The following is a 72,089-nucleotide window of genomic DNA, read 5'->3' as shown; positions in this document are numbered from 1 at the left end:
ACAGTGGTATCAGAGCCTAGGCTTGTTTTCTTGTTATACTTGCAAAAGTAGCTGAAAAATCGAGTTGGATGCATATATTCGATTGTTTTGGCTGGAATTGGACTAGGAACATTACCCTAAGATGTTTTTGGACTTATAAACTTGTTTTTGATGTGGTAATGTTCATGCTAATCCAATTTCTCTAAGATAATTGTCATAATTTCAAGATTTGTATTAGTTTGTATGTTCATGCTAATTTCTTGAAGATTGATGATTTGAATTATCTTGTTCTTATGAGGTTCTTAGATTAATAGAAAAGTTGTGTGAAATAGTTGTTTTCAATCCATTTTAATCTAAGAGTTGATTCCAAAGTGTGTTTTTGTAACTTGTCCTCAAGTTATATGAAAAGTCACATTTAAGAATCATAAAACTCATAAAAGTTGGCAAAGGTTACAAAATGAAGAGTCTAGTTCTAATTAAATGGTTTTATGACTCCATAACTTGTCCTCAAGTTATGGAGGTTCAAGATTCTCTTCATTAAATTAAAAAAAAAAGTGTAACCTTAATTAGTTCCATAAGTTACAAAAAAAAAGTTATTTTTTTTATTAATTAGTTTAAAGTCTTCCATAACTTGTCCTCAAGTTATGGAACTTGAAGAGTTTTTTTTTTTTTTTTTAATTAAAACTACTTTAAACTCATAAGTTATGGAATTAATTAGTTTTGAATAGTTTCAAAACTTGCCCTCAAGTTTTGGAATTTGAAAAGTTTTCACTTATGAATACTTTAATTCCAAGTTAGCCCTTAGAATTTTAAAAGTTAAAATTCAACCCTTATACTTTATAATATTATAAGTTAATAATATTTATATATATGTATAAGAGTAAAGTCAGTCTTACCGTTAGTAGGCCTCATTCACGAAGCCGGTCTATAAGGGGGGTATAAGGTTACTGCCTATAAAATGGCAGTTTAATGGGTGTCCACTCTCACCCACCGCTTCCTTGACTGGTGGAGGGTCGTTAGCCGAACGGGTAGGACAAGGACTATAATTCTCCTTTCATTAAAAGTATTAATGATAAATACTAAGTAACTAAACTCTTATTAATACCCAATCTTAGTTACTTAGGAAAATGTGAATCTGGTGCTAACCCATGAAATTACACTTTGCACTTTGCTTAAGTCGTTAGTGGAGCGTGTGTGGTTAACCGGCACACTAACCTGGACTTAACAAGGTAGGCAAAGGGTAACTTAATATTTATCATAGTATCGGTAGAGCGTGTGTGGTTAACCGACACACTGATTAAGGGGTAAATATTAAGGGTACCAAGTATATTTGCATGGTTATTCACACCTTGTTTTGTGATCCTCGGCATCCCAGTCACAAAACCTGAAGGGCACACTCGAGATTGAAACATGCCTTTGAACAGTTCAATGAATCTCAAAGATCTAGGACTTTCAAATCCAATTAAAACCTAATAAATTATTTCGTTTTTCATGGTGGAAATTGGTGAATCGTCATTCACCTACCTTCAAATATTTTATAGCTTGGATTACGGCATCCCTCTTCTAAGTTATAAAATAGTTTGTTGGGTCCTAGCCTTAATATTTCATATTGGGTGTCATATTAAGGACTTTAAATCAACTATCTTGAATATCTCCCAAAAAGATGTCTGGTCTAGACATTTATGATCTTCCCAAATCTCTTGAAACAAGCTTTCCTAAATGAAGATGATGTCCCATGGATATCATACTTCTTTCACCTCCTCCAATTATTCTCCCTAACCCACAAGTTCCTAAAAAGTTTAAGGTCACTCAAGCCCTATTGGCAAGGCAAGGTCTAGGTGTGATCACATCTTGGAGATGTAGTCACATATTGACAAGCCGGGAGAGTTGGGTGTCAAAGTCTTGAGAAAGTTGGTGGCTCAACTACTTTCTAAGTCACATAGTAAGTTCTTTTGGGAATCCTATGAAACAGACTAAGACAAGATCCTTAATGATCTTATCTATTTGCTAAGATCAACTTCCTAAAACGCTATGGACATTGACAATGATGACATTGGATATCCAGTAAAGCTCTCTCTTCCCAATGGAAAGGGATCGGCCATAGTCAACTCGGTTGACCCAATGGTAAAGAGAGAGGCGAAGTCTGAGATAGTCCCATTATCAAGGGTCCATAGGTAACTATTGCCAAAGGAAGGGGCATTGGTTACGAAGCTGCCAAATTTACCTAAGGATGTTAAAGTCAATAAGTTTGGCTCTACTTCAGGTAAAGTCCATTGTCTAACTCTATTAAGTACATGCTGATTCTGATCGCGAAGATGGATTTCAATCGTATGGTTCGGTGATCAGAATTTTGGGCTATTACTTAAGAGTTATGATATTTATATTGCTTAGGAATAGATAACAACAAGGTTTTCATATGGATTGTAAGGATAAGTTTTTCCGCAAAGTTTTAAAATAAAAGAAAAAGGTTTTGATTTTATTTATTTTAAGTATCCTTACAATGGCATTTGTGAAAAGTTGTTGCTTATAAGATTCCATTGATAGCAATATTGGAAAAATGGATTTGATTCTTTCGGTTGTGGTAGTGTCTAATATTACCAAATAAGGAAAGATTCTCATCACCCAAGGTTCAATTGGACCGAAACTTGGAATCATGCAAGTTGTATAGTATGATGAATGAGAACTTTCAGCTTGGAAAATTAAGACTAATTCCTTATGTGAATAAGGAAAGGACTAAGGGATCGAGTACACATTCTTGTGCACTGGTCAAGTCCACCACAAAAGATCAAGAAGACTATTCGTCATGATTTACTTAAGTTCAGTAAATATGGTTATACTTATAAGTTTAAGTATAAGTCTGTAGCATTGGAGAAGTTTCAATGTGAGACAGAACGAATAAGAAGAATCAAAGTATGGCAGAAAGATAAAAGTTTCTCAAATCTGAAAAGATGGGAGAGTACTTTAGTATCATGTTTATGATCATCTTAATGATTAAGATACCATATCACAATTGGTCCTCTAAAGTCATCTTAGTGCATTCTTATGACTAAGAAGAGGAGTCATAAATTGTTGAAATGGTTAAATCAAAAAGATGAGTCATACTTCGTTCCAAAACAATTCTTAGAGTCATACTCCAAGATTGTAACTTGAGTGACATATCTTAAAGAGGGTTTGTTAACACTAGTCAAATGTAAGAGTAAAAAGGTTATCTACTCTTGTACATTTGAAATTGGTAAGTTGTGATGTTTTGGATAAAACAGAGACCAACTTAGGCCAATTGTGTAAAGTGTTAATCTTGATAAAGAATCCGCACTATCTCTTGAATATTTGACAAGGGAGTCTTATATGTCAAGAGGACAGTGGGAGTATTAAAGCTCTTGAAAGTTTCAAGACTTAATCAAGAATAAAACCTAAAGTCCTTCACTAGCACATGACTTGAGGTTTATAACCTATCGTGTTGAAATTTTTGTGCCTATTCAAGTTGGCTTTGCATAGGAGTTCTGAGAGTTCTCAATTGGTTGCACAACTACTTGGAAGCAATGGCAGGCACCTGAGCTGCCAAATGGCAAGAATTTAAGATTGCACAAGTTTAATCAATATGAGTTTGGATTTGTCACTAACCTTGTCTTGTGATTATGGTTTTGACAAATTCACATGGATAAGAACACATACACTATTAAATCTAAGTGTCATAAGGTTTCTCTCCGATTCCTGAAAATGATGGTGAGGAAACACTTTCACTAAGTAGATTTTAGCTAGATAACAATTGTGATATTTGCATTCTCAAAGTCGTTAGTGGAGCGAGTGTGGTTTACCGGCACACTAACATGGACTTGTGAGAAGTGGCAAAGGTCTAAACAATTGAGACTATGATTACGGCATCCCTTTTCATAGTTCTAAAATTGTTTAGACACACATGTGAGCTATCTAAGAGAGGTGTATGATTTTGATAAAGTTTTATCAAAACAATCTAGTATCAGAAATCTGAACTTTGGTAAGAAAGCCAGCTGATTTCTGAGTACATGTCAAAGCTAGTGGGAGCATAAGTGTTTATTCTAATAATCATCATGTTAGTGGGAGCATGATAATTATGACAAAGGTTGCAAGTTAGCAATGTTAATTATAGAAAACAAAAGTTTCAATTCGTGAGGTTGCAGGGGTTGAAAAAGTTGTTTTGCTATAATTAAGGGAGAGGAAATTATACTTCATTTCAATTCTAAAAGCTTAGATTGAGATTTTAATCGTATTTAATCAAGGATATATATATGAATTTCATGTTGGAATGGCTCAACATAAGGAAATTCTATATATGGGTCCATTATTTGCGTTCTAAAATTCGATTATGATTACGGCATCCCTTTTCATAATATGAATTTTGAGAACTTGGCAAATTGAAATGAAAATATTATAGCAAAAGACTGGTTTAATCTTTATGTAAGACATCATGAATCGTGTCCCATATGCTTCGGATATAGGATCGATTACATGTGCTATATTCATCCCTTCTAAAATTTTCCAAATGTCTGGGGCATTATGAAGGGAAAAGGTCTAGAATTGGATATGACTAAAATGATTAAGCAATTGTCGAGGACAATCTAAGGTTTACCAAAGATTGGTTGCTCAAGGACAGTTGGAAGTATAATGTTAATTCTGGAAGGACCATATTGACATAATCTGTAAGGAGGCAACTCTTGTTCAGAAGTGATAGTCAAAATGGAATATGGAAATGTTTCAAAGTTAGAAATTATTCAATCTGTGTAAGATTAGGAAACTTAATGAAAGAAGGATGTTTCCAAGGAGCTGATCTCCTTTGGAATGCTCTGTAATGATTGTTGTCAAGTCTTTCTGACTTTGTGCATAATCATTAAGAGGATCAATGCATATAAGTTTAGAATCTAACAGATTTCAGTAAATGGCATGAATTTGGAATTCTTGCATTTGCAGTAAGGATTTGGGACTGTGAAAAGAGGATCATTGGAGTGATGTTCAATTGATCTATTTTACAAAGTAAAGATCATAGACAAACATAGTATGCATACTTGGTGTATGGCATGACTAGTGTTTAGAAAACATAGTGTACATGCTTGGAGCATGGGACAACTATTGTTTTAAATTCAAGTATAAAGTTGATAAAACCGAAACAATGAATAATGAGTAATCAGTATGGTGATAAATAAAAGTGTTTATTTATATTCATAGGGTTTGATACCATATTTGATTTATTTATTCTTGTGTTTCACTTTGCATGTTTTGACTTCCAGAATAACTAAGTCGCTCTTCCTGAATGGTTAAGTTATTCAAACCATCCACATTCGGTCATATGTTGGAAGTAGATATGAATCAAGACTGTCATGGGTTGGTTTGTAGAGGTCCAAGTTGGTGGACAAAGTGGTGCTACAACACTCATGAGTGCTCATAAGTTCTGAGTATTGGATTCAACCCGCGCTCATTTGAATCACTTCATGGATTTTATCACGAGTGATCATGAGACGATAATATCTTCTATTCTTCAAGCCTAGAGATATGAGTTGTTACTATGAGTTGGTTATACATTGATTGCACGAAAACGCATTGGTAACTCGATGTTATAAAACGTGCCTTTGTGTATGATTCAACAAGTAGTAGAACAAGCCATATGAGTCGAAGTTTATCCATTCCTTTTACCTTCGGGATAAAAGCGATATATGTGGTCCCCTCGATGATTTAAAGATGATACATGTGAGTGCTTGGCCAAGCCAGGACTGATTTGATTTGTTCAATCAGTCAGTCATCATGAATCGGAAATCGGGAAACAACAAATGGACAGAGAGAATGATTGATAATCCATGTCTCAGTCCATATGATATCTAGAATGGAGGAATATATGATCCCTTATCTAATGGACAAGTCATTGACAAAGGTCAGAGTTCATCGACAAGGTCAGAGTTCGACAGAAGCTTTTGAGAGCTACGATTGCTGATCGGTTCCTGAAGTCATATGCAATAATAGTTTTAGACTTATCCAAGTGGGAGACTGTTGGATTAATGTCTAAGTCCATAACTATAATTGGTAAGACTTGACCCGACCTGGCATGGTCCATTTGGGTTGCATGGCATCATGCATTTGGATAGACTATAATGAGAGAAATAACACTTAAGGTTGGTTAATATATTATAAGTTCTAATATATATTAATAAGGTTATTTAATTAGTATTGATCAAGAATTAATTTGGAATTAATTAAGTGATCAAAAGGAGACTAATTAAATATATGGGTTGATTGTGTAAATCATTCATTCTTATATATGTGGGCTTGTGATCCAAGATTCCTTATGTTGGACTAAGTCCATAGGGTGACCCATGGATACTCCATGGAGGTTAAAATCCATGGAGCATAAGGAATGGGTAAAGTTATGAGTTACATGGTGTAACCCTAATAGCCACCATATAAAAGAATCCCATGGCTCAAGAAATCGGGCACTAATGTGTGAGTGTGAGGGCTAGACGATTTCAAGGAGTGTTCAAGTTTCTCTCAAGTTATTCCAAGTGTATTTGGTGTTGTGTGAACCATTTGAGGTGTCACACTTGGGGCACTAGGCACTCAAGCTTCATGAAGACATTCTACATCAAAGAGGTATGTATTCTATCTTGTTATATTTATTATTTTGTATGCTAGATTAGGATAATACCTTGGATGTTCATAATTGTATGTATAATAGAGAAAACATAGATCCAAGGTATTTAGGGTTGCATGTACACTTAGGAGTGTTAGAATGCTCATAACCCAACAGAAGTATCAAGGGAGAATCACTAGATCAGGCATCCATTTCGTGTTGGGCATCTGTTTGAGGTATTGATCTGTTCTTTCAGCTGAAGTTTCTTAGGTTTCTTTTTGGAAAATTATGGCCATCCTTGAAGGAAATGGAAGCAAGCTTGGATCTGGACATATCACAAGGATATGGTTCCAGATCTGGACCTTCTTAGGTCCCAAGTATCATAAAGTTGCATCTTTTATTAATCTTATCCTCTCCCCATGTATGAAAACCTTATTTGGGGGTTAGTTTTGGTGTTATGGCCATGTGAGGCCTTGTATGCACGTAAAGTTTGCAACTTTACGTGTTATCTTCACTAGTAGAAGATAGATATGAAGTTTGGGACCTTGAGTCCCACTGAAAAGGGTCGTAATCATAGTGGACTAAGGGGGACTCGGCGAGTCGTGCAAGTGACTCGGCGAGTCTAGAGGGTTTTCTCGTTTACGGCCAAGGGTGTTCGGCCAAGAGTGTATGGCCAAGGGTGTACGGCCAAGAGTGTACGGCCAAGGGTGTTCGGCCAAGGGTTTATGGTCAGGGGTGTACGGTTGGTGGTTTATGGCCGTAAACACCAAGGAACTCGACGAGTCCCTCGAGTGACTCGGCGAGTCGACGAGTTAAGCAAGAACTCGACGAGTGGCTGGCTATACTCGACGAGTTGAGGTCAACATGGACTGCTGACCTTGACGGTGGACCTTGACTTTGTCCAGGGTTGACCTGAGGGTATTTATGGGATTGTGTTAAGCTAATCACTTGATGATTATGGGCAGTTGTGAAGGAGCAGCGTGTGGGATATATCTGACTTCAGCTTACTAGTTCAGCATTTCAGAGGTGAGTCTTCTCACCATACCAATGGGTATAAGGCACCAAGGCCGGCCCATTTTATGATAGTTGGTATACTTGCTATGTAGAGGTGTGTGATATGTATGTATGCATGATATGCGGTAGAGATAGCCTTCTGGCTAATGGTAGAGACAGCCTTTATGGCTGATGGTAGAGATAGCCTTGTGGCTAATGGTAGAGACAGCCTTTATGTCTGATGGTAGAGATAGCCTTGTGGCTAATGGTAGAGATAGCCTTTGTGGCTAACACTAGAGATAGCTTGTATAGCTAAATGATATGTGCCAATGGTAGATATAACTTTTATAGTTATGTGATATGTGATATGTGGCAGGAGTAGCTTATATAGCTAATTGATATGTGTTAATGGTAGAGAGAGCTTTTATAGCTATTTTATATGTGATACGTGGTAGGGTAGCTCTTATAACTGATTGATATGTGATAACGGTAGAGATAACTTTTACAGCTAATACGATATGTGCTATGTAGATTGTGTGTGGGGTATACTCTGGGGGGACTCACTAAGCTTTGTGCTTACGGTTTACAGTTTTGGTTTCAGGTTTCATCGATTTGGAAATGAAGGGCTCGGATTGATCGCAGTGCACACACCTATGATTTCCGCAATGAATGGTTTTGGGACGAACTCTGATAATTATTTTACTTAATGATGATTTGGAGTGTTTGAAATAAATGGTATCAATGTTTTAGCTATAATAAAAATGAAAATTTTACCTCTGATTTTTGGGTCGTTACAAGTTGGTATCAGAGCCTTGGTTTGAGGGATTCGGACATACTTTCGGGTAAGTCTGAACTCGAACTGAGGATCTGTAAATTTTTCAAAAGAAAAATGTTTTAAGTAAAGAATTTCTAAGACAAGAAAGGGTGTGGTGCATGCAATAAGCCGAGCTCAAGTAAGTTTCCCCAGAATACCCACATTTGTTATTTGTTATGATCTGATTTATGAATCTGAGAATCGCATGCTAGTTAGGGCTAGGGGAGATGCCTGAATATGTTGTATGAGCTGGTAGACTTGCATGCTAGAGCTAAGTAGTCAGCAATGGGTTGGCCTGATATGTGGTGCTTTTAGCCTTGGGAATATTTGATGCCATGCTAGAATGAGAATAATAATTGGTATTTGTAACTGCAATGTGTATGCTTTTAAAATTGTATACGGTTAGGATCTTATAGCCTTAGAATAATTGATTTGGCCTTATTTCCTGTTCCTTGTCTGGTTGTGGTCCTAGGGTAGAGTCTATTATTTGACAGTCTATTAGATCATGTTCTGTGTATAATTTGCATGCATAAGACAACCGACAGTGAGAATGGATGGATATGGATAGGGCGGGTTGCGATATGTGGGTGGAATGTTCTATGACAGTTCTTTGGATCAGAGTGTTTTTGCACGAATGCTGCTTGCCTCGTGCTTTTTGGAACTCCTGAGTGATGGGAGTCAGCCACTAAGTGGATATGACGATATCCAGGAGGTGGATGGTTGACATCATGAGGAGTTCCTTAGCAGCTGATGGCAGGGTGAGATTGGGAACCTAGGAAAGCCTAGGTTATGCTCCAGTGAGATAGTGGGGCGGTTCAGTGAGGTTGGAAGCCTAGTAGGTGCTTCGGTGGATATTGTGTTGCGGTTTAGCGGATATTCGATGCATCAAGGGGTAGGTGACTTAGAGGATTCGGGAGAATTGCTGAGGAAAGTATGGATAGGTGTGGAAGGTAGTATGGGCCCGTACTACTAAAAGCACAGGATCCATACTCGAATCAGTGCGAGTCTTGGAGAATCTAAGAAGCCTAGGAAAGAGAATTTTTGATTATGATTGAACCGTGGGGATAGCTGCTGTGCAGAATGTGGACGAGCAGGAAAGGAGAAGGACCAGGGCTTGGTCCCGTCTCCGGTAGTGAGCCAGATAGCGGAAGGACTGTCAGGATTTTGAGTTAGCCTAAGATTAGGCAGCAAGGATTGTGCGATCTAGTGAACATCGGGATTGGAGACCGAGTCTCAGGGACAGCTTGTAGCCCGGTTTAGAGCAGATATTGCTCCATTTATTGCAGTGTAGTCGTGGCAATTGAGCCAGTGAGTGGTTCAGGGTGCGAGACCCTAGATGATATGGATTCCAGGGCCCAAGGGTGGAAGATTGATTAGGAGTACCTCGAGCAGAGAAGTTCAGGCCATGTGAAGTTAGTGGAGGATCTCGGGAAGAGATCTAGAAGCTTTGATCAGCTTTTGAGAGGCCAGTGGAGCCGGATTCGGTGTAGCGCTTGCAGAAACTACACGATGGAGTTTCGCTCCAAGGGTTGGATTGTCATTAGGATCGGAATAAAGTATTACATCATGTTCTCAGGATGGTCAGGGGTAACTCAGGAGGAGGTGGTCAGGATTCCTCCAGATGTTTGCGGATATGCTATCTTCGGCCATTCCCGTTGTATATCAGGAATTTGCATTGCTTTGGAATGGTGATAAGTTGGATCTCGGTTCGGTTCTCTGCTATTTTCTGGGTTAGCAAGGGTTGTCAGATGTTATTCAGCATGCCGAGGAGTTTTGAGGAATCTTCAGACGGACATATCTCGCGGAGCGGGTCCCGCATACGCCGTGAGTGCTCCGAGTCATTGTCGGAATTTGTTCGGTGATCTGGATTGCTACGGGTGTAGCAGCATTGGCCACGTCAGCAGGGACTGCCCATAGGGGACAAGACCATCATGTTGTCATTGTGGGCAGGTGGGTGACAAGGAGGTCGACTACCTGAAGATTAGAGAGGAGAGGTGAGTGTATCCGCTCCGACTATTTTGAGGATCACCAATGGATGAGAGGGTAGAGCCGGAGCCCAGCAGAGAGCGGCCCCACCTTGCAGGATCGGACATGAGAGATCGTGTAACACCGTAATTTTTCAAACATATTTTTCATTTTAAAATCGCATACTTTTCATAACATATTGTATGGAAATCTCGTTTATTCAAATTACAAAACACAACTCCATTAAAAATCCAGGATCCTCAAAACATAACTCTTTCTCTGGTGTGTACAATCAAGCCGGTGCCTTCCCGCGATTCCTGAGAACAACCTGAAACACATAACACATAACACGGTAAGCACGAAGCTTAGTGAGTTCCCCAAAATACCACATATAACACATATTAGCCACTCGAGGCTATAACTCTGTGGGCCCTCTGGCCCTAACTCTGTGGACCCTCTGGTCCTAACTCTGTGGACCTTCCGGTCCTAACTCTGTAAACTCTGGAATACACACAGCATAAATCACATAGAAATAATGCAGTGCAACACATCACATACATAGCATACAAGATACTCTGTCACATAACTCTAATTACCACTCAAGGTAAAGTATAGTGAGAAGACTCACCTGACAAGCAGCAAGTAAATACCCTCACACCCGAAACTCGAACTAGCCTCCGCCTAGCACAAAAGATGAATATCTATAATCAATACTCTTCACACGACCCCAATTAATGAGGGCTATTCTTCTTTCTCTAACTCTTGAATTGGGCAAAAGACCATTTTACCCCTCCATGGTCTCCATTACTCATGTTGACCAAACCCCAGAGTCAACAGAAGTCAAACTCGAGTCAACAGTCCATGTCTGACCCGACTCGCCGAGTGCACCCTTGCGCCTCGTCGAGTCCACTTACTTTCCTCAGAAATCTCGTGACAGCCCAGCTCAGCTCGTCGAGTTGACCCCCAACTCGTCGAGCTATCGCATGCTCAAGCTCATCGAGCAAACCCTCACTGACTCGTCGAGTCAACTCATGGACTCGACGAGTCCCCTCGGTCTGATTCCTCATTCAGACGTCCAAAGTCAGATCTCTCATTCCAAACCCTAGATCTAGCCCTTTAAGACGCCAGAGACACATAAAGTCTCGACCTTTACGTTCATGCATGGCATAAATGCCTCAAAATGCCAAAACAAGCCCTTCTTAAGGTGTTAAGCACAACAACCCTCATTTGGACGAATAAAGTTGGGACCTTTGGACTCTGGGGACCTCACAAGGTCCAGATCTGAGGACTAGGCTTCTAGCTAATCCATTTTACTCAAAGTCCCAAACCAAAGGTGGTAAAAGCCCTAGAACTCCAAACACATGAGATCTAACCAAAATAATGAGAAAGGTGCAGACTTTTACCTTTCTCAGAAGCTCTGGACGATCTATCACTGGATCCAACTTTCCCCCTCTTGATCCTTGCTTGATCTCCTTCTCTTCTTCTCAAATGATGCACTAAAAATCCCAAGATAGCTTCTCTCTCACTTTCTAGCTCAAATGACCTTTAGGGTTTGCTTCCAAGGAAAGGGTGGCCGCAAATGAGGCTATAAGTGCCTTTAAATAGGTCCCAAACCCCGAAAATTAGGGTTTCTCTAATCAGCGCCTACTCGGCGAGTCCCTCTCCCCGGACTCGTCGAGTCCACTCATTAAATCCACGGGAGAAACCCGACTCGACTCGGTGAGTTGGACCCTCAACTCGTCGAGTCCCTCCTTTAATCACAAGATTAACCTACACCATAATACCTCTGAAAATCCGGATGTTACAATTCTCCCCCACTTGAATTAGATTTCGCCCTCGAAATCACTCCTTAACCACTCACATAATGAAATCATCAACCCAAAAGGCACCACCGAAAGGATCTCATACTACCCCGATATCTTTCTCTATGGACACCTGAAACCACACAAAACTCCCAAGACTAGAACTGAACCAACTCTTCCGTCGCTAATATACTCCTCCCCACTAACCGGAAGCTCTAGTGGCCTGACCCGCCGCCAGACCGCCTACTCAAGCGATCACCATGATATTTGTTTCCTCGAATATCAAACCCTGATAACTCACTGATCCTCTGATTCTCACAAGACCAAATCCAACAATCGGCTACCGCTCACTCATATCAACATGCTAATGATCCAAATCACGCCCCAAGAAACGGAAAGGTCCACACCCCACCAGGGATCATACACTAAACTGCTATCAGAACCCATCCGAGCAAAGAATCCTCAACACTCTGCCCTTCAGACACAAGAGAATAACCAGGCTCGCTCAGAAGTGTCCTCAGACATCACAATCACAAGTCCCAGCTTCGTTCCTCATACCCCTTTTTAATACTGAGCACTAGGTCAACTTCTGACTCCACAGTTGAACCTCCAAAGGTCACCCATAACATATCCCGAAATGTCTTACTGACTTCCTTCTCATAACAACTATCTCGGCCCAGTGACACCCAAGTCACGAAGTTCTCTTTACCCCCAACGGATTCCACAATCCTACAAAATTGTTTCACCCTCGACCCCCGCCGAACACTACTCCCTAGATACGAGCGCCTCACGGTACCTCCCGCACGAACGAACTGACCCACTCCGGTCCAAAACATCTGATGACAAACAATATTCCTCAAAATGGAACCCATCTCAGAATCTGGAGTCTCATTTCGCCTACTCAATGCACCACTAGAGTCAAACTCAATATCGAGAGTCTGGTCCGATCCAGAATTGGAACCACTTGTCCCAATGACCCACTCAACTCATGACTCATGACCCGCAACCCATGCGTACCTCACTGATTCACTTCCCTTGGCCATGAAAACCACTACTCCATTCGGAATATAACGACTTCCGACAAACATGGAGACCCAGTCCCGCCCCTGGTTCGACCCCAGGCTTCCACAAGTCAAATATTAGGGATACCCAAGCCTAAAACTCTTTTGCGTCAAGCTCTGATCAGAGAGCACTTCATCACAACATTCTCTCGCTGACTAGTGGGTACTACAGCTCCACGTAGTATCACAATGACCTCTCACTGAATAGTGAGTACTACGGCTCCCCGTAGCATCACCAGAACCTCTCGCTGAATAGTGAGTACTACGGCTCCCCGTAGCATCACCACAACCTCTCGCTGAATAGTGAGCACTACGGCTCCCCGTAGCATCACCACAACCTCTCACTGAATAGTGAGTACTACGGCTCCCCGTAGCATCACCACACCCTCTCATTGAATAGTGAGTACTACGGCTCCCCGTAGCATCACCACACCCTCTCATTGAATAGTGAGTACTACGGCTCCCCGTAGCATCACCACAACCTCTCATTGAATAGTGAGTACTACGGCTCCCCGTAGCATCACCACAACCTCTCATTGAATAGTGAGTACTACGGCTCCCCGTAGCATCACCACACCTCTTTGCACTGACTCATTGAAACTGCAGCTCCCCGCAGTCTTACCACACTTACTCTTACCACTTCACAATCTCATCCTCAGGTTGACACCATACTGCGATCATTAACTCATGCTCTGCGGCCCAGCATAGATAGGTACACACACACCCATCCGGGCTAAGCATCACTACTTCGGACCACCACCGTCGTGACAAAACCTCTTTTTCTCGCTGCAATTCACATTCTCAAATAAATCCATTTGACGTCAATTAGCTGAAGGGCCCCCACCGGAACCGTAGACACTTGATACACCACTCGACATCTCAAACTCAAACTCAAAACAATCCGAGATTTTAGGACATTAAACTCGGATACTCCGGAATACCATCACAACGCCTCGCAGTGTCTCGACTCTACCACTGATCTCATACTCATGGCATCATACTCAGATACCGCATTGCTTCCTCGGAACCTCACAACCGGTCTTTCTCTCGTGCCACTTGTAACCCCGGAATACTCCATCCCCCAATTTAAAACACGGAGAAATTGCCAACGACTCAGAACACGAAGTTGACAATCCGAAACTTCCTTCTCTATTGCTCAAAACTCATGCAAGAATACTCATAACGACCCTGAAGTTGGTTGCCCAATCAACTTCTTCCCTTCCCATACTGTATATAATAGCCCATACTCTGAACCAGAAATTCTCAACCGCCGAACTAACCTCACAAGCCAACCACCTCGAATTCACCATTTTAACCTTGAAGGATTCCTAACCCCATAAGGTCTCCGACCAACGGCCATTTGCTGTGGAGACACTCATCCTTTCTCAAGCACGTACCACATGCACTATCTCACTCTGCACCTCTCATTGACCACCAATAACCCTGGTCTCAGGAATCCATACCGCAAGCCTCTTTATCCAATTCTCTAACCGTTCTTGAACCATTCTCTTATCTCCACAAAAGTACGCCGGTTCTCCCCCACTCAGGGTTCGAACCATCACCAATTGGTTCGCCAACAATCTAACCAACAGACTGTTTTTACCAATCCCATCGCACCTACTCTTGGAAGGTGATACGCAATGCTTGATGATCCCCCCGATGGAGGTCAAGCAATTCCAGATACCCCGAATCTCCAATGAAATCCTCAGAAACTTCTCATCATGACTACCTCTAGTCCTTCAGAATCTCGTACCATCCCACTACCGGACATCTCAACTGTCCAGTCGTAGCCCTGACTCTCAGTCTGAAAATAACGAACTATCATATTCCTCATCCTCGACTCTTCAACCAACGTTCCATCACGTGGGTTGTAATAAGAATGGAGTCCTCATTGCCACACTCGATACTCGTCATAAACAATAAGAGCCACCGCCCCAATATCTTCTTCTTGATCGTCTTCCGCTGCAGCTAATACATACCCTACTATGCTCAAATAGGGTGTATCTTGTCCTTAATCATCTCAGTCCCCGCTGACAATCTGCTCATGCTCTAACATTACCTCTCGGCAGACATACTGCCCAAATACTCTGATGAAAGATCGTAACCAAAGCTACCCCACAAGGCTCACCCCCAACCTTGGAAACCGAAAATCTCAATACCTCTCCTGTTTCCCACAGGAACAGAAATAACACCGCTCAGGTCACAGAAAATAACATCTCCACCATCGGCTGATTGCTCAACTCATGCCGTAATCCTCCATAACCGCCATCTCTACTCATTCTTGAGTCTTGCGACTCCGATTGGCATCTCAACAACAATCCCTCGGAGCTAACTCGATTTCCTTTTTAAGGAATGCTTCACTAGAACTCGTTCATCATGGCCCTCTAGCCCCATACTCTTTCACCTCTGATCTCGGTCTAACCAATCACCACGGAATAACTGGTAGAACCAATAACACTAACTGCCACGGGTCTGTTGGGTTTTGAGCATTCTAACACTCCTAAGTGTACATGCAACCCTAAATACCTTGGATCTATGTTTTCTCTATTATACATGCAAATATGATTATCCAAGGTATTATCCTAACTAGCATACCAAAACATTGATACTAGGATAATAAAATAGATAGAATACATACCTTGTTGTTGTTGCTTGACTCCATGAAGCTTGAGAGCCTAGTGCCCCAAGTGTGACACCTCAAATGGTTCACACAACATCATGAACTCTTGGAATAACCATGAGAAGAAGACATACATGTTCAAATCGGCTAGCCCTCAAAATATGTATCACTAGTACCAATTTCTTGAACTAAAAGGGTTCTTATATAGTGTGACTATTAGGGTTACACCATGTAACTCATGACTTTTCCCATTCCTTATGCTCCATGGGTTTTAACCTCCATGGAGTATCCATGGATCACCACATGGGTTAAACCCAACATAAAGGAATCTTGGATCATAAGCCCACATATATAAGAATGAATGATTTACACAATCAATCCCTATATATTTAATTAGTCTCTTTTTGATCACTAAATTAAGTCCAAATTAATTCTTGATCAATACTAATTAAATAACATGATTTCATATTAATATATTAGAACTTATAATATATTAATATGTCACAAAATGTCTTTTCCTCATAAACGGTCTATCCAAATGTTCCGATGCCATGCAACCCAAATGGACCATGCCGAGTCGGGTCAAGTACATACCAATTATAGTTATGGACTTAGACACTAATCCAACAGTCTCCCACTTGGATAAGTCTAAAACTATTATTGCGTATGACTTCAGGAACCAACTGGCAATCGTAGCTCTCAAAAGCCGCTGTCGAACTCTGACCTTGTAGATGAACTCTAACCTTTGTCAATGACTTGTCCATTAGATAAGGGATCATATATTCCTCCATTCTAGATATCATATGGACTGAGACATGGATTATAATCATATTCTCTGTCCATTTGTTGTTTCCCGATTTCCGATTTATGACGATTGACTAATTGAACAAATCAAATCAGTCCAGGCCCGGCCGAGCACTTACATTTGTCATCACCAAATCATCGAGGGGCCCACAGATATCGCTTTTATCCCGAAGGTAAAAGGAATGGATAAACTTCGACTCATATGGCTTGTTCTACTACTTGTTGAATCATACACAAAGGCACGTTTTATAACACCGAGTTACCGAATGCGTTTTCGTGCAATCAATGTACAACCAACTCATAGTAACAACTCATATCTCTAGGTTTGAAGAATATAAGATATTATCGTCTCATGATCACTCGCGATAAAATCCATGAAGTGATTCCAATGAGCGCGGGTTGAATCCAATACTCAGAACTTATGAGCACTCATGAGTGTTGTAGCCCCTTGTCCAACATCTTAGACCTCTACAAGCCAACCCATGACAGTCTTGATTCATATCTACTTCCAACATATGACCGACTGTGGATAGTTTGAATAACTTAGTCAATCAGGAAGAACGACCTAGTTATTCTGGAAGTCAAAACATGCAAAATGAAACACAATAATAATAGAATCTAATATGGTATCAAAACCTATGAACATAAATGAAACACATTTTATTTATCACCATATGATTACACATGATTCATTGTATACTGTTTCAGCTATCAACTTTATTCTTGAATTTAAAACAATAGTTGTCCCATGCTCCAAGCATGTACACTATGTTTTCTAAACACTAGTCATGCCATACACCAAGTATGCATACTATGTTTGTCTATGATCTTTACTTTGTGAAATAGATCAATTGAACATAACTTTAATGATTCTCTTTTCACAGCCCCAAATCCTTACTGCAAATGCAAGAATTCCAAATTCATGCCATTTACTGAAATCTGTTAGATTCTAAACTTATATGCATTGATCCTCTTGTAATGATTATGCACAAAGTCACAAGGACTTGACAACAAACATTACAGAGCATTCCAAGGAGATCAACTCCTTGGAAACATCCTTCTTGCATTAAGTTTCCTAATCTTACACAGATTGAATAATTTCCAACTTTGAAACATTTCCATATTCCATTTTGACTATCACTTCTGAACAAGAGTTGCCTCCTTACAGATTATGTCAATATGGTCCTTCCAGAATTAACATTATACTTCCAACTGTCCTTGAGCAACCAATCTTTGGTAAACCTTAGATTGTCCTCGACAATTGCTTAATCCTTTTAGTCATATCCAGTTCTAGACCTTTTCCCTTCTTAATGCCCCAGGCATTTGGAAAATTTTAGAAAGGATAAATATAGCACATGTAATCGATCCTATATCCGAAGCATATGGGACACGAGTCATGATGTCTCACATAAAGACTAAACCATTCTTTTGCTATAACATTTCCATTTCTATTTGCCAAGTTCTCATAATTCAGATTATGAAAAGGGATGTCGTAATCATAATCGAATTTTAGAACGCAAATAATGGACCCATATATAGAATTTCCTTATGTTGAGTCATTCCAACATGAAATTCATATATATATCCTTGACTAAATACGACTTAAAATCTCAATCTAAGCTTTTAGAATTGAAATGAAGTATAATTTCCTCTCCCTTAATTATAGCAAAACAACTTTTTCAACCCCTGCAGCCTCACGAATTGAAACTTTTGTTTTCTATAATTAACATTGCTAACTTGCAATCTTTATCATAATTATCATGCTCCCACTAACATGATGATTATTAGCATAACACTCATGCTCCCACTAGCTTTGACATGTAATCAGAAATCAGCTGGACTTCTAGAAATCAATACTTTATTGACTTTCTTACCAAAGTTCAGATTTCTGATACTAGATTGCTTTGATAAAACTTTATCAATATCATACACCTTATCTTAGATAGCTCACAGGTGTGTCTAAACAATTTTAAGAACTATGAAAAGGGATGCCGTAATCATAGTCTCGATTGTTTAGACCTTTACCACTTCTCACAAGTCCATGTTAGTGTGCTGGTTAACCACACACGCTCCACTAACGACTTTGAGAATGCAAATATCACAATTGCTATCTAGCTAAAATCTACTTAGTGAAAGTGTTTCCTCACCATCATTTTCATGAATCGGAGAGAAACCTTATGACACTTAGATTTTATGGTGTATGAGTTCCTATCCATATGAATTTTGTCAAAACCATAATCACAAGACAAGGTTACTGACAAATCCACACTTATATGGATTAAACTTGTGCAATCTTAAATTCTTGCCATTTGGCAGCTCAAGGGCCTGCCATTGCTTCCAAGTAGCTGTGCAACCAATTGAGAACTCTCAGAACTCCTATGCAAAGCCAACTTGAATAGGCACAGACATGTCGACACGATAGGTTATAAACCTCAAGTCGTGTGCTAGTGAAGAACTTCAGGTTTTATTCTTGATTAGTTCTTGAGACTTTCAAGACCTTTAAGACTCCCACTGTCCTCTTGACATATAAGACTTTCTTGTCAGATATTCAAGAGATAGTGTGGATTCTAATCAAGACAAACACTTCACACAATTGGCCTTAGTTGGTCTTTGTTTTATCCAAAACATCACAACTTACCAATTTCAAATGTACAAGAGTAGAAAACTTTTACTCTTACATTTGACAAGTGTTTTAAACCTTCTTTAAGACATGTCACTCAAGTTACAATCTTAGAGTATAACTCTAAGAATTGTTTTTGGAACGAAGTATAAATCATCTTCTTGATTTAACCACTTCAACAATTCATAGCTCCTCTTCTTAGCTACCAGAATGCACTTATAGGATGAATTGTGATAAGGTCTCTTAATCATTAAGATGATTATATAACATGATACTAAAGTACTCTCCCATCTTTTCGTATTTGAGAAACTTTTATCTTTCTGCCTAAGTTGATTCTTCTTATTTGCTCTGCCATACATTGAAACCTTTTCAAATGTCTCAGAATTACACTTAAGCTTGTAAGTATAACCATATTTACTGAATTTTAGTAAATAATGACGAATAGTCTTAACGATTATTTGTGGTGGGCTTGATCAGTGCACAAGAATGTGTACTCGATCCTTTACTTGACTCACACATCCATGTGAACAAGTAGTTAGTCTTAATTTTTCCAATGCTTGAAAGTTTTTATTCATCATGCTATACAACTTGCATGATTCCAAGTTTCTATCCAACTGAAACTTAGGTGATGAGAATCTTTCCTTATTTGGTAAATTTAGACACTACCACAAATGAAAGAATCAAATTCATATTTCCACTCTTGCTCTTAATGGAATCTTATAAGCAACAAAAGTTTTCACAAATGCCATTGTAAGGATATTTTAAAATAAATAAAATCAAAAAAAAAAAATTCTTTTATTTTAAAACTTTGCGGAAAACTATCCTTACAATGCAAAAGCACATGAAAACTTTGTTGTTATCTAATCCTATGCAATATATCATAACTCCTAAGATGTAGCTTAAGAATCCGATCTTCAAACTATGCGATAGAAATCCATCTACGCGATCAGATTCAGCATAATCTTTCTTTAAGTTTCTTCACTTTTTTCTTTGATTCTTAAAACATCAACATGTGACCCAGTCACATCATGTATCAAGAATCTCAGAATAGAAACTTAGTAGAGTTAGATAATGGACTTTACCCGAAGTAGAGTCAAACTTATTCACTTTAATATCCTTAGGTAAATTTTGCAGTTTCGCAACCAATGTCCCTTTCTTTGGCAATAGACCCTTGATAATGGGACTATCTCAGACTTAGCCGTTCTCTTTACCATTTGGTCAACCGAGTTGACTATGGCCGATCCCTTTCCATTGGGAAGAGAGAGCTTTACTGGATATCCAATGTCATCATTGTCAATGTCCATAAAGTTTTAGGAAGTTGATCTTAGCAAATAGATAAGATCATTAAGGGTCTTGTCATAGTCTGTTTCATAGGAGTCCCAAAGGAACTCACTATGTGACTTAGAAAGTGATTGATCATCAGCTTCCTCTAGACTTTGACACCCAACTCTCCCGACTTGTCAATATGTGACTACATCTCCAAGATGTGATCACACATAGACCTTTGCTTGCCAATAGGGCTTGAGTGACCTTAAACTTTTCAGGAACTTGTGGGTTAGGGAGAATAACTGGAGGAATTGAAAGAAGTATGATTTCCATGGGACATCATCTTCATTTAGGAAAGCTTGTTTCAAGAGATTTGGGAAGATCATCTTTTGGGAGATATTCAAGAGAGTTGATTTAAAGTCCTTAATATAACACCCAATATGAAATATTAAGGCTAGGACCCAACACAATACTTTTATAACTTGGAAGAGGGATGCCGTAATCCAAGCTATAAAATATTTGAAGGTAGGTGAATGACGATTCACCGATTTCCACCAAGATAAACGAAATGTAATATTAGGTTTTAATTGGTTTTGAAACTCCTAGATCTTTGAGATTCATTGAACTTTTCAATGGCATGTTTCAATCTCGAGTGTGCCCTTCAGGTTTTGTGACTGGGATGCCGAGGATCACAAAACAAGGTGTGAAGTAACCATGCAAATTACTTGGTACTCTTAAATATTTATCACCCAACCGATGTGCCGGTAAACCACACACGCTCCACCGGCCTATGATAAATTTTAAGAAACCCTTTGCCTACCTTGTTAAATCAAGCTAGTGTGCCGGTAAACCACATACGCTCCACCAACCGACTTAAGCAAAGTGCAAAGTGTAATTTCATGGGTTAGCACCTTATTCACATTTTCCTAAGTAACTAAGATTGGGAATTTATAAGTGTTTAGTTACTTAGTATTTATCATTAATACTTTTAATGAAGGGAGAATTATAGTCCTTTCCTACCCGTTCGGCTAACGACCCTCCACCAGTCAAGGAAGCGGTGGGTGAGAGTGGACACCCATTAAACTGTCATTTTATAGGCAGTAACCTTATACCCCCCTTATAGACCGGCTTCGTGAATGAGGCCTACTAACGGTAAGACTGACTTTACTCTTATACATATATATAAATATTATTAACTTATAATATTATAAAGTATAAGGGTTGAATTTTAACTTTTAAAATTCTAAGGGCTTAACTTGGAATTAAAGTATTCATAAGTGAAAACTTTCCTAATTCCAAAACTTGAGGGAAAGTTTTGAAACTATTCAAAACTAATTAATTCCATAACTTATGTGTTTAAATTAGTTTTAATTAAAAAACTCTTCAAGTTCCATAACTTGAGGACAAGTTATGGAAGACTTTAAACTAATAAAAGAATGTAACTTTTCTTTATTTTGTAACTTATGGAATTAATTAAGGTTACACATTTTATTACTTAATGAAGTGACTCTTTGAAGCTCCATAACTTGAGGACAAAACTCTTCATTTTTGTAACCATTGCCAACTTTTATGAGTTTTATGAAACTTAAATGTGACTTTTCATATAACTTGAGGACAAGTTACAAAAACACATTTTAGAATCAAATCTTAGATTAAAATGGATTGAAAACACATAATCAATTAACTTTTCTATTAATCTAAGCAACTCATAAGAACAAGATAATTCAAATCAAACTTTTTCATGTAATTAGCCTAATCACTAAACTAATACAAAACATGAATCTATTGACAATTATCTTTGAAATTGGATTAGTATGAACATTACCACATCAAAAACAAGTTTATAAGTTCAAAAACATCTTAGGGTAATGTTTCTAGTCCATTTCTAGCCAAAAAACTCGAAAATATGCCATCTGGGGCTCCTACTCGTCGAGTGTATCAACCTACTCGCCGAGTAGGATGATTTTCTTCATGGACTCGGTGAGTTCATCAGTGGACTCGGCGAGTCCAGTGCCCAGAATGCCCGAAATTCGACTTTTTCAGCATTTTTCAGCAATTTGCATCAAGTATAATTGAAATCAAGCCTAGGCTCTGATACCACTGTTGGGTTTTGAGCATTCTAACACTCCTAAGTGTACATGCAACCCTAAATACCTTGGATCTAAGTTTTCTCTATTATACATGCAAATATGATTATCCAAGGTATTATCCTAACTAGCATACCAAAACATTGATACTAGGATAATAAAATAGATAGAATACATACCTTGTTGTTGTTGCTTGACTCCATGAAGCTTGAGAGCCTAGTGCCCCAAGTGTGACACCTCAAATGGTTCACACAACATCATGAACTCTTGGAATAACCATGAGAAGAAGACATACATGTTCAAATCGGCTAGCCCTCAAAATATGTATCACTAGTACCAATTTCTTGAACTAAAGGGGTTCTTATATAGTGTGGCTATTAGGGTTACACCATGTAACTCATGACTTTTCCCATTCCTTATGCTCCATGGGTTTTAACCTCCATGGAGTATCCATGGATCACCACATGGGTTAAACCCAACATAAAGGAATCTTGGATCATAAACCGACATATATAAGAATGAATGATTTACACAATCAATCCCTATATATTTAATTAGTCTCTTTTTGATCACTAAATTAAGTCCAAATTAATTCTTGATCAATACTAATTAAATAACATGATTTCATATTAATATATTAGAACTTATAATATATTAATATGTCACAAAATGTCTTTTCCTCATAAACGGTCTATCCAAATGTTCCGATGCCATGCAACCCAAATGGACCATGCCGAGTCGGGTCAAGTACATACCAATTATAGTTATGGACTTAGACACTAATCCAACAGTCTCCCACTTGGATAAGTCTAAAACTATTATTGCGTATGACTTCAGGAACCAACTGGCAATCGTAGCTCTCAAAAGTCGCTGTCGAACTCTGACCTTGTAGATGAACTCTGACCTTTGTCAATGACTTGTCCATTAGATAAGGGATCATATATTCCTCCATTCTAGATATCATATGGACTGAGACATGGATTATAATCATATTCTCTGTCCATTTGTTGTTTCCCGATTTCCGATTTATGACGATTGACTAATTGAACAAATCAAATCAGTCCAGGCCCGGCCGAGCATTTACATTTGTCATCACCAAATCATCGAGGGGCCCACAGATATCGCTTTTATCCCGAAGGTAAAAGGAATGGATAAACTTCGACTCATATGGCTTGTTCTACTACTTGTTGAATCATACACAAAGGCACGTTTTATAACACCGAGTTACCGAATGCGTTTTCGTGCAATCAATGTACAACCAACTCATAGTAACAACTCATATCTCTAGGTTTGAAGAATATAAGATATTATCGTCTCATGATCACTCGCGATAAAATCCATGAAGTGATTCCAATGAGCGCGGGTTGAATCCAATACTCAGAACTTATGAGCACTCATGAGTGTTGTAGCCCCTTGTCCAACATCTTAGACCTCTACAAGCCAACCCATGACAGTCTTGATTCATATCTACTTCCAACATATGACCGACTGTGGATAGTTTGAATAACTTAGTCAATCAGGAAGAACGACCTAGTTATTCTGGAAGTCAAAACATGCAAAATGAAACACAATAATAATAGAATCTAATATGGTATCAAAACCTATGAACATAAATGAAACACCTTTTATTTATCACCATATGATTACACATGATTCATTGTATACTGTTTCAGCTATCAACTTTATTCTTGAATTTAAAACAATAGTTGTCCCATGCTCCAAGCATGTACACTATGTTTTCTAAACACTAGTCATGCCATACACCAAGTAAGCATACTATGTTTGTCTATGATCTTTACATTGTGAAATAGATCAATTGAACATAACTTTAATGATTCTCTTTTCACAGCCCCAAATCCTTACTGCAAATGCAAGAATTCCAAATTCATGCCATTTACTGAAATCTGTTAGATTCTAAACTTATATGCATTGATCCTCTTGTAATGATTATGCACAAAGTCACAAGGACTTGACAACAAACATTACAGAGCATTCCAAGGAGATCAACTCCTTGGAAACATCCTTCTTGCATTAAGTTTCCTAATCTTACACAGATTGAATAATTTCCAACTTTGAAACATTTCCATATTCCATTTTGACTATCACTTCTGAACAAGAGTTGCCTCCTTACAGATTATGTCAATATGGTCCTTCCAGAATTAACATTATACTTCCAACTGTCCTTGAGCAACCAATCTTTGGTAAACCTTAGATTGTCCTCGACAATTGCTTAATCCTTTTAGTCATATCCAGTTCTAGACCTTTTCCCTTCTTAATGCCCCAGGCATCTGGAAAATTTTAGAAAGGATAAATATAGCACATGTAATCGATCCTATATCCGAAGCATATGGGACACGAGTCATGATGTCTCACATAAAGACTAAACCATTCTTTTGCTATAACATTTCCATTTCTATTTGCCAAGTTCTCATAATTCAGATTATGAAAAGGGATGCCGTAATCATAATCGAATTTTAGAACGCAAATAATGGACCCATATATAGAATTTCCTTATGTTGAGTCATTCCAACATGAAATTCATATATATATCCTTGACTAAATACGACTTAAAATCTCAATCTAAGCTTTTAGAATTGAAATGAAGTATAATTTCCTCTCCCTTAATTATAGCAAAACAACTTTTTCAACCCCTGCAGCCTCACGAATTGAAACTTTTGTTTTCTATAATTAACATTGCTAACTTGCAATCTTTATCATAATTATCATGCTCCCACTAACATGATGATTATTAGCATAACACTCATGCTCCCACTAGCTTTGACATGTAATCAGAAATCAGCTGGACTTCTAGAAATCAATACTTTATTGACTTTCTTACCAAAGTTCAGATTTCTGATACTAGATTGCTTTGATAAAACTTTATCAATATCATACACCTTATCTTAGATAGCTCACAGGTGTGTCTAAACAATTTTAAGAACTATGAAAAGGGATGTCGTAATCATAGTCTCGATTGTTTAGACCTTTACCACTTCTCACAAGTCCATGTTAGTGTGCTGGTTAACCACACACGCTCCACTAACGACTTTGAGAATGCAAATATCACAATTGCTATCTAGCTAAAATCTACTTAGTGAAAGTGTTTCCTCACCATCATTTTCATGAATCGGAGAGAAACCTTATGACACTTAGATTTTATGGTGTATGAGTTCCTATCCATATGAATTTTGTCAAAACCATAATCACAAGACAAGGTTACTGACAAATCCACACTTATATGGATTAAACTTGTGCAATCTTAAATTCTTGCCATTTGGCAGCTCAAGGGCCTGCCATTGCTTCCAAGTAGCTGTGCAACCAATTGAGAACTCTCAGAACTCCTATGCAAAGCCAACTTGAATAGGCACAGACATGTCGACACGATAGGTTATAAACCTCAAGTCGTGTGCTAGTGAAGAACTTCAGGTTTTATTCTTGATTAGTTCTTGAGACTTTCAAGACCTTTAAGACTCCCACTGTCCTCTTGACATATAAGACTTTCTTGTCAGATATTCAAGAGATAGTGTGGATTCTAATCAAGACAAACACTTCACACAATTGGCCTTAGTTGGTCTTTGTTTTATCCAAAACATCACAACTTACCAATTTCAAATGTACAAGAGTAGAAAACTTTTACTCTTACATTTGACAAGTGTTTTAAACCTTCTTTAAGACATGTCACTCAAGTTACAATCTTAGAGTATAACTCTAAGAATTGTTTTTGGAACGAAGTATAAATCATCTTCTTGATTTAACCACTTCAACAATTCATAGCTCCTCTTCTTAGCTACCAGAATGCACTTATAGGATGAATTGTGATAAGGTCTCTTAATCATTAAGATGATTATATAACATGATACTAAAGTACTCTCCCATCTTTTCGGATTTGAGAAACTTTTATCTTTCTGCCTAAGTTGATTCTTCTTATTTGCTCTGCCATACATTGAAACCTTTTCCAATGTCTCAGAATTACACTTAAGCTTGTAAGTATAACCATATTTACTGAATTTTAGTAAATAATGACGAATAGTCTTAAAGATTATTTGTGGTGGGCTTGATCAGTACACAAGAATGTGTACTCGATCCTTTACTTGACTCACACATCCATGTGAACAAGTAGTTAGTCTTAATTTTTCCAATGCTTGAAAGTTCTTATTCATCATGCTATACAACTTGCATGATTCCAAGTTTCTATCCAACTGAAACTTAGGTGATGAGAATCTTTCCTTATTTGGTAAATTTAGACACTACCACAAATGAAAGAATCAAATTCATATTTCCACTCTTGCTCTTAATGGAATCTTATAAGCAACAAAAGTTTTCACAAATGCCATTGTAAGGATATTTTAAAATAAATAAAATCAAAAAAAAAAATTCTTTTATTTTAAAACTTTGCGGAAAACTATCCTTACAATGCAAAAGCACATGAAAACTTTGTTGTTATCTAATCCTATGCAATATATCATAATTCCTAAAAGAATCCGATCTTCAAACTATGCGATAGAAATCCATCTACGCGATCAGATTCAACATAATCTTTCTTTAAGTTTCTTCACTTTTTTCTTTGATTCTTAAAACATCAACATGTGACCCAGTCACATCATGTATCAAGAATCTCAGAATAGAAACTTAGTAGAGTTAGATAATGGACTTTACCCGAAGTAGAGTCAAACTTATTGACTTTAATATCCTTAGGTAAATTTGGCAGCTTCGCAACCAATGCCCCTTTCTTTGGCAATAGACCCTTGATAATGGGACTATCTCAGACTTAGCCGTTCTCTTTACCATTTGGTCAACCGAGTTGACTATGGCCGATCCCTTTCCATTGGGAAGAGAGAGCTTTACTGGATATCCAATGTCATCATTGTCAATGTCCATAAAGTTTTAGGAAGTTGATCTTAGCAAATAGATAAGATCATTAAGGGTCTTGTCATAGTCTGTTTCATAGGAGTCCCAAAGGAACTCACTATGTGACTTAGAAAGTGATTGATCATCAGCTTCCTCTAGACTTTGACACCCAACTCTCCCGACTTGTCAATATGTGACTACATCTCCAAGATGTGATCACACATAGACCTTTGCTTGCCAATAGGGCTTGAGTGACCTTAAACTTTTCAGGAACTTGTGGGTTAGGGAGAATAACTGGAGGAAGTGAAAGAAGTATGATTTCCATGGGACATCATCTTCATTTAGGAAAGCTTGTTTCAAGAGATTTGGGAAGATCATCTTTTGGGAGATATTCAAGAGAGTTGATTTAAAGTCCTTAATATAACACCCAATATGAAATATTAAGGCTAGGACCCAACACAATACTTTTATAACTTGGAAGAGGGATGCCGTAATCCAAGCTATAAAATATTTGAAGGTAGGTGAATGGCGATTCACCGATTTCCACCAAGATAAACGAAATGTAATATTAGGTTTTAATTGGTTTTGAAACTCCTAGATCTTTGAGATTCATTGAACTTTTCAATGGCATGTTTCAATCTCGAGTGTGCCCTTCAGGTTTTGTGACTGGGATGCCGAGGATCACAAAACAAGGTGTGAAGTAACCATGCAAATTACTTGGTACTCTTAAATATTTATCACCCAACCGATGTGCCGGTAAACCACACACGCTCCACCGGCCTATGATAAATTTTAAGAAACCCTTTGCCTACCTTGTTAAATCAAGCTAGTGTGCCGGTAAACCACATACGCTCCACCAACCGACTTAAGCAAAGTGCAAAGTGTAATTTCATGGGTTAGCACCTTATTCACATTTTCCTAAGTAACTAAGATTGGGAATTTATAAGTGTTTAGTTACTTAGTATTTATCATTAATACTTTTAATGAAGGGAGAATTATAGTCCTTTCCTACACGTTCGGCTAACGACCCTCCACCAGTCAAGGAAGCGGTGGGTGAGAGTGGACACCCATTAAACTGCCATTTTATAGGCAGTAACCTTATACCCCCCTTATAGACCGGCTTCGTGAATGAGGCCTACTAACGGTAAGACTGACTTTACTCTTATACATATATATAAATATTATTAACTTATAATATTATAAAGTATAAGGGTTGAATTTTAACTTTTAAAATTCTAAGGGCTTAACTTGGAATTAAAGTATTCATAAGTGAAAACTTTCCTAATTCCAAAACTTGAGGGAAAGTTTTGAAACTATTCAAAACTAATTAATTCCATAACTTATGTGTTTAAATTAGTTTTAATTAAAAAACTCTTCAAGTTCCATAACTTGAGGACAAGTTATGGAAGACTTTAAACTAATAAAAGAATGTAACTTTTCTTTATTTTGTAACTTATGGAATTAATTAAGGTTACACATTTTATTACTTAATGAAGTGACTCTTTGAAGCTCCATAACTTGAGGACAAGACTCTTCATTTTTGTAACCATTGCCAACTTTTATGAGTTTTATGAAACTTAAATGTGACTTTTCATATAACTTGAGGACAAGTTACAAAAACACATTTTAGAATCAAATCTTAGATTAAAATGGATTGAAAACACATAATCAATTAACTTTTCTATTAATCTAAGCAACTCATAAGAACAACATAATTCAAATCAAACTTTTTCATGTAATTAGCCTAATCACTAAACTAATACAAAACATGAATCTATTGACAATTATCTTTGAAATTGGATTAGTATGAACATTACCACATCAAAAACAAGTTTATAAGTTCAAAAACATCTTAGGGTAATGTTTCTAGTCCATTTCTAGCCAAAAAACTCGAAAATATGCAGTCTGGGGCTCCTACTCGTCGAGTGTATCAACCTACTCGCCGAGTAGGATGATTTTCTTCATGGACTCGGCGAGTTCATCAGTAGACTCGGCGAGTCCAGTGCCCAGAATGCCCGAAATTCGACTTTTTCAGCATTTTTCAGCAATTTGCATCAAGTATAATTGAAAACAAGCCTAGGCTCTAATACCACTGTTGGGTTTTGAGCATTCTAACACTCCTAAGTGTACATGCAACCCTAAATACCTTGGATCTATGTTTTCTCTATTATACATGCAAATATGATTATCCAAGGTATTATCCTAACTAGCATACCAAAACATTGATACTAGGATAATAAAATAGATAGAATACATACTTTGTTGTTGTTGCTTGACTCCATGAAGCTTGAGAGCCTAGTGCCCCAAGTGTGACACCTCAAATGGTTCACACAACATCATGAACTCTTGGAATAACCATGAGAAGAAGACATACATGTTCAAATCGGCTAGCCCTCAAAATATGTATCACTAGTACCAATTTCTTGAACTAAAGGGGTTCTTATATAGTGTGGCTATTAGGGTTACACCATGTAACTCATGACTTTTCCCATTCCTTATGCTCCATGGGTTTTAACCTCCATGGAGTATCCATGGATCACCACATGGGTTAAACCCAACATAAAGGAATCTTGGATCATAAGCCCACATATATAAGAATGAATGATTTACACAATCAATCCCCATATATTTAATTAGTCTCTTTTTGATCACTAAATTAAGTCCAAATTAATTCTTGATCAATACTAATTAAATAACATGATTTCATATTAATATATTAGAACTTATAATATATTAATATGTCACAAAATGTCTTTTCCTCATAAACGGTCTATCCAAATGTTCCGATGCCATGCAACCCAAATGGACCATGCCGAGTCGGGTCAAGTACATACCAATTATAGTTATGGACTTAGACACTAATCCAACAGGGTCATGGTACTCGAACCATGTGGCCACCTCTCGATCTGCTATGAATCATGGTACCCGAACCATGTTATCTCTTCTCAATCCGCTACGAATCATGGTACTCGAACCATGTTATCTCTTCTCAATCCGCTACGAATCATGGTACTCGAACCATGACATCACCTCTCGATCTGCTGCAAATCATGGTACATGAACCATGAAATCACCTCTCGATCTGCTACAGATCATGGTACACGAACCATGAAATCACCTCTCGATCTGCTACTTAAAACTTCCGAAATGTTCCCTGTATCGAGTATGGGTCCTCTGCTTTCAGTAGTACGGGCCCATACTACCTGCCACATCTACCCATACTTTCCACACGGACCATCCCCGAGTTCCTAAGTAGCTGCTCGACCTTCTCAATCACCAACCCCGTCATGCGTGTTCGCTCCTCTGCGGATTATCCAACTCTGTCAGTGTACTCATCTGACTAGGGTCACCCTTTCCTAGGCTCTTCCTAGGTTCTCACACCTCTCCGCCATCAGCTGCTGAAGAACTCCTAATGATGCCAACCATCTACCTCCTGAATATCGTCATATTCACTTGGTAGCTAACTCCCATCATCGAGAGTTCCACAAAGCACGAAACAAGCAGCATTCGGGCATCGAATAACCTCATAAAACCTCTCTAGGCTATTATCCTACTTGACCTCCTCATACTCGTAGGATATCACCGAACTCAAGCAACTTCACCCCGCGCGGGCCTATGACTACCCTCTCAGAGGATTCCACGAATGCTCATCCAGGTATCTCTCCTAGATTACTCTTCTACTCAATCCCTCTCTCAAAAGGATTCCCTCTGGGTACTCTTACTCAGCACATACTCGAAAGCATATAATAGATAACCGCAACTCCTAGGCTAAGGCATCACAAATCAGGCCACTCTAGTCCTAAAATATGAAATACCTAGCCTATCTCTAGCATGCATAATATCTCATAGAATATCTCATAACACAAAATAAGGGTATTTTGGGAAATCACCGTTCGGGCTCTGGCTAATTGTACGCACTGCTCCTTCTCGTTTTCTCTTAGAATCTCTTGTTTGCTTTAGAAAAATCATTTCTTTGAAATTTTTTCTCAAATCCTCAGTTTGAGTCCAGATTTACCCGAAGGCGCATCCGAATCCCTCAAACCAAGGCTTTGATACCAACTTGTAACATCGTAATTTTTCAAACAGATTTTTCATTTTAAAATCGCATACTTTTCATAACATATTGTATGGAAATCTCGTTTATTCAAATTACAAAACACAACTCCATTAAAAATCCAGGATCCTCAAAACATAACTCTTTCTTTGGTGTGTACAATCAAGCCGGTGCCTTCCCGCGATTCCTGAGAACAACCTGAAACACATAACACATAACAAGGTAAGCACGAAGCTTAGTGAGTTCCCCAAAATACTACATATAACATATATTAGCCACTCGAGGCTATAACTTTGTGGGCCCTCTGGCCCTAACTCTGTGGACCCTCTGGTCCTAACTCTGTGGACCTTCCGGTCCTAACTCTGTAAACTCTGGAATACACACAGCATAAATCACATAGAAATAATGTAGTGCAACACATCACATACATAGCATACAAGATACTCTGTCACATAACTCTAATTACCACTCAAGGTAAAGTATAGTGAGAAGACTCACCTGACAAGCAGCGAGTAAATACCCTCGCACCCGAAACTCGAACTAGCCTCCGCCTAGCACAAAAGATGAATATCTCTAATCAATACTCTTCACACGACCCCAATTAATGAGGGCTATTCTTCTTTCTCTAACTCTTGAATTGGGCAAAAGACCATTTTACCCCTCCATGGTCTCCATTACTCATGTTGACCAAACCCCAGAGTCAACATAAGTCAAACTCGAGTCAACAGTCCATGTCTGACCCGACTCGCCGAGTGCACCCTTGCGACTTGTCGAGTCCACTTACTTTCCTCAGAAATCTCGTGACAGCCCAACTCAGCTCGTCGAGTTGACCCCCAACTCGTCGAGCTATCGCATGCTCAAGCTCATCGGGACAAACCCTCACTGACTCGTCGAGTCAACTCATGGACTCGACGAGTCCCCTCGGTCTGATTCATCATTCAGACGTCCAAAGTCAGATCTCTCATTCCAAACCCTAGATCTAGCCCTTTAAGACGCCAGAGACACATAAAGTCTCGACCTTTATGTTCATGCATGGCATAAATGCCTCAAAATGCCAAAACAAGCCCTTCTTAAGGTGTTAAGCACAACAACCCTCATTTGGACGAATAAAGTTGGGACCTTTGGACTCTAGGGACCTCACAAGGTCCAGATCTGAGGACTAGGCTTCTAGCTAATCCATTTTACTCAAAGTCCCAAACCAAAGTTGGTAAAAGCCCTAGAACTCCAAACACATGAGATCTAACCAAAATAATGAGAAAGGTGCAGACTTTTACCTTCATCAGAAGCTCTGGACGATCTATCACTGGATCCAACTTTCCCCCTCTTGATCCTTGCTTGATCTCCTTCTCTTCTTCTCAAATGATGCACTAAAAATCCCAAGATAGCTTCTCTCTCACTTTCTAGCTCAAATGACCTTTAGGGTTTGCTTCCAGGGAAAGGGTGGCCGCAAATGAGGCTATAAGTGCCTTTAAATAGGTCCCAAACCTCGGAAATTAGGGTTTCTCTAATCAGCGCCTACTCGGCGAGTCCCTCTCCTCGGACTCGTCGAGTCCACTCATTAAATCCACGGGAGAAACCCGACTCGACTCGGCGAGTTGGACCCTCAACTCGTCGAGTCCCTCCTTTAATCACAATATTAACCTACACCATAATACCTCTGAAAATCTGGATGTTACAGATCACAATTTCGACAGGCAAGGGTGCGAGGTATATACCCTTTTTGCCTCCCAACCAGCATGAGTAGGCGTATCGTTGATTGTTATCTCTGGTTGTGGTTGAGTTATATGTACCTTCAAGAAGAGTTAAATGCCATCTGCATGCCATGATTTTGGGTGGAATAGTACGGGGTCGTCTTCTTGTATATCGCGGATTGTCCAGTGTTTGATGATCATTTTGGGAATGGTCGGGTTTGGTTCAAGGGTCGGTACGAGGGAATTATGTCTAGGTTCCAGTAACCTTAGCTATTATGTTTGGAAAGGCTTTTGGGGTTGTCAAAGGAATAGAGAGTTGATGCTGAAGTTTTGATTGGAGCATCCGACATTTGGACTTTCGAGATCTGAGTGTGATATCAGTTTGGGCAGCTAGAGTCATTGGCATTGTTGGGATTCAAGAAGTGTTAGCTGGTTTTCGAGAGTTGTGTTGTTTGGGAAGAGTTATTCATGGTGTTCTAGCTTTGGTAAGCACCGGTTGTCAACAAGGTGAGCGTTGGAACGCAATGAGGATTGGGAATCCTACAATTTTCATGTGCATAACGGACTTAGTTCAATCTAAGTGGGGGAGAACCGCCCAGGTATCCGAGTCAGAAGCCAGGGTGAAGGTGTTGTAAGACTACGGGCGAGCCATAGCATTCACTAATGTTCGGATGGGGTGAAAGTGATGTAAGACTACGAGGGAGCCATAGCATTCACTAATGGTCAGTTAGGGTATAGTGTTGTAAGACTACGGGGGAGCCGTAGCACTCACTAGCGGTAGAGAGTGTTATAAGACTACGGAGGAGCCGTAGCATTCACTAGCGGTGGAGAGTGTTGTAAGACTGCGGGGGTGCCGTAGCATTCACGGATTCTTTCAGGTGATTTGGACTAGGGTAGGCTAGTTCCCAGGGTTGTGGGAGAGCCACAACTTAGTTAGGATCAGGACCCGAGGTGGTTGATCGATCAGTTATCCGGGGGCAAGCCCGGGCGTGTATGGGAGTTTAGGGTAGAACCGGTAGACACTGTTGAGCTAAGGGTAGGACCTTGTGATACAGGATCTTGTGGTTGAGTGGTGCATGTTTCTGTAGGGCTGCGGCTGGGTAGCCCTGTTTTGGGATCTCATAGGAACCTGGTGGTTGGACCGGGTGCAAGACTGGAAGTCTCAGGGAATCGGCTAAGAGTATTTATTAACCGGTCAAGTAAAGGATGGCGGGAGGTCATGGTATATTATGAAAATGCCGATTCGAGGATCTCTGGATATGAGCAACAATTTGGATTTGGATAGGAACCCAAATCAGAATTCGTGCAGGATCTCGTTTTCAGCAAGATGGGATGTGGGGCATCTATACGACAAGGGCATCGAGGGCAGAATTCCAGGTTGGTGAACGAGTTGGTTTGATGGTGGTTTAAGTCATTGGGATGTGTCTCGGGTGGCTCTAGTTGTTATAGATCCACGACATGTCGGGAATCAGGAAATGGTAGGTCGAAGGAGACCGGGTATGATGTAAGACTACAACTATTCTGGTAGTACTCACCTTGTTGCGTCGGATTCAGTGGCGACAGGTTTTCAACCTATCACGATTGGATGGATCAGTCGGATGGGAGGAGATAGGCCAGTTATGGTTAGACGAGGTATCCTTCGGAGGTTGCAGGGGACTGCTGCGTGTGGTTTGACTCAACAATCGGGTAGGTGTACGGTGTTCCCGACAGTTGGCAGACAGGTTGGGGCCAGGGAGGTCCCCGGTTGTTCTTCTGGAAAACAGCCATGTGGCAGCAAGAGGAGTAGGAGCGACTTCATTGATTTGGGGTCAGTGTGTGAACTGCTTGCTATTCGTAGCCGCAGTTGATCGGTGACCTTGTTCCTTAGGAAGCCTCAAGGTATTGTGAGTGTGAAGTATTCTATTTAGACTGGTTTTCTCGTAGAACCAGTTCGATGATGAGTCGATGTGGGCAGTCTGTCAGGGAGACAGACCATCTCGAAACTTCAGATTTCAGATGAAGCATATGTGATCAGGTTGCAAGTAATTCGTTCATTCATGGATTTTGCGTTGCTAAGGGTGTCTCCCTGGAAAGTGATTATCAGGTTTCGGAAGAGAGGCAGGATGGGGCCTCGGTTTTCAGGCCGTTCAGGATCTCAGCCCTGGTGGGCAATGTGGCATATCGCTTGGACCCGCCAGAGGAGCTTAGCCAGACTCAAAACACCTTCCACGTGTCTTAGCTTCGGAAGGGTGTCATGGTCGAGTCCGCAGTCATTTCATTGGATGACAATCAGATGGATGAGAGTCTGATCTATATCGAGAAGCAGGTTGCGATTCTTGATAGAAAGACCAAAGGTCTTCATAATGGGGAACACAAGATTGGTATAGGTGCAATGGCAACACCGAAGGGGCTCCGAATAGACTTGGGAGCCGAAAGAAGAGATGCGAGAGCTTTACCCATAATTGCTTGGGTCGGCAGACTTCGAGGACGAAGTCTAGTTCAAGTGGAGGAGACTTGTAACACCTGTTTCGAATATTATTTAGAAAGTACCTTTTGGGGGAAATGTTATGCATGGACTCGGCGAGTTAAGAGTCCAACTCGTCGAGTAGGGTCGTGTATCTTGGACGCGGATCCGAAGTGACTCGGCGAGTCGGAAGGCTTGACTCGGCGAGTCTGAGCTGTTTAATGAAAACCCTAATTTTGGAGTTTGCTCCATATATAAACATCATTATAAACCCTAGTAGCCTCCCTTAACGCCATAGAAGGCCGTTTACGGCCGCAAACTCGCTGGAGTATGAAGTGGGAGCATTTGGGAGCTTATCTTTGGGATTTTGGGGAGATTTCCAAGCCTTAAGAGGAAGTATCAAGGGAGAATCACTAGATCAGGCATCCATTTCGTGTTGGGCATCTGTTTGAGGTATTGATCTGTTCTTTCAGCTGAAGTTTCTTAGGTTTCTTTTTGGAAAATTATGGCCATCCTTGAAGGAAATGGAAGCAAGCTTGGATCTGGACATATCACAAGGATATGGTTCCAGATCTGGACCTTCTTAGGTCCCAAGTATCATAAAGTTGCATCTTTTATTAATCTTATCCTCTCCCCATGTATGAAAACCTTATTTGGGGGTTAGTTTTGGTGTTATGGCCATGTGAGGCCTTGTATGCACGTAAAGTTTGCAACTTTACGTGTTATCTTCACTAGTAGAAGATAGATCTGAAGTTTGGGACCTTGAGTCCCACTGAAAAGGGCCGTAATCATAGTGGACTAAGGGGGACTCGGCGAGTCGTGCAAGTGACTCGGCGAGTCTAGAGGGTTTTCTCGTTTACGGCCAAGGGTGTTCGGCCAAGAGTGTACGGCCAAGGGTGTACGGCCAAGAGTGTACGGCCAAGGGTGTTCGACCAAGGGTTTACGGTCAGGGGTGTACGGTTGGTGGTTTACGGCTGTAAACACCAAGGAACTCGACGAGTCCTTCGGGTGACTCGGCGAGTCGACGAGTTAAGCAAGAACTCGACGAGTAGCTGGCTATACTCGACGAGTTGAGGTCAACATGGACTGCTGACCTTGACGGTGGACCTTGACTTTGTCCAGGGTTGACCTGAGGGTATTTATGGGATTGTGTTAAGCTAATCACTTGATGATTATGTGCAGTTGAGAAGGAGCAGCGTGTGGGATATATCTGACTTCAGCTTACCAGTTCAACATTTCAGAGGTGAGTCTTCTCACCATACCAATGGGTATAAGGCACCAAGGTCGGCCCATTTTATGATAGTTGGTATACTTGCTATGTAGAGGTGTGTGATATGTATGTATGCATGATATGCGGTAAAGATAGCCTTCTGGCTAATGGTAGAGACAGCCTTTATGGGTGATGGTAGAGATAGCCTTGTGGCTAATGGTAGAGACAACCTTTATGGCTGATGGTAGAGATAGCCTTGTGGCTAATGGTAGAGATAACCTTTGTGGCTAACACTAGAGATAGCTTGTATAGCTAAATGATATGTGCCAATGGTAGAGATAACTTTTATAGTTATGTGATATGTGATATGTGGCAGGAGTAGCTTATATAGCTAATTGATATGTGCTAATGGTAGAGAGAGCTTTTATAGCTATTTGATATGTGATACGTGGTAAGGTAGCTCTTATAGCTGATTGATATGTGATAACGGTAGAGATAGCTTTTATAGCTAATACGATATGTGCTATGTAGATTGTGTGTGGGGTATGCTCTGGGGGACCCACTAAGCTTTGTGCTTACGGTTTACAGTTTTGGTTTCAGGTTTCATCGATTTGGAAATGAAGGGCTCGGATTGATCGCAGTGCACACACCTATGATTTCCGCAATGAATGGTTTTGGGACGAACTCTGATAATTATTTTACTTAATGATGATTTGGAGTGTTTGAAATAAATGGTATCAATGTTTTAGCTATAATAAAAATGAAATTTTTACCTCTGATTTTTGGGTCGTTACATGAGTTCCCCAAAATACCACATACCATACATATAATGTTCCCCACCCGATATACCCTCCTTATAGTTCAGCTTCGTGAATGAGGCATACTAGAGATTCGACTGACTTAGTCTTATACATATAGTAATGTGTGTTTTAAACAATTTTAAAATACTAGGGATTTGATATTAATTATTACATTTAGTCAATGTCTAAATTAATCATTTATACATTTAAAAAATTAATTATATTAATCAATTAAATAATTAATCAAGTCAAAGATTTATCTCATAATTTATAGGCTTTTATTTAATTATCAAGTATATAGCAAATTCGGATTTAGCAGATATAAAATAGATAATTACCAAATAAAAGGCATTCAAAACATATTAGACAGATTAAGATCGAAAAAATCGAATTTTTTAGATTTCACGTCGTGAGCATCGACTCTTACGTCGTGAGATACAAAAAATGAAGTTTTATGTTTATTCGATTCACTTATGTGCAATTAGATGAAAGACAACCATAGACTCTGATACCACTGACGGAAAACGCAGGTTACAACAACAATGCTCTAAGCCGGAAAAAAACATTTAACAATTAAATGGTTAGGGTACATGCAACCTAAAGAGATCTATGTCTTTCACATGAAGGCATCATGCTATGAATTATCAAACTACAATAACCTTAATGAAATCAGAATTCATAAGGAAGATTACATACCTTATGATTTGTTATAGTAAGCAAATGGAAAACCCTTCTTCAAAGCTTTTGGAAGCAAACACCAAAAAATCTCATGCCTATGATGGTTTACACCCAACCCTAGCAACTAGGAGACTTAATGAGAGAGGAGAGAGGAAATCAAATTTTTGTCCTTGGCTCTTGGAAAATTAGTGGCCGAAATTTGAAGGTCAATGGTGCCTTTTATAGTGCAACTTGAAAACCGTAGATAACCGTTAAATAAATAAAATAATATTAATTAAAATTGGTATCCAACTTCCTATTTATCTGCAAGGAATATTCCAGATACCTTGGAATACCCTAGAAACCATCCACCCCTTCCAAGGAAGGTTCTGGAACCTCTTTTGTTCAGCACTTTAACCCTTGCACTTTTAATTAACCCAATTAATCCCAAAATTAATTCTAATTAATTTCTGATTAATTCTTAATTAAATATTACTACTTCTAATTAATATAATATTTTGATAAAATATTAATAAATTCATTTATTGCTATTTATTAATCATATAATAAATCAATAAATCATTCTCTCTCTCTCTCTCTCTAAAAGTCATCTTATTCAATTGCTAGTTTTGAAGGCAACCCATAAAGACTTTGCTAATAATTCAAATATATAATAATTCAGTTGTTGACTTAGACACTTAATCCAACAATAACACCATGAATCCAAGAAAAATAAACCATAATGGTAAGCAGAGGGATTTTTGAGATTAAAAACTTTTCATTGTGCCATTTGAGAAGCTACACAATCATAAAAAAATAAGGCTACAATCATCAAAGTTAGTATAACATTAATTGTTAACCAAATATAAATGATTATACACCATAATTGTTGATTAACAACATGAAAATATTAATTATCAAAAACAGAAACAGATATGAGACATGGGTTTTTACCTCCCATTTTGTTAATCACCTTTTATGGCTTGATATTTGGGGGTTTCTATGCTTTTGCGAGAGAGAAAGATGAAGATTATGCAAACGTCATGTTGATTACGCAATTCAACAACTGATGCAAAAATTATCATCATACATCGCTTATAGGGTTTACAATCCTGATGGATGGAGTAGATTACGGACAATATATCCGAGAATTTTAATTCAGACGTAAAAGAACCTAAAATTTTGCAAGAACACGAATTAAAACATGAGTATGTTCAAGAAATTGATCTTGGGTGGTTTTTCTTCGAAGGAAAAAAACATTTTCAGTCGATTTGTGCTTCATGAGTGATTAAACGATTGAAGCAATTACCCTGATAAAAAGATGAATTGAAATCCAATTGGCTATGTAATCTTTAATTGGATTAACAAGACACTAAAATATCTAGACAACAGAATTCGAGATATCAAAATTAAGAGTAAAGAGGAACTGATTATTACCTTTGTAATGATGTCGATGTAAACCGTACTTGTCCTTGTTCCCTTAGTAGTCTCTCGTTTGACTTGTACACCTTCAAAAGCGATTAAAGCATCAAAAAAATTTCCAGGTCTGCACCCCTCTATTTATACAGTTGTGGGGGTAAGGAACCACTAGAATGTGGGGAAAGAAGAAAACTGATTGAAAAGGGAGGAGGAAGTCGGAGGTTGAAGAAGGACGAAGCAAGAAACTTACGTATGTTGAATAGGAGGAGATCGTGCACAAGGAAGTCGAAGTATATGCAGATTGATATGAAACCGCCAGTAGTCGGTTGTGGGAGCTAAGAACCCGTAAATAGCGAGTCATTACGGTCAAGATTAAAAGTTGGAGGAGTTTGAAGGGCTGAGATTTTTCAGGCGGTTATCCACTCACCATCGTCAATAATATAAAGAATATTATATTTCAAACCATGATATTCTAAAAATCAATAAGAACAATGTTCCAATTTGTAACATAATCAACCAAGAATTAAGAAACAACAAAAACCACAACAATTCGAAAATAAAACAAATTAGAAAAAATCCAAAGAAAAAACCAAAGAAAAAGAAAACAAGTAAAACAAATCTGAAAAAACAAATAAAAAACACAAGAAAAAAGCAAATTGAAAAAAGACAAAATTTAAAAGTTAAGGGTTAGAAATATTTTTCAAAATTATTTTTAGGACAAATATATGTTTTTAAGTTTTTTTTTTTTTTTTTTTTTTTTTTTTTTTTTTTTTTAGTTTTGAAAAACTTTAACAATCTTTTCCCCGCGTTACGTATTTCTAAAAATGACAAACATATTCTTTTGGTTTTAAAAAGAGTAAATTACATGAATGGTCTTTATGGTTTGGGGTAATTTGCATGTTTGGTCATTAACTTATTTTTTTAACTCGGAAGGTCTCTACTGTTTGTTTTTGTTGCGCGCTTGGTCCCTGTCTTATCTAAAAAGACTATTTTGCCCTTGATTTTTTTAATTTATTTAAATAAATACACCCACAACCTCATTTCCATCCCACCTCACCTTACCTTACCTACCCACCTTATTTAAATAAATTAAAAAATCAAGGGTAAAATAGTCTTTTTAGGTAAGATAGGGACCAAACACGCAACAAAAACAAACTATAGGGACCTTCGAAGTTAAAAAAACAAGTTATGGATCAAACATACAAATTACCCCAAACCATAGGGACCATTCGTGTAATTTACTCTTTTAAAAAATTTAACAATCGTTTCTATATATGTTAGGGGTGATCGTGGCGTGAAACCGGCTAAACCGGTTATCAGTTTGGTTTTATGATTTATATTTTTCTTCACGGTTTGGCTTACGGTTTCAAACTTTTCAAACCGTAGTTAACGGTTTGGCTTACGGTTTTTAAAATTTCAAACCGTATAAAAATCGGACCGGACCGTAAGGTTATATATATATATATATATATATATATATATATATATATATATATATATATATATATATATAATTTTATTTTGTTATATTATATATTAACTTTTATATATAAATAATAAAATTAAAAACTCACAACATTTAATTAGCTAGCCCAATACCAGTTTGTTTTGTGAAGTCCAATTGAAAAACAAGAAGTGACCAATCCAAGTACCCCATAGTCCAATTGAAAAATGAGAAATTAGGCTGTTTCTGTTACCCTAATCGAAAAAGACGCAACATTTCTTTGCATCTTCAAACCCCACCCTCTTTCTCTCACCATTTACAGAGGTTTGTCACGGACCAAGTTTTTGGAAAATTCCACGATCGTCTAGAGAACTCTGGAACGATCAAGTATACTCGAGAAGTCTCCGGAGAGATCAAGAATGCTCTACGGGACCCTGTAAGATACTAGAATATTATAGATGTCTGTGGAACAAAGGATAATGATCCGGAATAATAAAGAAGGCACTAAACGAAGCTAGAACGACCCGTAAGACTTTGGAACGATCTAGAACACGCTAGCTCATACAAGAACGATTTGGATAATGTCGGGACGACCTAGAGATTTCTAGAGCATCGTAGACAACTGTACCATATTCTAGAATCTTGTAAAATCCATATATATAATAGGAAGAGTCCAGATTAGTCAAGAATGATCGGGACCTAGAAACTTCCATTTGAGGAGGTGTAAGGTTCCTATAAATAGGGAGAAGGGCTCATTTGCCCAAACCATTGGGAAGTTGCCTTGTAAAATAGTCGAGTCGATAATAGAAGCTTTCTTTCTTACTTCGTAGCATTCCTTATCGCATATCTTGCTTCCTAAGTTCATTAGTACATCTAGATCGACAAAGTTAGCCTGACTTAGTCGGAGAAGCACTAAGTGGCACACAATATTGACTAGCCTAAAAGAGTCATCCCGTGACACGTGGTATCAGAGCCAGAGTTCGTACGAGCAAGAGATCGTAGCAATGGAAGGAGGAAGTGATGCAACTAACATTCCCCCTGTCGTCAAGGAGAAAGGAAGGAAGTCCAGGAGGAGGAACCAATCCGTTGACCCTTTGGCAAGCTTATAAAACAAGCTTACAAAGGTGGAGATTAGCGTCGGTGAGATCCTTGAGTGAAAGGATACCGTCGATCAGTTCGTTGCAGAGATAAGTGACACGAGCGATGGATTGAAGGACAGCATTGGTGTCATCAAGGAAGAAGTCCTTGGACTTATCAACACCTTGCAGAATGAGTTCCGTGAGAAGGTAGCTACGTTGGAAGTCGAAGTAAACTTGTGCAAGGCAGCAATCGTCAGAGGATCCGTTGCGAGTAAGTTGGCACACACAGACGCACCCAAACCATTGAAGTATGGAGGAAAATGCGACCCTAAAGAACTTGACGAATTCTTTTGGTCGATGGAATGTTACTTCACTGCTAGTCAAGTAAAGGAAGACAAGACGAAGGTCGATACGACAGTCCTTTACCTATGTGAAAGTGCAGCTCTATGGTGGAGAAGGAAGCACATAGACATTGAAAATGGCTTATACACCATAGACACCTGGGAAGAGTTCAAGAGGCAACTTATGAGACAATTCTGCCCACACAATGCTGAAGACATAGCGATGAAGAAACTTAATGGGCTAAAGCATAGTGGATCCATCCGAGACTACATAGTCGAGTTCACGAGCTTGATGCTAGAGTTACCCGACATGCAAGAGAAAGACAAACTATTTTATTTCATGGATGGACTACAATCCTGGGCTTATAATGAGCTCAAGAGGAGAAATGTTAGAGACATCGACGAAGCTATCGCCGTGGCTGAAGATCTAATGGAATTTCGAAGAGAAAGCACGGTTAAAAAGAATGGTGGGGGAGAACAAACTATGTCAGAATCAGAACCAAAACAAGACACACCCCGACCTTTGAATAGGAAAGGAAAGCAATCGAAGGAAGATACCGAAGAGAAGAACGGAAGGAGATCAAGTGCTACTTGTGTGATGGTCCTCACTTGATCTGAGATTGTCCGAAGAAAAAGACCTTCTATGTGATGGTGTTGCAAGAAAAAGAAGACGAAGCACAAATAAGCTCAATGCGTTTTCTGAACTCAATATCGAAAGATGAGATAAAATCATCTAAGAGGGAAGAAAATAAAGGAGGGAGTCTCATGTTCGTCGAAGCCAAAGTGAATGCAAGGAACACTAAGGAGCTAGTAGATTCCGAAGCAACACATAGTTTCATCGCAGAGGAAGAAGCCAAGAAGTTGGGTATTCACTATACAAAGGAGTTAGGTCGGTTGAAAGTTGTCAACTCTCCATCCAATCCGGCCCTCAGAATTTCTCGTGGAATACCCATGAAGATTGCAGAATGGGAAAGGACCATCGACTTGATAGTGGTTCTGATGGACGACTATCACATGGTACTAGGAATGGACTTCCTAGATATGGTATGTCCTTGGTCGTTCGAAAGAGACAACACCATGTGTATAACCAAGGGATCAATTATCCATATAATTCCCTTGGAAAGAAGCAGGACAAAAGCTCGAACCCTTTCAACTATGAAGTTTCATAAAGGCCCCGAGAGAAAAGGAAGTATGCACATGTGTTATTGCCAGAGTAATATGATCAAGAAGAATATGAAGCCAAAAAGGGAAATTCGATTAAACAAGGCATACATGAAGGAACATGTATCCATATCCCCCTTGAAGATTTACTCAAGAAGTTATAAGGTTGAGAGAAGAAGTAGGATTCAAGGTACGTTGAGAAATAAAAGCTCACCTTACTCGAAGCAATACTTTGGAGAAAAAGAAAAGACACGAAGTAGCTCCTTGACAAGATCGAGACATATGTATAGAAGACTTGACGAGGACGTCAAGGGTTTAAGTGGGGGAGGGTGTCACAAACCAAGTTTCTGGAAAATTCCACGATCGTCTAGAGAACTCTAGAACGATCAAGTATACTCGAGAAGTCTCCGGAGAGATCAAGAATGCTCTACGGGACCCTGGAAGATACTAGAATATTATAGATGTTCGTGGAACAAAGGAGAGCGATCCAGAATAATCAAAAAGGCACTAGACGAAGCTAGAACGACCCAGAAGACTTTGGAACGATCTAGAACACGCTAGATCATACAAGAACGATTTGGATAATGTCGGGACGACCTACATATTTCTAGAGCATCGTAGACAAGTGTACCATATTCTAGAATCTTGTAAAATCCATGTATATAATAGGAAGAGTCTAGATTAGTCAAGAATGATCGGGACCTAGAAACTTCCATTTGAGGAGGTGTAAGGTTCCTATAAATAGGGAGAAGGGATCATTTGCCCAAACCATTGGGAAATTGCCTTGTAAAATAGCCGAGTCGATAATAGAAGCTTTCTTTCTTACTTCATAGCATTCTTTATCACATCTCTTGCTTCCTAAGTTCGTTAGTACATCTAGATCGACGAAGTTAGCCTGACTTAGTCGGAGAAGCACTAAGTGGCACACGGTATTGACTAGCCTAAAAGAGTCATCCCGTGACACACTATCATTGGAGCAGAACCTCCCTCTGGATCTTAATCTAAATCGAAACTCAAAGGCCTTCAAATATCTCAATTCGGACGAAGATTCGGTCTAGTTCCCTCTCTGTTCGAGTTGTCTTGTCGGATCTCCCACTGGGATCTTAGGGTTCAGGATTCAGTCACGGATTTCCAATCAAGAGGTTAAATTTTAATCTTCAACAATGGTGAGTTTGCAGTGTATTTGCTTGATTTTCATTTTGTTCAATTATGATTTAGATCCAGTGACAAATCTATTTCTATATGATCGTTTATTCAATCACATTATTGGAGCATTGTTTTGATTTACTTATGAGATTTAATTACATACTCGGATCTGATTTACTAACCGAAACTTCAATCTGTTTTATGTGTATTCCGCTTTGGGGCAGCCTCTCAGGCTCAAGATCAAGGTATTTTTAGCTATAAAATTTGGATTAATTTTGTTATTAATTTTAGACACTTACTCGATAAACATGCTAATGAGGAGCATTTTCTGCAGAGGAAACCTGCTCAAAGATCAGAAAGAGTAAAATCCGCTTGCAGGTCCACTTCTCTAGTTTTTTTTTAAATTTAGGTTTTCAGTTGTAAGTTTGATGGATTCGAAATCTGGTTTCATGACACTTGATAACTTCAAATCTGCATTTTCAAGCATCCAACGACAGCCAAAGTTGGATTGCTTAAAAGGTATGATTTCATATCTTTTGTCATTCCCTTTTCATCTCTAGATTTAAGAAAGTTGTTTTGGTTTATGACATTACAACAACAAAGATATATGTGGGATTTGGTGTTTGAATTAGAAAATGCCATGGTAACTAAATTAGAGTTTGGTTTATGAAATGGTAACTAAAGTAGAGTTTGGCTTATGAATTGTGCATACTAAAAATGTAAGGGTTAGAATGTAGGAGTGATTGAAACTGTTACACTTGGATTGGTTACTGTTTTGAAATTGAACAAGTGAATGTTCATTCTATTTAATATTTATTGAAATGGAGTGAAAAATTACGTTGTAAACTCATCTTTAATTATGGAAGTTTTTATGTTTACAATTCATTTCATGAACTTTACGTTAGTCCAACTTTGCATTTTGTTACATGTAATTTAATTATTTTTTTTTTTGTATGGTCTGTCCTTTATACATATAAGATGCTTATTTTAACCTTTTTTAATACTTCCTGCCATGTCTTCCGAGCTTCCGACTACAGCTCCGCTTGCACCAACAATATCGATTGAAAGGTACTTTTCTTCTCATGGTTTTATATTGAATTTTTGCCTTTTTGGTGTGATGTATTAATATTGATTTTTTTGGACAGCAAAGACTTATGAATTGGATGACATTTTGGAAGTGGATAGCATTTTGAAAGTGAGCTTGTCATTAATTAAACTTGATAGTCATTCTGAGTTATATGTTTGTATGTATACATTAGACCTTTAATTTCGTTTAAAATGCACCTCTAACATTTCTAAGTTGTCTCATAAGAAATAGAAACATTTGACTACTTGTCTGTATAGCCTTATTTCCTTTGTTGTATGGTTGTGATATAAATTTGGCTGATTTAGTTACGTATTAAATAAAGATTATGCTACATCATGTATAAGGGACAATTAAGTATCAATAACTAATGTTTCATAGTAAATATTAACTAAATAATACTGATAACATATTTAATAAACAATCATCATTAATGATCATATGTAATTAAAAAAAAAAAAAAAAGATGTGCATACATGACTTTGTGTATTTTCGAGTCACAAAGTGTCAAACTTATTCCAAACTTCCATCAAAACATCAACAAACAAGTTAGATAACAATTTCTTCAAGGAGTGAGCAAGCATGGTTGGGTTTGTGGTTGCGATTTCGGAGGGTTTGTGAGCATGTGAACAACCTCCCTCATGGTAGGCCGAGCAGTGCTCTCATCCTCCACACAACTCATGGCGATTTTGAAGAGGTTAATGACGGTTGCCAATGGGTACACTTTGAGCCTCGAATCCAACACCGCTAGTACTGACATCTCATCCGATGGCTCAGAATGCTCCGATATGGTCTCTCGAACCCACCTCACTATGTCTACCCCATCACCAAATTCCCCAACCGGCTTCTTTCCTGCTATCAGTTCAAGAAGTACAACTCCAAAACTGTATACATCACTCTTTTCGTCCACCTTTAATGTGTATGCATACTCTGTAGTACAAAAAAAAATACAAATTTGTAGTTAATATATACATATACAAAATTACAAGTATAAAACAAATAATATATATTGGCAACATGCAATAGAAACTTGTACCTGGTGCAATGTACCCATATGATCCTGCAATGGAGGACATGCATTCGGAAGCACCAGAATGATTATCCCTCAAGAACTTAGCGAGCCCAAAATCAGCAACATGAGCTTCATAATCGGAATCCAAAAGTATATTGTTTGACTTCACATCTCGATGTAAGATCATCGGAGAGCAATCATGGTGAAGGTAACACAGTCCCTTCGCTGATTCTATAGCGATCTTATACCTTGTTTCCCACTGCAAATGTGCGCCTTTCGATCCGTGTAAAATCTCACCTAAGCTTCCATGAGACATATACTCGTAAATCAGCAATTTGTTTTCACGATTGGAGACGTATCCGAGTAATCTGACGATGTTCCTATGCCTGATTTTTCCCAACGTTTGGATCTCGGCGTCGAATCCATGGTTCCGACCCATTAACCGTTTGATTGCTACGTCAACACCATTCGCCATTGATCCTCGGTATACAATTCCAGCTCCACCTTTACCGATTATGTTTTCATCTTTCAAACATTCGAGAACGTCTTCAACTTTTAGATCCAAGCGTTGGAATGTGGTTAGCTTCCAGACTTTGGATCTCTCGAAGTGTTTGTTTTTAATTTTGATGAATGTTAGTATGAATAATGATATGGCTGTGATTACAGCGATGATGACTATCATAAGCTTTGATGTGGTGATTGAACGGTTGTTGTTTTGAGACGTGGAGATGATCGGACAATGAGCCATTTGTGGTAAACAGAGGTTAGGATTCCCGGAGAAGACAGTGTTGCTGAAATCCTTTAGTTGTCCATCGATTGGGACTCTGCCGGAGAATTGATTGTAGGAGAGGTCTAACACTGTCAAGCTCTTCATGTGACCTAATTTCGTCGGAATCTCACCTTTGAGTTGATTTCGAGATACATTAAGTATGTTCAGATTGAACAAACTTAAAATTCCTCTCGGGAATTCACCAATGAAGTTATTTCGGCTGAAATCGATGGAAGTAAGTTGAACACTTGTAGCAATGGAAGCTGGAATCTCACCACTGAGATTATTGTCGCTGACGTTAATTTCATACAATTTCTTCAGCTTCAATATCTCTTCTGGTATTACACCGACGAACTTATTTGATTGGAGAGATAGAGTTGTTAGATTCGGTAAATCACCAAACGCCGGAGGTATCTTACCGGTGATCCAATTGTTAGACATTGAAACACTTTGAAGAGACTGACTGTACATTTTATCAGGAAGTTCACCGGTAAGATAGTTGTTGTCAAGCTCGAGCATGGTAAGCTCCGGCAAGTTAAAGATGCCGGCGGGAATAGTTCCGTTGATGAAATTCTTCATGATTCGAATCTTCGTTAAAGACTTGCAACTGCCAAGTTCTTCCGGTAAGGGCCCAAAGAAGTAATTCTCCATTAAAATCAAAAGTCGTAACTTGCCTGAGATCAACGCCAACACTCATTAAATTCCGTGATTCCATTGTTATTCTAATATCTAAATTACTATTATTCTTCATATTCCTATGTATAGTGTAAAAGTTTTTGCAATAATTAAATACGAGAATTTTACCTCCTTTGCACAAATCTTTCGGAATTGGTCCGGTAAGGTGGTTTCCGGTGACGTCGAGCATAAGTAACCGGCCGTTACTGCCGAGATTCTGCGGGAGTTCAAACGTGAAATTATTCTCCCAGATGTGAAGAACTTCAAGATTCGGGAGATCACCGATGAACGGAGGAAGAGGACCGGCGAGACGGTTGCCGAACAGACTAATCAACGTTAGATTTTTCAGTTCCGAGAACGTCTCCGGTATGCCACCGGTTAGATTGTTATTCGACAGATCAAACGACATCAAACTGACCATTCCGGAAAGCTCCGGAGGTATTTCTCCGGTTAGATTGTTGAACTGAAGAAATAGAGTATGCAACATCTTCAAATTTCCAAGGCTTGCCGGAATTTCTCCGTTGAGATTACAACCTCCGAGGTCTAGTAGTTTTAGTGATTTGAAAGAACCAAACTCCGTCGGAATTCCTCCTTCATAACTGTTGGCATACCCGATGAGAAGCTGATCAAGAGTCGATACACGTGATAAGGTCGCCGGAATCCTCCCAGAGAGTTCATTTTGTTGTAAACCTAAAATCTGTAAACTCTGAAACTCCGAGTAATCTTCCGGAATCTCTCCATTGAAGAAATTACCTCCGAGATACAAAATTTTCAGATTCTTCAACTTCACAAACTCCACCGGCAACCTCCCAGTGAAATTATTGTTGTAAACGTCGAAAGCCTCCAGCTCCGCCATTCCCGCCACAATCTCTCCCGGAAGCTCCCCAGTGAAAACATTACTAGAGATGTTGATGAATCTAATCGACGTCAAATTAGACATTTCCACCGGAAGTGGACCGGTGAGGTTATCCGATACAAGCGTCAGATTGACCAGTTTGTTCAGAATTCCGATCTCCGGCGGAATAGTTCCGAACATAGGAACGTAAGATATCGTCAACGACGTGACACGAAAGTTTTCATCACATGAAACTCCGGAAAACGAACAGTGTGAGTTTTCGACTTTCCAGTCGTCCAATATTCCAGAGGTGTTTGATGCCACCATTGAAGCTTTGAGCTTCATTAAAGCATCATAATCTGAAAACCCATTTGAACATTCAAAATTAATGATGAAGAAGAAGAAAACATGAAGAAAAACAAATTTCAACATCTGTGTTTTTGGGTGGAAGCACGCAGAGAAAAGTTGATGAGTGATTGTACGGTTTTTATAGGCTGAGAAGAGACGATGCATGATTATGGTAAATCCTTTGCAGCTTGTACGTTGTGCATTATAAGCTGTACGTGATTTGGGTTTTGTAGTTTTAAATCTGGAAAGATAACGTTGTTGTTATGGATGTCGTGTCGACAAGATAGGAAGAATCTCTGTCTTCGATATGATTGAAATGACTTTCCAGACCTTCTACTATTTGGAAATTATTGTTTAGACCTTGGCAATAAATTTTGTACATTTTGGAGCTTATACTGCAAGCATAGTTGTTTAATTGACCATAAAAGTATTTAAAATTTCATAATCTAGCCCTCAAAGTTTCAATTATGTTAAATTAGATTTTAAAGTTTGCTAATTTTATCGATTTACTCATTACAGTTGGTTGGTTGTAACAGGTTCAGTAAGTTACAACATGTGTGGTATGCGTATAGGCAAAAGAAGAATTATCTATATTCATTTGCATAGCTCTGACATAGTGTATATGTGGATTTTTTTTTAAATAAAATTTAATCAAATTATTATTATTGGTTTTAAAATTATCAGCAAATCCTAAACCACCACAAACACATCCAACAACAACAACACAATTCTTAAATCCACATCATTTACCTTTAAAATAAAAGTATCAAATTAACAAATCTCAACAATCTAAAAAACATATTATCAGAGGACAACACATATCCTAGTTTAGCTCTTTTATCATAGGAGTAATTGTTGTAAACATCCATATATATTGTTTTGGTAATATCAATATACGATATGGTTGAATTTATCAATTGCTTACATGGTATCAACCATTTGTATCTCTCTTCTCCCCTTCGATTTTCTGACATCTGAAAATGCTCATCTCCTAGGATCTTATCATGCCCCCTCGTCTTCCTCCCACTCTACCGATGGCCCTTTCTCCATGAATACCTTATTACACATGCTGACAATCAAATTTTCATCAAGTAATTACCTTCTCTGCGAAATCAAATGCTTCCCATCTTTACCTATCAACAACTATTAGGTCATATTAATGGTACTTCTTCTTCACCATCACCTACCTTTACCGAGGAAAACAAGACCTTTCTAAATCCTGAACTTGCTACTTGGAGAGATGTTGATCAACGTGCCATTATTCTTCTGCACTCCTCTCCCATAGAAGAATCAACGGCCGAAGTACTTGGTCTCTCCAGTGTTTGGTAGATTTGGCTAGCACTCGAGACTGCTTATAGTAATTTCTCTGTCGAACGCATCCAATCATTGCATAATTCTCTTTGTTAGCTTACCAAAGGAACAACAATTGTTCCTGATTATTGTCTTCTTTTCAAGGCTATATGTGACCAACTATCTGTCATCGGTCACCTAGTTGTTGAAATTGACAAACTGCACTGGTTTTTTTTTTGGTTTAGGGCCATCATATGAAACTTTCTCCATAGCAATTCGAGCCACAAATCCAACACCTGTGTTTCATGATCTGGTTACTCAAGCAGAAAGCCACAAATTATTTTTGCAATCTATCCATGGTGCTCCTAGTCCTCCGACTGCCTTTCACGTTCAACAGAACAATTCATCTCAAGGTCGGGGATGTTCCACCTCTTACCATAGCAACAATTTTAGAGGTGGCAGAGGACGTGGTCAAGAGAGACGACCTCCCCATTGCCAACTCTGCAGAAACAATGGACATTATGTGTCTTCTTGTCCCAATCTTCACACTTATGCCAGTCAAGCCTCTTCCTCAGGTGAAACTTTATCAAAGGCCTTTCATCCTCAATGTCATGTCACCACCAACAACCCATATTAGCATGTTGATTCAAGGGGTACGGATCACATGAATCCCGATCATGACACTCTACATCATTCAACACCATACCAAGGTAACAATGAAGTAATATTTGGAAATGGAAAAAGCTTCCAATTACTCATACATGTTCTTCTATTCTATCCAATAACATTCCTTTAAGTTATTTTCTTGTCACTCCTAATATCACAAAGAACTTATTGTCTGTTAGCAAGCTTACCAAAGACTATCATGTTGATGTCTTTTTTTCTCAACCTTTTTTTGCCATTCAATATCGGAAAACAAAACGGGTACTTGCTAAAGGAAGCTGTCAAAATGGTCTTTATGTGTTGAAGGATGAACCCGAAGCCTTGGTTGCTACCTCTGGAGTTTCAACTCGAGCTTCTTATGAGTTATGACATGCTCGTTTAGGCCATGTGTATTTTGATATTAGTTCACTTTTAAATAGGTTAGGTGTTTTATCTATTACTTCATTGTTACCGAAACCTATTGTTTGCACTTCTTGTCAACTTGCAAAAGGGCAACATTTATCTTTCAATCTAAATTACAAACGTTCATCTCAACCTTTATACTTAATACATTGTGATTTATGGTGACCGACTCCCATTTGTTCTAAAGATGGTTATCGATATTATGTTGCGTTTATTGATGATTACTCCAGGTTTATGTGGTTTTATCCACTTAAAACCAAAATAGGTTTCTATTCGATCCTACCCGTCCTTATTAATCTTGTTCAAACCCAATGCTCCAGAAAGATAAAGGTTTTTCAAAGCGATGGTGGAACGGAATTTGTGAATCACACAATCCTAAATTATTTTTGAAGATAATGTCATATTTCAAAGGTTTTCTTGTCTGTACACCCCTCAACAAAACGGTCGTGCGGAACGAAAACATAGGCACATTGTGGAAACTGGATTAGCAATGTTATTTAATGCTAAAGTTCATGCATGTTGTTGGGTGGATACATTTATGACCGCTACATTCATAATCAATCGTTTACCCATTCCGTTATTATCCAACAAGTCACCATTCTAGTTGATCTTCAATCAGGATCCACAATATGCCAGCTTTTGCATGTATGGTTGTCAGGTATTCCTTTATTTGTGCGACAATTCTAAACACAAACTTGAACCTCGAAGCATCTCATGTGTTTTTATTGGGTATAGTCAGCAACATAAAGGGTACAGGTGTCTCGATTCAACAACTTCTCGTGTCTTTGTCACTAGACATGCAAGGTTTAATGAAAAAGTTTTTCCATTTCATGGTATATCTCCTGACACGAACATATCTTAGTTGACTCTTACTACCTTTCTTGAAGATTTTCCACAGCCTTCATCTTCTTCTAATGTGCCGACTACTAGTGCTCATTCTGACAAAACTCATTTATCTTCATATAAGAGTACTACTGAATCCTCACTATGTACTCTATGCAAGTCACTTGATGACATTCTGGATCCACCTGTTATTGTGCCACCTGAATAGGATCATACGGTTCCTACTAATTCTGAACCATCTGATTCGCCTACTCCATTCTCTGATGATCGACGTCTATACCACCTGCAAATTCTATCAAGAGCACCTCATCGCCTATGTCACCATTTGATACATTTATCTCAAGTCATCCTATGATAACAAGATCAAAGGCTGACATTTTCAGACCCAAACATCAAGTCGATCTCGCTACACTAGCTACTAACGCTCTTCATGTCGCCTTAACATCTTCAACTAAACCATGATGATTTACAACGACAACCAAAGATCCCAAATGGGTGGATGTCATGCATGAAGAATTTGAGGCCTTACAACAAAATCAAACATGGACGCTAGTACCACGTCCATGTCACACCAACATTGTAGGGTCCAAATGGGTTTATCGCATCAAATATCACTCAAACAGAACCATCGAAGGCTAAAAAGCTTGATTAGTTTCACAAGGATACACTAAAATCCTGGATCCCAATTACTCTCTCACATTTAGTCTGGTCGTCAAAGCATCCATAGTCAGAATTGTCATATCTCTTGCAATCTTGAATAATTGGAAGTTGCACCAATTGGATGTCAAAAACGCATTTTTGAATGGTAACTTAAATGAGACTGTATTCATGGAACAACCTCCGGGATTCATAATTTTTAAGTTTCCTAATCATGTATGCAAATTATCAAAGGCTTTGTATGGATTGAAGCAGACACCACGTGAATGGTTTCAATGGTCAAGCACTTTTCTTTTTTCTTATGGGTTTACATGCAGCCGTGTAGACACTTCACTCTTTGTTTTCATCTGAAAATCATGTATTTTGTACTTGCTTGTGTATGTAGATAATCTCATTCTTACGGGAAACAGTGAGACTGCCATTGCCACCTTTACATCTCATCTCAATCACGAATTTGCCATCAAATACCTTGGAGAACTAAATTACTTTCTCGGTCTTGCAGTTTCATACATAGGAAATGGTCTATTCCTCACACAGACGAAATATGCTAGAGAAATTCTTATCTGGGCCGAGCTCTTAGACTCTAAACCGGTCAGCACACCTCTAGCTCCTCATGAATCCTTCACAATTGATGGTTTGCCCTATTCTGAGCCTACACTCTATCGGTCTTTAGTTGGAGCTCTTCAGTACTTAACAATAACTAAAACAGACTTATCTTATGTTGTTACTCAAGTATCTCAGTTTCTTCATGCTCAAACTATCGATCATTTCCAGGCTGTTAAGAGAATCCTTAGATATGTTAAAGGCACAATTTCATTCGGTCTCACTTATAGTTGTCCTCACAAAGCTTCTGTAGTAGGCTACTCTGATGCTAACTGGGCTCGTTGTCTGGAAACATGTTGCTCCACTTATGGCTACTCGGTGTTTCTTGGTGGAAATCTTGTTTCCTGGAGTGCCAAGAAACAACCTACTGTCTCAAGGTCTAATAGTGAATATGAGTATAGAGCAATGGCAAACACAACTGCATAAATTGTTTGGATCACTCATCTCCTACGGGAGTTGCATGCTTTACCACCGGATCGTCCTACTTTTCTATGTGACAACAAGAGTGCTCTATTTATGACTTAGAATCCCATCTCACATAAGCGTGTCAAACATATTGACTTAGATTATCATATTATCCGGGAGCTTATCAGCTCGGGCAAATTATACACAAAGTTTGTTCCAACCAATCTTCAAGTGGCAGATTTCTTCACGAAAAGTCTTCCGCGTGTACTCTTTGAGAAGTTTCGTGCAATGCTTCGTCTAGGACAGCCACTTTTTCGATTGAATGGGGGATATTAGAGGATAACTCATAGTATTTATTGTATTTATATGTATCCTAGTTTAAGTCCTTTATCATAGGAGTAATTGTTGTAAACATACATATTGTTTTGTTAATATCAATATACGGTGTGGTTGAATTTATCAATTGTTTACACATATCTATGGAGGGTTAGTGCCTTAGTGGAGCCGGTGGTTTTCTAATAACAAAAGATTACGAGCCATTCATTTGTATACATACACATTATAATCTATTGTATTTACTCATTCAATACAATCAACAAAAAAGAAAACCAATATGGAATATGGATGCCCATGTTGGTATGATATGGATAAAATTGTTTGACTATGTTGCATGTCACGAAGGCCGGTAAACTTGTAGGGTGTTAAACTTGTTATAGCCGGTTGTAGTGGCCACTCCATACAATTGGAAAACATTATGGTTTAACTAAACACGATTTAAACTTTTATGACTAAACGGTGACAAACACAATACTTTAATAACCAAATTTATCAATAATCCTGAATGAAAACCTTCTTGAAAATGTACGCAATTGAAACTTGAGACGAACAAGTGCTCTGTGTAAATGTAAAAGTTAGCCACGTATTAAGAGAATCTATAATAACAATAAAAGTGTACAAATTTTCTTTTATAAATCAAATTTGTTTAACGTAAAAAAGTCCATACCTAATATTACCAATTAGTATTTAAAGTAATAACAAATTCCTTTATCCAGAATAAAGTTTGATCCAATGATTCCTTAAAACAAATTCAGTTTATGGTCTCAATGAAAATATCTAACGACATAAGCTTTTTGTAATCCGTTTTTGATGTTCAATCTTTACGTGTAAATTTGATTGTTCAATAAACTAGTAAATCTATTACCTTGAAGGGGATATAGAGGGCCATGACTAACTTGTTTTCCTAGTCTTTGATTATCTCTATGTGCTAAATAAGTTAGCTATATTTTAATGGTTTGTATAGTATAGGGACCCTTTGTGTATCTTGTATCATATATATATATATATATATATATATATATATATATATATATATATATATATATATATATATATATATATATATATTATTTCAATACACATAACCCTAATTACGAGTTTTCACATTATTCAACATGGTATTGAGCATGCAAAGTGATTATACAACCTAAGCCTCCAGACGATTTTTTTCGCTGTTGCCTCTGGCGTTTTCCCTCGTCATCATCGACAGCTGCTCAATCGTTGTCTCCTGCTGCTTTGTTTCTTCATCGCAGCAGCCTCTCGGTGTTGTACTGATCACCTTCATCTACTGTTTGAAGACTCACGCACAATTGCGTACCTCTGTGTTACCCTCTCAATCATCGAATTAAACTAGTTGGTACATTTAATTCCTCTCTACCTTCTGTTAAGCTTTATGTTCATTACTTCTTATCTTTGTTAGAGTTATTTTTTAATTTATCTGGCTGCCATGTCCACCGTGCCATCTTTAAGCTCCACCACTTCTCCCACGGCTACTCAACTTGTCTTTGCACTAACCAATGTCTACAACCAATTTAGTTTTAAATTATCGGTTGATGGATCTAAATACAAACTATGGAAACACATCTTCTTAGACATGTGCAAAGGAGATAAAGTAACTAGCAAATCACTCACTAACGGTGGTAACCATGAAGATTGGGAGGCCATTGATTCCCGGATCAAATCATGGTTCTATACTACCTGCAATGCTAATCTTTTGCAGATTATATCTAGTGATAATTGCACAGCCAACGACGTTTAGGACAAACTAGCTGAATTCTTCCTCAATAACAAAATGTCCCGAATGCTCCAGCTTCAAGAGCAATTCCGTAACACTACGAAGGGGTCTTTATCTATCATATAAATTTGTCACACATTGAAGAAATTGGCTGAAGCACTTGCAGATTGTGATTACAATATTGATGAAATTGAGCTCTTGATGCAAATCCTCAGCCAACTTCCACCATCTTATCATAGCATCGTGGATGTAATCACAAACACTAAGCCTTTTCCCTCTTTTCTTGAGGCCAAGAACATGCTCCTACTTCATGACTCTCGTGAATAATCGATTGATCTCACTGGTGATCCTACTTATACATCTTCTGTTTCATTGTACTCTTCTACTCCCACCAGTGGCAAATCGAAAAATAAGTTTAATAGGGGTAAAAATTGTTGGATTAGTGTCTAAGTCCATAACTATTTTGGTATGTACTTGACCCGATTATGAGCATGGTCCTTTTGGGTTGCCTTCACCATAGCAATATGTAGGATGAATTAAGGAGAGAAAGGTTTAATTATGATTTATTAATATATTATAAGAATAATATATTAAAGGAGAAATCATAATGTTTAATTGATATTAGTCAAGAATTAATTGAGAATTAATTTTGTGGCTAAAAGAGATTAATTAAATTAAGGGGACTGATATTGTAATTATAAGATAGTTACAAAGTTGGGCTTAGGATCCATTAGATGACAATGGACGAATTCTATATGGAGGTCCATAAAGAAATCGTCCAAGGGCCTTTTGGAATGGTCCATTGGACTGCTTAAGGCCTAAGCAGCCAGATTAGGGTTTCCTAGTTGTAAACCCTAATAGCCTACATGTATATAAAGGCCCCTTATGCCCCAAAAACGTGGCTAACACTTGGATTAGGGTTTCCAGCCGTTTTGGTGCCTCCCCATCTCTTCTCTTCTTCATCTTGTTGCTTAGTGGTGTTTGTGACTCCATTAGAGGTGCAACACTTGAGGCACTAAGCTTTCTAAAGCCAAGGATTGATTGTTATTGCTATATAACAATCAAAGGTAAGATCTAAACCCTAATTTCAGTTATAGTTTATTAGATCTAGGGTTTATGTCTTTGGATTATCAATTGCATGTTCATTAGACAAACTAGATCTAAAGCTATTAGGGTTTGCATGTACACCATAGGATTGATGTATTGCTCAAAACCCATCAAAAGTAATGATCATTCTACTTACAATTGGGGGGGGGGGGATGATAATGTTTCTACTATCTCCATCTCTTTTTCAGGAGTGCACAGTCAAAATCAAATTCCTTTTGGCAATCAAACGCATATCGGAGCACAGTTTTTTCAGCCCACCAACATTCTCATAGCCCCTCTTGTAGCTCCCGATGTTGCCCATTTGCGACACCAACTGTTGTAGCCCAACATTAGCCTTCTGATGCCTTCATTGTTGTTGTACCTTCCCTCGGTGCTCCCACTTACAATCCTTCACAGCTACAACAAAACCCACCTTTCGATTTCTCATAATAGCCCCTCAATGGAATTGTTTTGGACAACATACTCCACCATTCTCGGGTCAACTCTCACAAGCCTATAGAACACCACAACAAAAACATTTTTCGGCATCTCAACAACCATCTCAAACATCCTTTGGTGGTCATGTCTCTTAATACAGACAACCTCAACTCACAGATCTTGCCTCAGTGTTTCAAGTTATGTCCGTTCAACAACCACCCGACAACAATTACTATATGGACTCCGAGGCAAGCTCACACATGACTTTTAATCAAGGTATAATGCACTCCCTAACTCTATGTACTTCAAAATTCATTAAGGTTGGTAATGGTGTTGTCCTTCCCATGTAATTTATTGGACAAATTGTTCTTCCCTTCTCAAATACTCATATTTCTTTAAATAATGTTCTTGTTTCAAATAAGATTGTTAAAAATATTATTTTTGTTCATCGCTTCACTACCGATAACTCTGTTTCTATTGAGTTTGATCCTTTTTGGTTTTACTGTGAAGGATCTTAAAACATGTATCTCTCTGGAATGATGCAACAGTGATCACCACGATTTGTATCCAGTTCTTTCGTCGTCATTCACGCCCATCTCTTATTCTGCTAATGTTGCTATTTCATATGACACATGGCATAGATGCCTTGGTCACCCTGGCTCATCTATTTTTCAGTTTCTTCACTCGTGTAATTTTATTTCATGTCCAAAAAAAGACTCTAAATTACATGCTTGTCAGTTAGGAAAACATTGTCGTTTACCTTTTAGATCGTCACATACTACTATGTCTCGTGTGTTTGAACTTATACATTCTGATCGTTGAACTTCTCCAATCTCGAATATTAGTGGCTTTAAATATTATGTTATTTTCTTGGATGATTTCTCACATTTTCTTTAGGTTTTTCCATTATGTCCAAAATCTGATGTTTCATCTGTTTTTTAAAAACTTTCGATCTTATATGGTAAATCAATTCAGAACTGACATACATATTTGTCAATGTGATAATGGACATGAATTTAATAATCAACCACTTTTGGATTTCTTTAAAAAGCCATGGTATAAAAATTCGTTTTTCATGCCCACATACCTCACAACAAAATGGCAAAACTGAACACACCATTCGAACCATCAATAATATGGTTCATACATCATTGTTTCAAGCATCCCTTTCCCCCAAGTTTTTTGGTCGAAGCCCTTCTATCTTCTACTCATACGTTCAATCATCTTCTTACTTCTACCTTAAACTTCAAAACTCATTTTCAAATCCAATTTTATCAATATTTGGAGATTATCGTTGCCAAAATAGAAGATAATTGTCAAAATTTAGATAATCTTTTGTTTTATTAGATAAAGATTGATTATTTGTAATTTAGATTTGAATTATCTTGTGAAAAAGTTTCAATTTTCCCCTTTAGGTTTTATAGTTTAAATTTGAACTTAAAAGTTTTGTTTTTGGAATTTAAATAGTTAAACCCTAATGTTTTGAAAAATTTCAAAACTTGCCCTCAAGTTTTGGAATTTAAATTTTTGATTAAAAGTTTAATTTTGAAATATTTAAATTCTAAACCCTAATGTTTTGAAAAGGTTCAAAACTTGCCCTCAAGTTTTGGAATTAAAATTTTTGATTAAAAGTTTAATTTTGAAATATTTAAATTCTAAACCCTAATGTTTTGAAATGTTTCAAAACTTGCTCTCAAGTTTTGAAATTTAAAATTTAATTAATAGTTTAATTATGTAATATTTAAATTCTAAAACTCTAGTATTTTGAAAAGTTCAAATTACACCCTCATGGTTTTGTTAAGTTAATTAAAAGTTTAATTAAAAGAGAAAGTTAATAAAACCACCTAGTATTTTAAAAGTGTAAAATACACCCTATACTATATATAAAATTAGAAGTCTAATATTATATATATGTATGAGTAAACAGTCCGTCTTACTGTTAGTAGGCCTCATTCACGAAGCTGGTCTATAAGGGGTGTTTAAGGAAATTGCCTATAAAATGGCGATTGAATGGGTATCCACTCTTACCCACCACACTCTTGACTAGTGGAGGGTCGTTAGCCGAACGGGTAGGATAGGACGAAACCTTCCATTATAAGTATAATGAAGTACAAAGTAACTACATGTTTTTACAAATTCCCAAAATTCTAGTTACTTTAGGCAAAATGTGAAATTGTATGCTAATCCATGGAATTACACTTCGTACCCTTGTCAAACGTTAGTGGAGCGTGTGTGGTTAACCGACACACTAATTTGGGATTGACATTGGTGGCGAAAGGTGGCTCGATGTTTATCATAGATCAATGGAGCGTGTGTGGTTAACCGACACATTGATTAGGTGATAGTATCATTGAGTGCATCACGTAGATTCGTATGGTTATTCACTCCTTGTTTGTGATCCTCGGCATCCCAGTTGCAAATTTGAAGGGCATAATCGAGATTAAACATGCCATTGAAAAGTTCAATGAATCTCAAAAGATCTAGGAGTTTCAGTTCATTTAAAACTTAAAATTTTCTTTTTCGTTTTTCATGGTGGAAATTGGTAAATCGTCATTTACCTACCTTCAAATATTCTGCAACTAGATTACGACATCCCTCTTCTAGGTTGTAGAGTATTGTGTTGGATCCTAGCCTTGATGTTTCATTTGGGTGTTACATCAAGGATTCTTATCAACTAACTTGAATTTTCTCCCGTTTTGTAGATGTCTAAATCTTACAATGGTCTTCCCACATCCCTTGGAACAAGCTTTCCAAATGAAGATGACGTTCCACAATACGATCAAGGAAATGAGAGTCATGCTTCACTTCCTCCACCTCCTCCAATTATTCTCCCTAACCCACAAGTTCAAAGGCTTGAAAAGTTCAAGCTCACTCAAGCCCTACTGGCAAGTAAACACGAAGATGGGAAACCTGTGTGTGCACACGTCTTGGAGATAAAGTCACACATTGACAGGTTAAGGATGTTGGGTGTCGAGATTTCAGGTGAGTTGGCTGTTGACTGGGTTCTTCAGTCGCTTCCTGAATCATATAGTGAGTTCGTTAGAGAGTACTATATGATGGACCATGATGTGACCCTCATTGATTTGACCTATTTGCTTATAGCTGCTGAATCAGAAACGATTTGGCGTGCTGATCGAGCAAATTTGTCTGGCAAATGAAACTCCCAAACTTCAATGGACATTGAAAATGGTGACATTGGAAATCCAGAAAAGGTAAATTCTGAGATAGTTCCTTGTGTCATTCCAAAAGAGTCCATCTGCTTCTACTGCCAAGAGAAGGGGCATTGGAGACGAAGCTGTCCTGTTTACCTGAGAGATCTAAGAGATGGGAGAGTCAAGACGTATGGCTCTACTTCAGGTAAAATCCACTAACTAACTCTGTAAGTTCCTATTTTTGATTCTTGATACATGATGTAATAAGATTACATTTTGATGTTTTGCAGGATCGAAGAAAAGAGAGGAAGCTTAAGGAAGAAGCGTGCTGAATCTGATCATGAAGAAATGGATTTCGATCGCATGGACTCGAGGATTAGATTTTTGAGCTGCTATTCTAGAGTTAGGATAGATTGATAAGAAATATGTAATAGCATAGTTTTTCAGTTGAATTGCATTGTAAGGACAAATTTTTCCGCAATAAAATAAATTTTGATTTTGTCTTATTTATTTATCCTTGCAGTGGCATGTATGAAAAATTGATGTTTGAATATTTCTACTACTAGCAATAATGGATTTGATTCTTAATTATGTTATTTGTGGAAATGTCGAGAATTTGCCAAATAAGGGAAGATTCTCATCGCCCAAGTTTCAATTGGATAGAAACTTGGAATCATACAACTTGGTTGCGTGATGAATGAGAAGCTTCATGTTTGGAAATTAGACTATTTTTTGACAAAGTGTCAAGAGAAGGACTAGGAGATCAAGTACACTAGGTTGTGCATTGATCAAGTCCACCACAAGAGTGATAAAGATATTCGTCATGATTTACTAAAGTTTAGTAAACATGGTTATACTTATAAGATTAAGTATAATTCTGAGTTGATTAAAAGAGTTTCAATCAATAGCAGAACGAATAAGAAGAATCAAGTAGGCAGAAAGATAAAAGTTTCTCTATTCTAAGAAGAAGGGAGAGTATCTTTTATTGTGTTTTATGATAAGTCTTAATGATTAAGAACTATTTCTCAATTGATCCTCTAAGTGAGTCTTTGTGCAATTGCATGTCTAAGAAGAGGAATCGAGAATTGTAGAAATGGTTAAATCAAGAAGTCAATCATACTTCGTTCCAATATCAAGTCTTAGAGTCAAGATTCTGACATGAGTGACAAGTCTTTAGTAGGTTTATAACACTCAATAAATGTGGAATTGGAAAAAGTCTTCTTATTCCTGCACATTTGAGATTGGTAAGTTGTGATGTCTTGGATAAGACAAAGACCAACTAGAACCAATTATGTGAAGTGTTAAACTTGACAAAAGGCTACACTAACTCTTGAATATTTGTTTGTCAAGAAATGTTTCTTAACAAGAGAATCTTATATGTAAAGGAGTCAGTGGGAGTCTTAATGGTCTTGAAAAGTTTCAAGAACAAATCAAGAGTAAACCTAGTTAATCAGCACTAGCGCACGACTTGAGGTTTATAGCCTATCGTGGATGACATACTCTTTTTCTGTGCCATTCCAATTGAGTTGATATGCATGTGAGTTCTATGAGTTCTCATTTGAATACATAAAGACAAAGCACCTTGATCAATGGAAAGTACATTGATATGAAAGGGTGAGTTGCTTGGAAGACATGGTGGGCATTCATGTTACCATGAGGCAAGAAATCGAGATTGAGCACGTTCGGTCCATATGAGTTTGGATTTGTCGCAAACTTTGGTTTTGACAAATTCACATGGATAGGAACACATACACTTTAAAATCTAAGTGTCATGAGGTTTCCCTCCTTCATGAAAATGATTGTAAGGAAATGCTTTCACTAAGAGAGATTTTAAGAAGGTTGCAATTGTGAAAAAATTGTATTCTCAAATTCGATTATGATTACGGCATCCCTCTTCATAGTTCGAATTGTGAGATTTGGCAATTAGTCTGAACATTTGGGACTTAGTAACATAAGTTCTAAATTTCTTTAGACACACATGTGAGCTATCTAAGGCAAAGGTGTATGAGCTTACAAAGCTTAGATAAAGGCTTATCAAAGCATTAGGTATTAGAAATATGAACTTAAGGAATTCAATAAGCATTGTTTTCTGGAGGTTCAGTTGCTTTCTGAATACATATCAAAGCTAGTGGGAGCATAAGTGTTATGCTGGTAAGAAAATAATCATCATGTTAGTGGGAGCATGATTATTATGGTAAGTATTGCAAGTTAGCAATATTAATTATAGAAAACAAAGATTCACTTTGCAAAGTTGCAAGGGTTGAAAATTTGTTTTGCTATAATTAAGGGAGAGAATATTATACTTCGTTTCAAAATTCTAAAGCTTAGATCGAGAAATGTTAATAAATTTAGTCAAGGATACATAGTGCATTCTCAAAATTCGATTATGATTACGGCATCCCTCTTCATAGTTCGAATTGTGGGAACAGGGCACATAAAATATTATGGCAGAAGGCTGATAAAGTATCACGTCTTTATGTGAGACATTATGCATCGTGTCCAATACGCTTCGGGTATAGGATCGATTGCATATGCTATAATATTTGACCATTCTATAATTTTCCAAATGCCTAGGGCATTAAGAGGGAAAAAGGAACTAGAATCGGTTTTGACTAAAATAATTAAACAACTATCAAAGGACGATCTGAGGTTCACTGAGGATTTGTCGCTTGTGAGTAGTTGGAAGTATAGTATTGGATGGACTATATTGACATTATTATGAATAGATAAGATTCTATTAAGAATGAGTTGTCATATGGCAAATATGGAAATGTTTCCATAAATGGGAGTTGGAAATTAAGAATCTATGTAGATTAGAAACTTTTATGCAAAAGGATGTTCAAAGGAATGTACTTTGAGTGAGCGACATCACATCTATAGAATTGTTTTGTAACAATTTGTGATAGAGAACTTAGTAATTTCATTAGCCAAGTCCTGGTGACTTTTGTGCTATGACTTTACGAAAGGGTCGTTGCATAAAATGTTAGAATCTAACATATTCTAATAGTGGCAAGAACCTTGTATTCTTACACTAATGATAAAGATTAGGGATTGTGAAATGAGTTTCATTGGAAAAGTTTTTCAATTGATCTATTTCATAAAGTATGGACCATAGGAAACCAAAGCGTGCATGCTTGGAGCATGGGACAATTGTGGTTATAATTCGAGTAATAAGTTGATTTTCTGAAACAGTAAGCAATGAATAATGAGTAATCAATATGGTGTTTAAATAAAAGTGTTTTTATTTACGCTCAAAAGTTTTGGGGCCATATAGGATTAATATTATTATTGCGTTTCACTTTGCATGTTTTGACTTCCAGAATAACTGGGTTATTCGAACCTCCACAGTCGGTCATACGTTGGAAGTAGGTATGAAGGAAGACTGTCATGAATCTGTCTGCAGATTGTCTGAAGTGTTTAGACATAGCACAAGTTTGCTGCAGAGTTCATGAGTGCTTTAATAAGATTAAAGTGTTGGATTAAACCCACGCTCACTTGAATCACTTCATGGATTTATCACGGGTGATTAGTGAGACGATAACATTGTATATTCTTGAAACCGAGACGTGTGAGTTGTTATTTGCTGGTCGGTTACACATTGATGATGAGTAAACGCAACAATAACTTGGTGTTATAAAACTTACTGTTGTGTGTGATTCGATTAGTAGGTGCAAGCAAGCATTTGAGTCGAAGTTTATCCATTCCTTTTACCCAAAGTGGGATAAAAGCGATATATGTGGGCCCCTCGATGATTTAGTGATGACACCCTAAGCGCTTGGCCAAGCCGGGACTAAGTTGATGTGTTCAATTGTAGTCTGTTGTCAGTCGTCATAAATCAGATGTCGGGAAACAATACATAGACAGAGAGAATGATTTAAATCCATGTCTCGCGTCTATACGATATCTTGAGAATGGAGGAATATATGATCCCTTATCTAAAGGACACGCGTATCTGATAAGATCAGAGTTGACAGCGACTTTTGAAAGCTACGATTGCTGATCAGGTTCTGAAGTTATGCAAAATAGTTATTAGACTTATCCAAGTGGGAGACTGTTGGATTAGTGTCTAAGTCCATAACTATTTTGGTATGTACTTGACCCGATTATGAGCATGGTCCTTTTGGGTTGCCTTCACCATAGCAATATGTAGGATGAATTAAGGAGAGAAAGGTTTAATTATGATTTATTAATATATTATAAGAATAATATATTAAAGGAGAAATCATAATGTTTAATTGATATTAGTCAAGAATTAATTGAGAATTAATTTTGTGGCTAAAAGAGATTAATTAAATTAAGGGGACTGATATTGTAATTATAAGATAGTTACAAAGTTGGGCTTAGGATCCATTAGATGGCAATGGACGAATTCTATATGGAGGTCCATAAAGAAATCGTCCAAGGGCCTTTTGGAATGGTCCATTGGACTGCTTAAGGCCTAAGCAGCCAGATTAGGGTTTCCTAGTTGTAAACCCTAATAGCCTACATGTATATAAAGGCCCCCTATGCCCCAAAAACGTGGCTAACACTTGGATTAGGGTTTCCAGCCGTTTTGGTGCCTCCCCATCTCTTCTCTTCTTCATCTTGTTGCTTAGTGGTGTTTGTGACTCCATTAGAGGTGCAACACTTGAGGCACTAAGCTTTCTAAAGCCAAGGATTGATTGTTATTGCTATATAACAATCAAAGGTAAGATCTAAACCCTAATTTCAGTTATAGTTTATTAGATCTAGGGTTTATGTCTTTGGATTATCAATTGCATGTTCATTAGACAAACTAGATCTAAAGCTATTAGGGTTTGCATGTACACCATAGGATTGATGTATTGCTCAAAACCCATCAAAAGTAATGATCATTCTACTTACAATTGGGGGGGGGGGGGGATGATAATGTTTCTACTATCTCCATCTCTTTTTCAGGAGTGCACAGTCAAAATCAAATTCCTTTTGGCAATCAAACGCATATCGGAGCACAGTTTTTTCAGCCCACCAACATTCTCATAGCCCCTCTTGTAGCTCCCGATGTTGCCCATTTGCGACACCAACTGTTGTAGCCCAACATTAGCCTTCTGATGCCTTCATTGTTGTTGTACCTTCCCTCGGTGCTCCCACTTACAATCCTTCACAGCTACAACAAAACCCACCTTTCGATTTCTCATAATAGCCCCTCAATGGAATTGTTTTGGACAACATACTCCACCATTCTCGGGTCAACTCTCACAAGCCTATAGAACACCACAACAAAAACATTTTTCGGCATCTCAACAACCATCTCAAACATCCTTTGGTGGTCATGTCTCTTAATACAGACAACCTCAACTCACAGATCTTGCCTCAGTGTTTCAAGTTATGTCCGTTCAACAACCACCCGACAACAATTACTATATGGACTCCGAGGCAAGCTCACACATGACTTTTAATCAAGGTATAATGCACTCCCTAACTCTATGTACTTCAAAATTCATTAAGGTTGGTAATGGTGTTGTCCTTCCCATGTAATTTATTGGACAAATTGTTCTTCCCTTCTCAAATACTCATATTTCTTTAAATAATGTTCTTGTTTCAAATAAGATTGTTAAAAATATTATTTTTGTTCATCGCTTCACTACCGATAACTCTGTTTCTATTGAGTTTGATCCTTTTTGGTTTTACTGTGAAGGATCTTAAAACATGTATCTCTCTGGAATGATGCAACAGTGATCACCACGATTTGTATCCAGTTCTTTCGTCGTCATTCACGCCCATCTCTTATTCTGCTAATGTTGCTATTTCATATGACACATGGCATAGATGCCTTGGTCACCCTGGCTCATCTATTTTTCAGTTTCTTCACTCGTGTAATTTTATTTCATGTCCAAAAAAAGACTCTAAATTATGGCATGCTTGTCAGTTAGGAAAACATTGTCGTTTACCTTTTAGATCGTCACATACTACTATGTCTCGTGTGTTTGAACTTATACATTCTGACCGTTGAACTTCTCCAATCTCGAATATTAGTGGCTTTAAATATTATGTTATTTTCTTGGATGATTTCTCACATTTTCTTTAGGTTTTTCCATTATGTCCAAAATCTGATGTTTCATCTGTTTTTTAAAAACTTTCGATCTTATATGGTAAATCAATTCAGAACTGACATACATATTTGTCAATGTGATAATGGACATGAATTTAATAATCAACCACTTTTGGATTTCTTTAAAAAGCCATGGTATAAAAATTCATTTTTCATGCCCACATACCTCACAACAAAATGGCAAAACTGAACACACCATTCGAACCATCAATAATATGGTTCATACATCATTGTTTCAAGCATCCCTTTCCCCCAAGTTTTTTGGTCGAAGCCCTTCTATCTTCTACTCATACGTTCAATCATCTTCTTACTTCTACCTTAAACTTCAAAACTCATTTTCAAATTCTTTTTGGCTTCTCTCCTACCTACTCCCATCTTGGAGTTTTTGGTTGTATTTGTTACCCCAATACATGTTCAAAAACTCCTCATAAACTCGCTCATCGCTCTTCTATGTGTGTTTACCTTGGTCTGTGTACTGAACACCGTGGATATCATTGTCTTGATCTCATCACTTAAAAATTTATCGTATGTCATCATGTAGTCTTTGATGAATCTCACGTCCCTTATTATGATTTTCATCCTTCTCCTCCCCCTTCTGATTATGCTTCATTTTATTTTGATGACTCCATCTCTCCCTTATCTACATTTCTAACTCCATCGTTTTCCACTTTTGCTACATCGTACTCTACTTCATTGACGACTACTTCTGCTCCATCAGACTCTCCCTCTACTATTGGTCCCTCAGCTCCTGTCTCACCTTCCCCATCTCACACGCAAACCATCTCCTCCCCCCTCCTTTTGGGCACCCTATGGTCATTAGATATCACACATGATCCCTTCGACCTAAACAAATCTTCAACTTATATGTCACCTCCGACATCTCTCCTATTCCTCGCTCCACAACTCAGGCAATATGTGATCCATATTGACATGTAGCTATGGACTCTGAAATGTCTGCTCTTCTCTCCAAAAACACTTGGGATCTTGTTATAAAACCCCCTTCTGCTAATATTATAGGTTGTCTCTGGCTGTATTGTCACACGTTTGACAACCATGGCCGCTTGGATCACTACAAAGGTCGCATTGTTGCTCAAGGTTTTTCTCAACAACCGGACCTGGATTTTGATGACACGTTCAATCCTATTGTCAAACTAGCCACCATCCATATTGTTCTCAACATCCCCATTTATCGCAATTGGCCCGTCCATCAGCTTGATGTCAAAAATGCTTTCCTTCATGGTGATTTAACTAGGATTTTTTACATGCGTCGGCAACCTGGCTATGTCAATAGTCAATTTCTAGATCATGTTTTCCATTTGTGTAAAGCTCTTTATGGGCTAAAGCAAGCTCCTCATGCTTGATATCAGCGTTTTGCTGTCTATTTATCCATGCTTGGATTTATCAATAACAAATCTGATTGCTCTCTCTTCACCTATCATCGCAGCCCTACTACTAGGGGTGGCAATTTATGACACGACACGACAAAAATACACGATACGAAACGAAATTGGGACGAAACTAAAATTTGAATTCGTGTTCGTGTCGTGTTCGTGTTAACTGTAACAAACACGATGTCGTGTCGTGTCGTGTTCGTGTTCAAAATTTGACATGAAATTGAGACGATTTATTAGTTCTTTATCGTGTTTTTCGTGTTTGTCGTGTTTGTCGTGTTATATTTGATAAAGTATTCATTAAATAAACTAGTTTTTTTTATATGTTATATTTTTCGTGTCGTGTCATGTTTTTCGTTTTTTAATTCGATCGTTTTCGTGTTAGTTAAAAACAACATGATATCGTGTCGTGTTCGTGTTACATAAAACCTTTTCATGCCGTGTCGTGTTAGACAGAAACACGAAACGATAGCACGATTTGCCACCCCTACCCGCTACTATCTACCTCCTTCTGTATGTTGATGACATCATTCTTATCGCCTTTTCTCCTACTCTTATTTCCTAGGTCATCTCTCAGCTTTCCTTTGATTTCCCAATGTATGATCTCAAACCTATTTCCTTTTTTCTTGATATTTCTGCCACTCGTAACTCTTCTGGCCTCTTTCTCTCTCAATATTCCTTTGCTAAGGAGATCATTTCTTGTGCTAATATGACCACGTGAAATCCTTACAATACCCCTGCTGACACCAAAATCAAACTTGTTGTTGGTGGTGATCTGGTAGCTGATCATACTCGCTATGGTAGTCTTGCTAGAGCTTTGCAGTACTTGACTTTCACTCGCCCTGGTATTGTGTATGTTGTGTAACAAGTTTGTCTTTTCATGCATGATCTGCGTACCCCATACTTTCATGCTCTCAAGCGTATTCTATGGTACCTTCAAGGTATGTTGACGCATGATCTTCTTCTCTTTCCGTCAAATGTTGATCGTTTGATCTCTTATTCTAATGTTGATTGGGCCGGCTACCCTACCACGCGTCGGTCCACCTCGGGTTTTTGTGTTTATCTCAGAGATAACCTCGTCTCTTGTTCCTCTAAACAACAACATGTTGTCTCGCGTTCTAGTGTTGAAGCCGAGTACCGGGGGTAGCAAATGTGGTTGCTAAAACTGCTTGGCTTCATAATATTCTCCTTGAGTTATCTTGTCCGCTCTCATGTGCCACTATTGTCTTTTGTGATAATGTTAGTGTCACGTATCTAACATCTAACCCATTTCAACATCAAAGAACCAAACATATGGAAATTGACTTACATTTTTTTGGGAGCGTGTTGTGATTTGTCATGTGTGTGTTTTACATGTTCTATCCGCTTATCAGTATGAAGATATATTCACAAAGGGTTTACCTACTTAGTTTTTGTAACACCCGGATAATGAGGTAACTTAAATTTCAATTATTCGGAATTTTAAGGTTCGCCACGGTGTGGGGAAGGCACCATGATGTGGAAAATATAGAAGCATCGTGGGTTCATTTTAGCCACCACGGTGTTGCAGCTGGCAAACGACAAAACCTTATTTATGGGGTTTTCTCCCAATTTAAAGGAATGAGGAGGCTAGGGTTTGCTCACCCTAAGCCTCCATGTAACATCCTGTTTTGAGAAGTTTCTTATTTTGAGATTGTGGACAATAAATGGATCAAGTAAAGGCCTTGGGCTTCAATGGAATATGTTTTAGACCCTATTGGATGTTGATAATATTGGTTATGCGATCCAAGCCCTTGGTTTGTGTTTTGGAGCCAAAGGGTAAAACAGGAAAAGTGATGTTTCAGACTTATTTCATGGAATAAGGAGTTTAGTTTGGTATGTTTTAAGTTAAAAGTAATTACATAGGATTGTGGGGCTCTTCAATACCTTTCCGTACATATAAAGAACGCCGAAAACGGAGTTGAAACGATGAAGTTATGGCTGTTTGAAGTTAGGCATATGGAGTCTGGTAGTACGTTGGGGGTACACAAGGGAGTACGATGGGCGTACATGCTGAGGGTGGGATGCGTTTTTAGTGGAGTACGCTGAGCGTACCCAAAGTTACGTTAGGTGTAAGTTCGCTGTGTAAAAACCCTAATTTTGGGGTTTTGAGCCCTATTTAAGGTCTCTAACCCCTTGGGGTCCTGCTTATCATGAGCCTCCACCCTCTTGAGCCTCTAACTCGAAACCCTAGCCTCCTTTCACTTATTTTGAGCCTTGACATCATTTTTGAGCTTATTTCTCCATTAAAAGGTGGGATATTGAAGAACAAGGTGGTGACAAAGTGCATGGATGAAGGATTCAAGCATAGATCCAACAAGATTACATCATTTATAGACCTTTGTGAGTTAAAAGCTTCAAACTTGCCCATTAGTTTCATTGATCTTGTTAATTTATATATTTTTCACTTTTTGGTCACTTCTGTGCATAAAGTGTAGATCTTGAAAGTTTGTGACGTTTTTATGGATAAAGTTGGAAACTTTATCCATCTAAACATCATATTGATTTAGATCTGAAGGTTGCAGACTTGGACTTAATGGATTAAGTTGAGAAAGATGCATTTTTGGTCCCTTTCAGACTTAAAGACTAGATCTTGGTTGTTTGGATCATCCTAATGGATAAAGTTAGAAACTTTATCAATTATGGAGCTATTAAGAACCCAAAAAATATGATCTTGGTCCATATATCCCCTCCATGCAAGAGTCATGATGTCTTAATGGATTATTAAGTTAGGGTTTTAGCTTTTGGACCTTGTCTGGCCATGGAAAGTCATAAAGGTGTAAACTTTATGACTTATAATGATGTTATGTATCTAGATCTGGGTATTGGATGAAAGGACTTAAGAGAAAGCATTTAATGGAAATAGTGCCATCTGACCGAGTGCGATGGGCATTCGTGGCGAGTCTAGGGAATACAACCACATGGTTCCCTATTTCAGTGAAACCGATAAAAATAAAAAGGTAAAAATATTAGTGGTGGGTTGGTCATATGCAGTGTTGTAAAACTATGACAACTAGGACGAGAGATAGACAAGTTAGTTGGAATCGACTCTATATTGAAGCGAGTTTTGCCTACTCGATTAATAAATTCGGTTTTTTAAAACTTGACCAAAATCAATTCGATTTAACCTAAAAAACCAGACATTATTTCAAATAAAGCAACGTTAAACTAATAAAGTAGTTCAACATGCAACAATAATATTTAAATAACTAAAACTGGTTTAAACTTGAAATAAATGAAGTATTGGATTTTAACCATTAACATTTACTCAATAACTTCACTTAACAATGTTGGAGCGGAAGCTAGAAAGTTTGATTACTTGAACAATCCATAATAAATTCCCATAACCTTTTCTCCTTATAAGTAACAAAAACCACATAT

The 72,089-nt window shown here is 38.1% G+C and overlaps 1 protein-coding gene across 1 annotated transcript; it reads right to left on the bottom strand.

Moving 5' to 3' along the window:
• Positions 1–46,390: 46,390 nt before the first annotated feature.
• Positions 46,391–49,798, bottom strand: LOC145129557 (uncharacterized). Its single transcript, XM_079064304.1, has 3 exons — positions 48,566–49,798; positions 47,017–48,435; positions 46,391–46,910 (listed from the first exon to the last, which is right to left on the bottom strand). The coding sequence occupies exons 1-3, from the start codon at positions 49,782–49,784 to the stop codon at positions 46,546–46,548; spliced, it is 3,003 nt and encodes a 1,000-aa protein (XP_078920430.1). The 5' UTR covers positions 49,785–49,798; the 3' UTR covers positions 46,391–46,545.
• Between the last annotated feature and the right edge of the window lie 22,291 nt (positions 49,799–72,089).

This window comes from Lactuca virosa, chromosome 8 (genome assembly GCF_052849685.1).
Source record: "Lactuca virosa cultivar CGN04683 chromosome 8, Lactuca_virosa_CGN04683_v6, whole genome shotgun sequence".
NCBI lineage: Eukaryota > Viridiplantae > Streptophyta > Magnoliopsida > Asterales > Asteraceae > Lactuca > Lactuca virosa.
The sequence above is the reverse complement of the archived record's forward strand: the minus strand, read 5'-3'. Positions and strand labels throughout refer to the sequence as shown.

Coding starts and splice junctions, on each gene's coding strand:
- LOC145129557 (XM_079064304.1), bottom strand. CDS start 49,784: ATGCATCGTCTCTTCTCAGCCTATAAAAACCGTACAATCACTCATCAA. Junction 48,436..48,565: donor GAAAGATTTGTGCAAAGGAG/GTAAAATTCTCG, acceptor CGTTGATCTCAG/GCAAGTTACGACTTTTGATT. Junction 46,911..47,016: donor ATATGGGTACATTGCACCAG/GTACAAGTTTCT, acceptor TTTGTACTACAG/AGTATGCATACACATTAAAG.